Source organism: Populus euphratica, unplaced genomic scaffold (assembly GCF_000495115.2).
Source record: "Populus euphratica unplaced genomic scaffold, PopEup_1.0 scaffold461.1, whole genome shotgun sequence".
NCBI lineage: Eukaryota > Viridiplantae > Streptophyta > Magnoliopsida > Malpighiales > Salicaceae > Populus > Populus euphratica.
Window position 1 is genome coordinate 75249 of NW_011500168.1, and position 72089 is coordinate 147337.

A 72089-nucleotide genomic window follows, 5' to 3' on the forward strand; every position below is an offset into this window, starting at 1 on the left:
GAAGACAAAAATGACTTCTTTTTATTCCTTGCGATCATTTGAGGTGACTTGATTGCCTGAGTGGTGCCAAGCAGTGAATGGGAGATGTGCATGAAGGAAGGAAGATGAAGGTGCTGCTAGGATTTTTCAGCAAAAATCTTGGTATAGTCCTTGTGGTTCACATTAGTGCAATTAAGTCCTTAAATATTATTTAGTTGTAATTCAGTCCCTTTCTAAATTGTTAAAAAACATGTGTTGAATCATGTAATTAAGTTATTTATGAATAAAAGTGTAATTGTTTATATTGAAGAAAATTAATTTACATAACTAGTTTGTAATCAAAGTGAAAATTGTGGGTGATTGGCTTAAAATTGTATAAAATATAGGACTCACATAAATACATAAATAAATACTATACTAGAGTGTGAGAATTGAAGTTTGGTATAAATGAGTCATTTAATATAGTTGTCTCACCAACTTTTTTTTTTTAAAAAAAAAAAGATCATTGTACATTCAGAAGATTGGATAAATAAAAAAAAAAAAGGATCATTGTACATTCAGAAGATTGGATAAAGAAAAGGACACATTTTTTTATTCACTATAATAATAAAAAAAATTGATTGCTTTGGCATTCTAAAAAAATCCATATGTTTTTTATTCTAGAGGTATTTTAGTTTTTTTTTATGACACATTAATTATTAAAAATTTATTTGAAAGTATAATTTTTTTATCACTTTTTTATTATAAAATGGCATAATTAACTCTAAAATTAAAAAATTATAAACTTGGCATTAGGGATGATTAATAAATCTCTTTGTTTGTTAATGTCAAGTGAATTGACAAATATGCTCTTCGCGTTTAAATCTTTTTGTATTAGTTTTTTATAATTGTTGGAGGTAATCAAGGGTATATATGATTTTTTATATTAATTAAATATTATTAATATCCTTAAATCGCATCATTTTTCTCTTTGTGCGATGAGTGTCAATAGATGTTGGGCAATTTCTAACGGGTCAGCTTTTTTTCTTCTTCTTTTCTTTCTTCTACCTGAAAAATATAACCCGGTCATTTATATTCTTCATATATGAATTTTAGTTTTTATTCTTTTATTTTTTAGTTTTTATCCTTAGTTTTTTTATTTATTTTCAATAATAATTTGTCATAAATAATGTTTTTTTAATTTGATTTTTTTAATTTAAATTTTTTTCTTTTATTTTTCTGTCAAGGTTTTAATAATTTTCAATTTTATCCTATCCAAATCTATGATGATGTTTTTTCTAATTTGATCCTAGATTTTATTTTATTTTTTTTTAATTTAATTCTTTGATAAAAAAAATTATTCTTGCCCCATAACTTATTTTGTATTTTGATTGAATCTCTTTTTTTAATTACTATTTTTGTATTTTAATCATTTCATATAATTTATTTTTTATGATTTAACTTTTTATTTTTTTATATATAGTATTTTCGATCTTATGATCTATATCACAAGTTTTTAAAAGTTATTTATTACATGGTTTTCAAACCAAACCTTTAGATCAACCTGAGGCAAGTATTGGATCATATATTAGGCGAGTTAACTCGGGTTAACATAGATCAAGTAAGTTGACCCGCATTAACTTGGGTCAACATATTTTTTTATTTTATAAAAATAATATCTTTTTGAAAAAAATAGAAAAAAAAAACAACAGGTTTTGATTGGGTTCTTCTAGGGTTAATTGGGTTGTAGATCAACCTAGTTTTTTGACCTAATCATATGGGGTTAATTTTTTAAAAATAAAAAAAAAACCCGACCCGACTTTAGCTTTGTATCACCTAGAAATAAGTTTTTAAAAGTTATTTATTGTATAGTTTTCAAACCAAACCTTTAGGTCAACCGGAGGCAAGTATTGGATCATGTATTAGGCGAGTTAACTCGGGTTACCATAGGTCAAGTAAGTTGACCCGGATTAACTTGGGTCAACATAATTTTTTATTTTATAAAAATATAAAAAAAATATTTTTGAAAAAAATAAAAAATAAAACAACAGGTTTTGATTGGGTTCTTCTAGGGTTAATTGGGTTGTAGATCAATCTAGTTTTTTTGACCTAATGATATGGGGTCAATTTTTCTTTTTTTTTAAAGAAACCCAACCCGACTTTAGCTTTGTATCACCTAGAAAATGGATCAAACTATAACGTCAGATTGGATTTTAAAATAGTGATATATCGAGTTATTTCAATCTTATTATCTAGTCTAGAAGATTAAGTAATTTAAAATAGTGATATGTTAATTTAAACTGACTTGCTTTTTATTATTTAAGTTATATATTATTCAAATTACATGTTTTTCATAAAACAACGTTTTTGTTTCCTTTTTTTTACCCATTATATTCTTGTAGAGTTTTTTTTCCCTAGTTATTTAAAAAAAATCTTGGTAGTTTGTCATAGTTATTAATTTTTTATCATCTCATTAAAAATTAAAATAAAATTAACATATTCAACTCAATTATAACTATAACCATAGTTGTTTCATTTTCTTTTTTTCTTTTTTTTGTTTACTTTAAACACGCATGCAATGGCTAGACGTTTCTTTTTCCACAGAAAAAAAAACGCAAACCTGCGACAGAGTGAGGACGCATAGCTAGTGTTTCACATTAGAGATGTGTTGTCCAGTACTATTCACTATCCTGTGCGATATTGGAAGGTTTCATGTAATTTTCATCTATTATAAAGGTGGCTTTTGAAATCTTTGGGCACTTAGATGGGTGAATTTGGTGATAAACTAAAACTTCAATTATTTATTTATTTATTTTGCAATACAACCTTAGAATGTGCACTGTTTTGAAGCCATAACATCAACCCAAACACACAAATGACTTGTTTGGAAGATAAAAAAAGAGTAAGAAAGAGAGATCCTAGATTTTCAATGATTCAACACAAGTTTAAGAAATAATAATTGATGTAAGCAAATGTTTTGTGAAGAGTGGGAGAATGAATTAAAGAAGTTAAAGCTTATAAATAAATTTTTTTTATTAATGTGAGTGTTTATGTTTATTTACCAATATTTTAATTAATTTTATGGGTAAATGTTTAAGTTAACTTATATGTATCTTGATTAATTTTATAAATTTTAAAATTAATGATTATATAAAGTTTTAATAAAATTAATAACAAATTAAATTCAAGCTGAAAATTTAAATTCACATGTAATTTATTGATAGTATAAAATAAAGAGAGAGAAACTTATTTAAAAGAGGAGAGATGAAAAGAAGGGTTGTCTTGTTTTGAGATAAATAGTTATATTATCATAACTAAAAACAGCATATTCAACATCTTGAATCTGGTTTTTTGACTTGAGGAAAATGTCTACAACATATATTGCTCATTCATACAGTGTTTAGTTAATTTTTGAAGATAGACAAAAAAAAACAGAAATAATAAAAATATTTGATTAAATAAATAAAAATATAAATATAAAAAAGAAATTTATCCATAACATAATTTTTAAGTGAATCTTTGTATTTATAAAACAAGAGGTACAAAAATGATGTCTTTATAAATATTTTTTATTATTTATTATCTCTAAAATATAATTGTAAAAAAAACATTTATCCAACTAAGACATATATAGATTAAATATGATTATTTTTATAATTTTAAAATTTGATTTAAGGTAAAGTTGGGGCCATTAGATTGGACAGTTAACCCGGGTTAATCTAAAAATATAAAAATCTAAAAATGATATTATTTAAAAAAAAAAATCAATAATTTTCTACTTAATTTCCAAACCTTTAGGTCAACCGGAGGCAAGTATTGGATCATGTATTAGGCGAGTTAACTCGGGTTACCATAGGTCAAGTAAGTTGACCCGGATTAACTTGGGTCAACATAATTTTTTATTTTATAAAAATATAAAAAAAATATTTTTGAAAAAAATAAAAAATAAAACAACAGGTTTTGATTGGGTTCTTCTAGGGTTAATTGGGTTGTAGATCAATCTAGTTTTTTTGACCTAATGATATGGGGTCAATTTTTCTTTTTTTTTAAAGAAACCCAACCCGACTTTAGCTTTGTATCACCTAGAAAATGGATCAAACTATAACGTCAGATTGGATTTTAAAATAGTGATATATCGAGTTATTTCAATCTTATTATCTAGTCTAGAAGATTAAGTAATTTAAAATAGTGATATGTTAATTTAAACTGACTTGCTTTTTATTATTTAAGTTATATATTATTCAAATTACATGTTTTTCATAAAACAACGTTTTTGTTTCCTTTTTTTTACCCATTATATTCTTGTAGAGTTTTTTTTCCCTAGTTATTTAAAAAAAATCTTGGTAGTTTGTCATAGTTATTAATTTTTTATCATCTCATTAAAAATTAAAATAAAATTAACATATTCAACTCAATTATAACTATAACCATAGTTGTTTCATTTTCTTTTTTTCTTTTTTTTGTTTACTTTAAACACGCATGCAATGGCTAGACGTTTCTTTTTCCACAGAAAAAAAAACGCAAACCTGCGACAGAGTGAGGACGCATAGCTAGTGTTTCACATTAGAGATGTGTTGTCCAGTACTATTCACTATCCTGTGCGATATTGGAAGGTTTCATGTAATTTTCATCTATTATAAAGGTGGCTTTTGAAATCTTTGGGCACTTAGATGGGTGAATTTGGTGATAAACTAAAACTTCAATTATTTATTTATTTATTTTGCAATACAACCTTAGAATGTGCACTGTTTTGAAGCCATAACATCAACCCAAACACACAAATGACTTGTTTGGAAGATAAAAAAAGAGTAAGAAAGAGAGATCCTAGATTTTCAATGATTCAACACAAGTTTAAGAAATAATAATTGATGTAAGCAAATGTTTTGTGAAGAGTGGGAGAATGAATTAAAGAAGTTAAAGCTTATAAATAAATTTTTTTTATTAATGTGAGTGTTTATGTTTATTTACCAATATTTTAATTAATTTTATGGGTAAATGTTTAAGTTAACTTATATGTATCTTGATTAATTTTATAAATTTTAAAATTAATGATTATATAAAGTTTTAATAAAATTAATAACAAATTAAATTCAAGCTGAAAATTTAAATTCACATGTAATTTATTGATAGTATAAAATAAAGAGAGAGAAACTTATTTAAAAGAGGAGAGATGAAAAGAAGGGTTGTCTTGTTTTGAGATAAATAGTTATATTATCATAACTAAAAACAGCATATTCAACATCTTGAATCTGGTTTTTTGACTTGAGGAAAATGCCTACAACATATATTGCTCATTCATACAGTGTTTAGTTAATTTTTGAAGATAGACAAAAAAAAACAGAAATAATAAAAATATTTGATTAAATAAATAAAAATATAAATATAAAAAAGAAATTTATCCATAACATATTTTTTAAGTGAATCTTTGTATTTATAAAACAAGAGGTACAAAAATGATGTCTTTATAAATATTTTTTATTGTTTATTATCTCTAAAATATCATTGTAAAAAAAAATTATCCAACTAAGGCATATATAGATTAAATATGATTATTTTTATAATTTTAAAATTTGATTTAAGGTAAAGTCGGGGCCACTAGGTTGGACAGTTAATCCAGGTTAATCTAAAAATATAAAAATCTTAAAATGATATTATTTAAAAAAAATCAATAATTTTCTACTTAATTTTACTCTAGATTGATTGAATTGTAAATCAATGTTTTTTTCATCAAGTCAAGTTAAATCAATTCTTCCGCAATTTTTTTTTTTTAACTCAGAACAATATAGATCTTAATCCAGTTATGCGTCTCTAATTAACTAGTTAGGCCGCTTCAGGTTTTATATAAATAATTATTAAAATATTATTAATTTTAATAGATAAATTAAAATTAAAATTAAAATATTTAAATTTTAAAACATGTAAATTTAATAATATATATTAAAAATATTTTATTTTATTTTATTTTATCTACCATCAAGTAAATAAATAAAATATAAGATAGTCAATTTTTTGTGGGAACTACTATCACATATATTTTTGTTTTTATCTCTTATTTTCTTCCTATTTTTTATTGTTTTTATTTTCTCAATCCCGAAACAGTAAGGAAATACTAGAAGTCAAATCAACTAGCCCATCCTAACATCCTTTCACTTATCAAAGAATAAAAGAGGCAGAGAGAAACATTTGATTTTTATTGAGTACCTCTCTTTTTCATGTGATTTTAATATGATGGGCAGAAACATGGGAGGAAAAAAAGAAAAAGAAAAAGAAGAGTAGATATGTCCTTGAAAAGATCAAGTTGCCGGAATATAAACGGACACATCAAAACAAATATCATAAAAGCTTATTTTTAGGTATTTTTAAAATAAATATAATATTATATAATTTAATTAAGATCTATAATGCGCTAATGGTATTGTTTAATTTATTAATATCTTCTAAAGATTGTTCCTTGTTTTAAATGAATTATTAGGATTTATTTGAAAATATAGTTGTAATTGTTTTTTAAAATATTTTTCATGTGAAAATATATTAAAATAATATTTTTTTTATTTTTTAAAAATTATTTTTGAGATCAGTATATTAAAATGATTCAAAACATATAAAAAAAATTAATTTTTTAAATCATAAGCATCATTTCTCCTTCTTTTTTAAGTAAAATCACGTTTACTTTCAAAAATCGAGCAATGAAGTATTAAAATTTTTTACCACACTTATTTGATGTTCTTAATTAATTTCTTTTGAAACAAAGTAAGCAGAAACTAAACATACCGGACCCGAGGTAAAACACGCTTTTTGTTTAAACTAAGAAGAGAAGTGAAAATTAGTCATAATTATGCCTATAAGTTAATCATTCACCAAAGTTAAGTCACGAGCTGTCAAACCAATTTTATTTTATAAACTAACTAGGATCGAGTTCCAACTCAGCAGGTCATCAAATTAACTCGTAAAATTATACTGAGTTTCCAAGACTTTTATGCAATTGCATTAAATAATGAGATTATCCCAAATCAACATTTTCTTATTTCAGTATTCAAAACCATCATTTGAATCCCTCTTGAGTAGAATTATTATTCATCCTTGCTCTATTGAAAATTGCTTTTTAACTTGTATCATTGTCTTTCCAATTGAGAATTATACAAATTAGAGGGAGTGAGGAATTGGTTTTATTATTATTATTATTTTGCGTTTCAAATACATTTTAAAAGAATTTAAAATCTTTTTATTTTTTACCTCTTGGTTTTTTTATTATTATTATTATTATTATGCGTTTCAAATACATTTTAGAAGAATTTAAAATCTTTTTATTTTTTACCTCAAATTAATTTTTTTCAGTATTTTCGAATTATTTTGATATGTTAATATTAAAAATATTTTAAAAAATAAAAGATATTATTTTATATATTTTCAAATAGAAAACACATCTATAAAATTGTATTCCGTACACTACCGTGTTTCTTCTTAGAGCAACAGGAAATGAACAGAACGAGATCTCTATAGGACTTTGTTCTCCGCTCTTAGTTTTCTTAATTTACATTTCAAGATATTTTTGAAACTCTTCCATGGTAGATATCTTGTAAATTCTTTTAGCTTCAGATTTCCTGCGAGTAAAAACCTCCCCTGGAAAACGTGGACAGTTTCACTCATGAACTTTTACTACGGAGGTCAAATCTACATATGGAAGCACAGCTGCGAGTTGGAGGCTTGGAGCAGAGTTACAATGACCAGTTGTGAAACGCGGACCACCGCAGCATCTTTATTTCAGCAAGCAAGAAAATCCTCACTTGCATTGCCGTCAGCGCCACCGAGTCTGAGGAATACGATTGTTTTGGGCCGAAGTGCATATTCCCAGTGAAATCAATCGATTGCTATACATGTATGGGAATTGTTAACACATCCACAACATTTCTCCGTCCAAAAGGATTTTCCCAAGTGCAGCAAGTCAAAGCTGCTTGGTCCATACATGCCAAACTCCTTTGATCAACCAAAATTTCTGTTTGTTTCTTGGCCTTATCCAGCAATTGTAGATGGCGACAGATTCTCTAGCTCCCTTGCAAAAAAGGGAAAGAGAAGTCATCAATTCCATAAACAATTTGCAGGATTAGATAGGGTCGCATCGTATGATATCACAATGGCACACTGGTCAGTACTTCCCATAATCAATCACTGTTTTTCTAAGATTATCGGGAAAAAAGGATGGAGCGAAAGAAGATACTGATACCGGGCAGCAGTGTGCATTGGGAACATGAGGCGTCTGAGATGTAGTATCTGTTTAGGCAAAATCTGGAAGTTTTTCGGTTTGTTCTGCCCAGCATCAAACAATGACAATAGCTCCATTCCCAAAATTTAGAGAATTGCTGGGGGGCAGCAGCAGATGTCTCATCTAGATTAAAGATAGGTCTTGTGAATTGTGAATACAGCAAAACAGAAACATCCAGTTAACAATGTGGAGCAGGAATAACAACCGTGCATTACCTTGTCCCAAAGATTGATTCATTAGACACCCTAATCAAAGGTCAGCATACCAGTCATCTAAATTCATAGACAAATATATGAAGGTCTCCAGGATTCAAGTAACGATAACCTCATACTTGTAAGGAAAGATCTTTGCATGCTCCGCAGCATACAGAGCTAGAAGCAGACAGAAGTGAAGAGCGAGAAAAGGAGGCAGAAGAAAAGCAACTGTTTCATCTACTTCGTTAAACATGGAGAGAAAAGATCTAGGCATCTCTTGGTTGGTAAAAAAAGAAAAAAAGGAGAGAGAATGTCCACGTCATCCATGCCTTCTTAAATCTTCCATTCCACATAATCTAGAAAGAAATCGACAGGTCCTCTATAGATGTCCATCCAATGAAACAATCTACAACACGTCTATCCCATTCCTTCTTATTCATTATTCATCCATCCTCCTCAGCGTATAATTGAAGTCTTAATTTTCTAGCGTTAAGCTATCAAAGAAGGATCATCCACCTCTTCTTTAGAACAGTAGGTTAGATTGCGAGGTCCCGGCTAAAGCACTAGCCAGATTTTTAAAATTTACCATATCTTCACGAGGAAAAGAATAATATATTATTCATAGTAAACATTTAGCTCAATAAATATCTTTTAGAAAAAAACAAGGGTTTATGAAGAACACAATTAAAGTCAGGTACACTTGAAACAAATCAGACACTGTATACACGTTGAAAAAAATGATGAAAGAAATGAAAGAGGCAAATTGTAATAGCATGCACCCAAAAATATCCGACAATCTCACCTAAAGTATAAACGAGTGAGAACAACAGGATAAAATTAGAATCTTAAGCATGCAATAGCTCCTTTGTTTTTTTGTTCTTGCGACAATCTTCACTACTTTACAACAAACATACACCAACAAGAAACTTTCAGATATGCAGATTATATTTTCCTATATGCAATGTGTTTTACTTATTAAACATAATAATGCAGCCCTAACTTGGGATTACACTTGAGAACCCATCCCATTCTAAAAAGTTTCTGCCAAGGGTTAATCTAATGCAAGGCCCTTTAGCAACGCCTACTTCATAAAAGGCTACAACCTCAAGGGGGGCAACAGAAGGAGACCAAAAGAATCAACATGCCAGCCGACCTAAGCTTTAATGATGATACAAGTTGTCTAACAGGAAGATCAGATGCCAAGCATTCTATGACAATCTAGGGACCAAAAGACAAAAATCATTGAAATCCCAAATTGAGATCTCACTTGCCACTGATCCACTGTCAAAGCTCAGAAGAAAAACCATATTTTTAATTAGAAGGCTAAAGAAAGCTGGTTGTGCAAACACGATACCCCTAAATTCAATAGAGTGCACACTTGTATACAGTGAAAATTGAGTTTCTCATGAAATGCCAAATTTTCAAGGGGAAAAAAATGAAAATCATTGCCAATATCTACTTAAAAGAGAATAGGAAAGAAAAACTTCCAGCAGCAAACCTTAAGGTTGAAGAGTTCAGATTAGATAACCTGGATCTCATACAACCCAGCTGGTAAGTAACTCAACCTTCCACTTTCCAAACCTCGAATTAGTAACAATACTGAAATCAACAGCCATGTACACTTCTGTTTTTATGGTGGGCAGTTTTCCCAACATGAACAGTGCCAAGTACCAGTTTTTTCCAAAGCATCTTTTTGATGCTTTTCCCATACAGTGGGAAAACAGAACACACATTAATTTACAAGACAAGCTGCATACTCGTCCAGGACTCCAAAGTATGAACTCCCTACATTCAAGGAAAACTCAAATAGACAACAAATTTGTTGTGCCCTAATAAATAGTTCTCACTTGAATTTCAACAGCCAGCATGGTTTCAGGAAATGTCCGCGTAACATGCAGAACAATAAAATTTGGTATCATGCAAATTATAATATCTAGGAAAAGAAAAACATTACAAAACTACAGGTGGCCCTTATAAGCAAACCAAGTCAAACACATCAGCCATGAATCAAGCTTGTAAAGAGTAATGAGTTTGATAAATGCATTCAGAAGTGTTTTTGGGCTGACAAAGCATCAAATTGATGTTTTTTTTTATGAAAAACATCAAAATAACCCAAGAAAGCATCAAGTTGACGCTTTTTTCAGACTGAAAGCACTTAACAAATGCTCCTTCAATATCAATAACAACCCCACAGTGGGCTAGGTACTTTTTTTTGTGAACCAAAATGATTTTCTTAATGGTGGTTATTTTGCTCACGAGCATCACTCTAAACAGCTTTAGCCAATAATTGATGAAATAAATCTTGAATTGATAATTCTCAGCAAATAAGGCATCCCAACAACAACAAAAACATTTCTGGTTAATAAAAATGGAACTAGGTTTACTAGTGTAAAACAGTTGCAAACAAATATCAAATCAGAAGCAGTTATAGATGGGAAGAAACAACTCCAGTTAATTAAGAATAAACCGAAAAATCATTATTATTATTATGAAAATCAACAGGTAGGACATGATGAAAGGTTAAACAAAACATGTGCAATAAACAATGTAATCAGTAACTAACTCAGTCTTGGACATAATGGCCCAAGAATTGAAGTTAATACAATATCATCACGGACCTCCAGTTCCTCTCTCTCTCTGTTGTTTTTTTTTTTTAATTATTTGTGGTGGGATGCTATAAGACCACTAGATATCCATTCTAGACCCTCATTTGACTCCTCCTGTTAAATGGGAAAAGTATAAATGAATTGACAGAAAATTGAAAGGACCAACACCATCCATGAAAGAGGAGGTAGATAAAGCAATGAGGAAGAACTTAGCTGTTGGGGTTTAAGTTACTATCCACTTTAGTTAAATAAACTGTCACCGAATACAAAACAACAACAATGCGAGCAAATGAAGAAACAAACACTCATCCAATCAGACTATTAGAGGCAAAAGACAGCGGGCAAGAAATCATTTTCTGCAAACATTCTACATATTCACAACAAACTACACCTGACTGATTAACCAAAGAGACTTTCCAGTGTGACAGATAAGACTTTGCACCCTACAAGGTCTTCTATTGGAAAATCAGTAGGAATATGGCATAGGGTTACTTGTATCATACCAACGAGACCTAGAACGGCTAATGGCATTGACTGCAGACCCAAAAAGTCTTCGATCACTATCATTACTGTTGCCATTGGAATTTGAACCATATCCATTAGAAAGGTTTGTTACACCAGGAGGAGCTAGCAGTGAAGAAAGATAAAAACTTGCTCAGCAAATAACGAAAGAAACAATAACAACAAGCTTTCACATGAGACAATAGAAGACAGAAAAATAAAGTAAGCCACATTACCTAGAGAATCATTTGCAGGGTAAGCTGAAACCCTGCTAGGTGCCGACCTCATGGAATGATTAGGGATTTCTAAATTATTAATCGGTACAGGGTGAGATGGCCTTTGTCTGCTAGAAGAATTGGGAAGAGGCACAACCCCATTGAAATTATTTTGAGCAAGTTTATCCTGTCCAGATATCTGTTCAATAAAATCACCATATATCAATAACCAAACCCCAAAATAACATAAGCAGGCAGGCCAGGGCTCCATCCTCCATGAGGTTGATAGATAAATAGTATAACTTTCAATATTCTCAAACCCCATCATCTTTTCTTCAAAAAATCTCAACAATTACAATCACATGAAGAGAAGAATAATAATTAAACACATAGAAATGGTGATCAGCAAGACAAGATTTTGGTCTATAACTTGAGGAAGACAAGGAAGAAGGAAAAGGAAGACAAGTACACACCGCGAATTTCAAGGTGCGATTGTAGAGAGTGACAAGGCCGGAGAATAGCTTGACAGCATAATCGGCAATTTCTTCAGTTTCGTATTCGGCAAAAGCATAGCCTTTGGGCTTATCAGTTTCTCTATCTCGAGGAATGTGTAAATCCACGACACGGCCTGCTTGAATTAGAATGTCATACAAAACCCTGTCGCTAACTCTCTCGTCTAAATTACCTGTACAAATAGTAATTAAGGATTTAATTAAGACACCGTCCAATGGCTTATCACATGATTGAAGCAACAATAGTAGAGAACTCACCGATGTAAATGCTGCAGCTCGAGGGACCAGACATGGCGCTCTCTTCTCCTTGTTGTGGTTTTGGATCTGAGCAAGATATCTTTTCCTTCTCCTGGGGTGGCTCTAGCCGCGTTATTTTATTTTATTTTTTTGTAATACGAAGACAACATTGTCCTTCTATCTTTTATTTTATTTATCTTACTTAACCCTTAAATTGCCTTCAGATTTTACCAATAAATTAACCATAGTCTCCAATATTATTTATTTATTTATTTATTTAGTATTACAGTTTAACTGTATTTCAAAAAAATTAATTTCTTTTATTTTAGATTAATATTTTGGATTTTTTAAATTTTTTAACATATCAATATTAAAAATAAATTTTAAAAAATAAAAATATATATATTTTAAAACATTTCTAAATAAAAAATATTTTAAAAAATATTTTTTATTATATTTTTAAATAGATAAAAAAACATAAAGAAACAGCTTATTTGACCAAATCTAGTGAAGGGGCAAACTTTATTATTACTAGGATATTTAACCCTTCTTTTACTTACAAAAAAAAAACAAAAGGAAAGAGTAACTAGTTGACCATGCTTGGCTACAAATCAGATGAGTTCTTCTTAACATTAAAAAAAAAAAAAAAAGTATAGGTGTTGTCATCGCATTTTTCTAGCATCAACGAAACTTTTAACTTTTATGTAAAAACATGTGTGCAAATTTAATAAACACAAATCTAGAATTATATATATTAAAAAATATTCAAAAAATTATTGATGCAAATTGATATTAAGTTGGGAGGTTGAAAAATAAATGTAAATTAAAATATTTCATTTCGTTTTAAAAGAAGCTCTTTAAGTTTTTTTATTTAATTATATAATAATAAATTTATATTTTGTAAAAAAAGTAATAACTTAAATTCAATTTAAACAAAATGATTTGCTACTAAGATTCCTCCTTCCCTAATTTTTTCCTATAGAGAATATAACTTTTTTGTTTTGTTTTATTTTTTTTATTTAATTAAAAAAATCATAATAAATAAAAAAATTAAATGATTTGAAATAAGAGTAAAAAAACATCTCTCTGATTAAGAAAGAAAAGCATCTCTCTAATTACAAACCTATTTATTTTTGTGTTTTAAAACTGCTTTAAAAAAATTATTTTATTTTTTAAAATTATTTTTTTTATTTTCTTCAAATTATTTTGATATGTTAATATCAAAACTAAATTTTAAAAAATAAAAAATATATTATTTTAATATATTTTTAAATAAAAAATATTTTAAAAAACATCTTTTACCATTATATCAAACGGGTGATAAAACCATTTTATCTTACCAACACATTATATTTTTACTAGGTATTTTTAGATAAAATATTTTTTTTAGACAAATTAGATAATTTTAATGAAAATATATAAAAAAATTAAAATGTATACTATTTATAGGTTTGCCCATTAAAGAAATTTTTTTGACAATGTCACCAAGGTCCAAATGTGACCTGGTTAAGATGCTTTCAAGATAATTTTATTTTAATTATTTTTTTTATATATTAAGATAATAATATTTTAGATTAATTTGAATCAATTTGAATTGGCTCATCAAAATCACAATCTAAGTTATAAATCCAGTTAAGTTTAATATATTTTTTTAATCTATTTTTTATAGTTGGACAACAATAAAAATTGACATGCGTATAAAAGCCACCAAATAAATATTTTAAAAAAAATATTATCATGAAAAGTTATAAAAAAGAAGTGTGTGCTTATGTTATAACCTTACTTTAAAAAAACCAATATAAACATTTAGGTGGAATGAGTTACTTATATTTTCCATGGCTAAGATTATGATTATAGTTGTGCTACAATAAAATATTTAATAATATATATAATAAATACTAGTTTGAAGAGGCTAAAAAACCATTTTTTTTATTAACTATCACGTACCTTAACATAATATATATATAAAAAAAAAAACTTTAACACAATGTTTTTTATTAAAAAAACAGAAATTAATGGTTATCAAACATACTTTAACTCTATTTCTTAAATTTCACTTTGCTCAGTATAATGTAAACTTAACAGCATTCTATATCATAATTTAAAATCATAAATAAATTCAATTCATCAATAAAAAAAAGGTTTTTGTGTAAAACTCATACAGGATTTAAATATGATTTTCAAACTAAAAAAATAGATTTAGGTTTAGGTTTAATGAATTTTTTAAAGAATTAAAAATAAAAACATAACTATAAACAAAGATAATTTTGAGTTTATCATATGCGTTATCTGATGATCGAATAAAAATTACAGAGTTACAAACTTTTCTAGCCTCTTTCTCTTCTCTTTTTCAACTTAGTTTTCCTTTTCTTTTGTAATCTCTAGAAAGTTACATATAAATAATAAATTCTAAAACAACCAACTATTGAGCTTAGCCCACTAAATAAATTTGTTCAAAATAAATAAAGTCTAATTAATAAAAATCAACAAAAACTTCAAATAAAAAAACCAAAAAAGTAAGTTAAACCATAATTTTTTAATAGGTTGAGTTACTCTTCAATGTTTATAAACATACGAATGCATAAACTATGTCTTAGGTTTGATGTTTTAATTGCCTCTTTTAAGGTTAGAGACACTCAACTCCATCAAGCGTGGTTCAAAGAGGCTTTGATGATTCTCCCAATGATAATGATCAAACTATTGTGATATCTTTTTAATAATCCAAATATAATTTAAATCTGACCGTCTATCTCATAAAGTAGAACTTGTTAAATTTTATCATCATTGATAAAAACAATTTGTGTATCTAAAATAGTATTAATATGTTTTATTTTAGCCAATGATAAGGATAATAAGATAAGGGTATCAAAAGGATCGTCATAGATATAATGTTGCAATTTATATATAATTAAGTCTTTTGTATTATAAGTAGAGGTAATACGAAAGTCTAATAGTAGTTTAATGACATTAGTATTTGACTCAGCCATTTGTAATACTTTATATGATATAACATTACTTGCATGTTATAAATCCTTTCATAAATGCAAGATCAAAAGTAATGAGATCTCAATAAATAATGAAAACTAGAAATGAAACTAAATGGATAAATGATGAAAATAATAATAAATGTGAGAATGGATAGTTCATAGACGAGATAAAAGAAACTAAAATATCTTTTAAAAAAAAGAGGAGAACAAGATTTGATTGGAAAACATTATATGAAATATTATGTTAAATGGATTTTTTCTATGGATAAGGCAAAAGGATAAGAAGTCATGTATTAATTGATACATATATACTTACAAATATGTACAAGTTAGGATCAATATGAAATGAACAAGATATCGGTAGAATTGGGTAGGAAGAAAAAAAAAGCCTTATAACCGAGAAATAATATAAGTAATTATGATTAGATGAAAATGAATAAAGAAATAACTAAGAAAATCCAGGTTAGTGTTAAGTATAGAAAAAAATTAAATTTAAAGGGTGAATTTTTTAAAAATAAGGAAGAATATAATCCCTTGCATAATAGCTAGGATGCTTAAGTCATGTTTGGTTGGGGTGACTTTGCAGAAAATATGGTTGCATAAGAGTTATTAACTTGTGACATATCTAGGAAATAAAATTTTTCTTTTCTTCTTCTTAATCTAGATTACTATCAATGACGAAGATGGTGTTTCTCTATAATTTCTAGAGTTTAGAAATTATATTGAGTTTGAACAAGTCCATAGATTGTTTAACTATAAAATTATTTAAAAGCATTGTTCTGATATCAAAATTGATGTAGGATAAAAGAGATTTAAGAAAAAAAAATATTAGACAAAAAAGAAAAAGATAAATGATTTCAAAAAATTTGCAACTCTTTAATTTTTATTCAAATCATAGTAATTTGAACATAATATCTATAAAGTTACATGTAAATAATAAATTCTAAAACAACTAACTATTAGATACAACCTAAAAAAAAACTATCCAACATAAATAAAGTTTAATAAATAAAAATGAATTAAAAGTTCTAAAAAATTAAACATAAAAATATAAGTTAAAGTTTAATATCTCAAAAGGTTGTGTTACATTTTATCATTTATGATAATATAAGTGTGTAAATTGTGTTGAAGATATGGTATTTCTACCATGCCTTATCTTTTTTCTTTGTTTTTAAAGAAAGAAAACTTTTAAAAACCCATTCTAAATAATATTTTTTAACAATCATGAAAAGCATTAAAGAAAGAGAAATAAATAAAAAGATATTTTACTTTAATAAAAAGAATAATTATGAAAGTAGACAAAATAGAAAATAAACAAAAAAACATGGTTTTGGTATATTAAACAACCTAGTTAGTGTGTTTGGTATTGTAATATAATATACTTTTAAAAAATATTTTTTATTTAAAAATATATTTTTTATTTTTTAATTTTTATTATTAATATACCAAAATAGTTAAAAAATAAAAAAAATATTTATTTAATATTTTTTTATGGAAAAATACACTTTTAAAAAACACTTGAAAATAAAGTTACCACACTCGGTTATTACTGTTCCTCGCTCTTTCTCTCGCAAATCCAATCTATGAATAAAAATCCAATCTATGAATAAAAGATGTCTTAGTGATTTGTGTGTTATTGATGGAATGATTATTTTTTAAAATATTTTTATTTAAAAATATATTGAAATAATATTTTTTTTATTTTTTAAATTTTATTTTTAACAACATAAAATTAAAATAATATAAAAATTTTAAAAATCTAATTTAAAATGAAGAGTAAATAAAATAAAATTTAATTTTTTTAAAAATATTTTTAAAATGTGAAAACAAATAAATTATTTTTGAGCTGATAACGTCCATCTACACGTGTCAAAAAGATACAAGCACAACGATGTCGACGCAATATTTCGATGTGCGAGCTAATGGCGTCATGACAGCTCATTTTTCACTTTCTTTTAGACACGCCAAGAATCCACGCACGGCACCCTAGAGTCTATCTGTCAACCAGGTGGTTTAGAGGAGCCAAGATCGCCTCACAATGCTGTGAGCTGTAATGCCTACGTGGTTTTACTTTATTGGTCCACGAGTGAAATGATACCTAATGCTTACAGATTTCTTCGTCTGGACACGGGCTACACTTTACACGATGTAGCACGTAAATTGTTTTGGCTCTGGTAAATATAGGGATTTTGTACATACTAATTAAATCAGACCGACCTGGACCTAGCTGTCAGTTTTCTGAATTAATTTAGATAAATTAAAATAATATAATTCATTTTTTTATGTTAAGAATATAGTTTTTAAATTTGTCCGGTGATCAATTCGGCCTCAGGCTTGAGGCTGTCGGCTCTTAATTATTGTTTTCATATTTATTAAAATAAATAAATAAATAGATTTTATTACATCAACTTGAGTTTTTATCATTCTTTATTCTTTTAAAATTCAGTCTAGTTCTACGTCATCCCATTAAATTAACTTTTAAAATTATATTAAAAAATCATTATTTTAGATATTTTTAAAATTACAAATTAATTTTTAATTGCTTAACTTATCGGATCAACTATATAATTTTGATTAATTTCACATCTATCCTTGAAATAAATATCTTTTTGTTTTTATATTTTAAAATATTTTGATTATTTTTTAAAAATATTTTTTGTGTTTTCTAATTATTTTAATATATTAAAATAAAAAATATTTTAAAAATCAACAATTATTATAATACTAAATAGACTTTAAATTAATAGTTTTTAAATAGATATCATAAGCATAAATAGACTTAGTAGATGTGATTTTGATTTATTTTTGCATTTTAAAAAATCTTTTTAAAAAATTAAATTTATTTTATTTTATTTTAAATTAATATTTTTTATATTTTCTGTATCCATATTAAAAATATATTTTTTCAAATACATTATTTTAATATATTTTTAAATAAAAATTATTTTTAAAATTAATCATTACCGCATCTCAAACTAAAAATTTGCAAAGATAAAAATGCCAATTTGCAAAGATAAACATGCCAGGAGAGACTAATCCAAATTCAAAGTCTGTGTTCATGAAGGAAACGAGACCTCAATTAATATCCATAAAAGAAATCCTTTCCTTTCATTCAAATTTAAACAAGGGGTAAATTCAAAAGTAAAAAGAGGACCAATTACAGAGGAGACAAGACAAGGTGGTGTTTGAATTATTTAAAAGAAAACGGCATCATCAATTAGGCCACAACTTTTGTTTGAAAACAAGAGAGAGACCTCACGAAATTGATACAGAGAAGCCGAAAGCAAACAGGGAGAAGAGATGCATGCGTTGCAAGAAGAGAGACAATGCTTACTATGATGAGGAGTTGCTTGCAGTTGTAGTGTGAGAAGCAGTAATTGCGGTAATAGTAAAATTAAAAGAAAAAAAAACGCTGGATCAAATCAAAAAAAGACTTCACAACAACGCGGAAGACACTCGCCTTAAACTCTGCCCTCTCCACCTCCTTTCACGTTATGTTGACCTTCCCGATTTTTCACCTCTTCCTCTCCTTGGTCGAGAAATCTTAAAGATCACTCCTTTTTCTTTTCTTTTTTTTTACCCAAACTCAATTCAATACAGGTGATTTCTTCATTACCCTTTTTAAATAAATTGATTGTCATATCATTTTCTCTATAGTTAGTTGTTTTTATTTTTATTTGGGGTGCTATTGATGGAAATCTGTTTTTTTTTTTTAATGGGATTTCTTGATTTAGTTTAGTTATAGCCAGAGTTGTTTCACTGTGCATGTTGCTTATGACCCAAGTGGTTCTTTTGATTTTGCTTTACCGCTAAGTTGATTTCCCCCCCGGCTGCTTAATGATGAACCTGCTGTAGAATATCAACTTCATTGCTTAAGGAGTAACTTTCTTTTTGCCTCTAGAGTATTTTGTTTGTTTCTGAAGAAAACCCATTTACCCACTCTGTTGAATTAGGAGTTGTCAATGTCTTTTTTAGCTGAATTTGCAAGTTAAATGAATGCCCTTTATAATTCTCTGAATTTGGATTTAAATCACACTTGTTTTTTTTGGATTTTGATTGTGGAAATGAAGTTAAGTACTTGTGCTATTTGTTGCAGGTTAATTTGTTTTTTTTATTAAAACTCGAAAGCTAGCCTGCATTTGTGTCGGATTGATGAGCGATGCAGAGATCACGTAGAGCTTTTCTTGAAAGAAGAGCTTTGGAGAAGGATGTTAGTGAAAAGAATCAATTCTACAAGGTTTCTTTGTCTTTGGTTTTTGTTTTGTGGGTGCTTGTCTTTCTCTTGAGTATATGGATCAGTCATGGCGATGGTTATACAGGTAAGCTTCCTATCAATTTTTCTTGATGCTCTTAGTGATCTATTAAGTTAAAAGATGCGAAGAGAGCAAGGCTTTAAAAGATACGAAGAGAGCAAGCCTTTCATCTGATGGAAATTACCATAAAAAAATGGCCCAGTAATGTTCCAGAGATGAAAAATGGAATTTTTTTTTTTAAAAAAGTTGTTTTTCTAATAAATAAACCAATCATATTGAGAAATGGGCAAGAAATGGCCGAGGTGGTGGTGGTTGATGTGTTTATAAGTAACTGCTTTCTTTGATCTTGTGTTACCCATGCATGTTGATTCCATAGGGTTTGAGACTGTTTGGTTGGTAAACTTTGTTCTGATAGGGCATTACTCTCCACTATATTCATGTTACAATTCCTCTGACTATATTTGTTTGAAGTGTCTATGTTCATAACTTGATCTTCTACTCCCTACAAACTGACTTGGTCTTGTCTATGCAATTGTCCCAGCGTCTGCAATTAATCTTTCAATACATTTTTAGCCTTTTCTTTCCCCTAATATTGTTAATATGTTGTTGAGGAAAGCTTAAACATGGTAGTTTTTTTCCCCAAAATCTGTAAAGAAAGGCACACATTGTTATCTTAAATTGCCAATGTTGCCACTCATAGGAAGCTTATGGGACAATAATATTCATGTTGAAGTAGAATTTGTTTTCAATTAGGCTTTGCCTTTAATTCTTCTTCCTTGTGGTATCTTTGGTATAAATTAGTGATGTTATTCCGGATCCGTGCTATTTCAAAATTCTTTTAGCTGCATTGTTTTCATAGATTCTTATGAGTTAATCTTTTATTTCCTTCGATTTAGATGGGTCTGGAGACCTTCCAGTTAGCATATCCACTTGGAATGAAGCAACAGCGGAACCCAGCAAATGCTCTGTTTCTGTAGATAAAAATCAATCAAAAGACACTTGTCCTGTGTGTTCTGATGAGAGCTCATGTACAGATAGTGCTGAAACCCGAGGTTCCAATGACACATTGCTTATTAGTGAAGGAAACACAAATGATGCCTTTGCTGCCAAGCAATCTGAGGTAGACTCTGGTTCAGCTGTGAAGTCTGAAAATAATGCACAAAAGACTGATCGACCATCTCGTGCTGTGCCCCTCGGTCTTGATGAATTCAAAAGTAGAGCATTTAGCTCTAAAAGCAAACCTGGAACTGGTCAAGTTGGAGGTGTAATTCATAGGATGGAGCCTGGAGGTAAAGAATACAACTATGCTTCAGCTTCCAAAGGTGCCAAGGTTTTGGCTTTCAATAAGGAAGCAAAGGGTGCCTCCAATATCTTAGTCGGAGACAAGGATAAGTACCTTCGGAATCCATGCTCTGCAGAGGAGAAATTTGTTGTAATAGAACTGTCAGAAGAAACACTGGTAGATACTATTGAAATAGCAAATTTTGAGCATTATTCTGCTAACTTAAAACATTTTGAGCTGCTTGGAAGCTTGGTTTATCCAACAGGTGACTGGGTGAAGCTTGGGAATTTTACAGCTGCAAATGTTAAGCATGCTCAGAGGTTTACTCTTCAGGTGCTGATAGGGGTGAGATATCTAAGGTTGAATCTTCTGAGCCATTATGGTTCAGAATTTTACTGTACGTTAAGTGTTATTGAAATTTATGGAGTGGATGCTGTCGAGCAAATGCTGGAGGATATGATCTCTGATCAAGATAATTTATTTGGATATGAGGTGGGAGCTGGTGAGCAGAAACCACCATCATCCCAACTAGAGTCCACTCAGGATGATGATACTTACACAGACTTGTACAGTGATATGGAAGAATCTTCAGTGGAAAACTCAGATGCAAAGAATGAAGTTGCGAAAAATAAATTGCCAGATCCAGTTGAAGAAGTTCGGCATCAACAAGTTGGCAGGATGCCTGGGGACTCTGTTCTCAAAATATTGATGCAAAAAGTTCGTTCTCTGGACTTGAGTTTATCCATTTTGGAGCGATACCTTGAGGAAGTGAATTCTAAATATGGCAATATTTTCAAAGAAATTGACAAGGATTTAGGAGAGAAAGATGTACTTTTAGAGAAGATCAGATCAGATGTAAAGAGTCTCTACAGCAGCCAGGATCTCATTGTACGTGGATTTCTTAACTCTTTTGGTTTTGATTATTTCTTGGATTCTAGCTGTTGTTTTTCAACTCTCTTTTACTGTTTATTACAATTTGCAGGCCAAAGATGTTAATGATCTTATTTCTTGGAAATCCCTTGCTTCCACACAGTTGGATGGTCTCCTCAGGGATAATTTGATTCTCAGGTTACTTCTTTTCCTTGGTGATATATTTCATCTGCTTTTGGGTACCATGCTTTTAAAATTTGTTTACACAGCTTATATTTGGCATTGTTTTTCTGATAAAAAGAACCCTTGATACAGGGGTTGATCTAGGACTCCATTCTTTTGTGACCAAAGAACTTTGCAACATAACATGCTTTATTAAACTTCAAACAGTGCATATGAGGATGGCCGTAAACATTATTTGAAAAAAATAAAATGACGGGTTTGCTAGTGATTTGTAGTAATCCGAAGTGGTAGTGAGCAAAAAATTAAACAAATAACTACAATTAAGCAACTTTTTTTAGCATTTAAATTAGCTGTAGCAAGCATAATATAAACCGTGTAAAAAAATCCCAAGTATTGAGAAACTAATGGCTTTAAGGAAAAGTCAAAAGAAAAATGGATGAGGGTTTCTCATCTATTGCAGTCTGAAAGTTAAATAACTTGTCCTTCCTGGGGATAGAGGGCTTAATCTTCTGGAAGTGTAGGAATTGATTATGCCTTCTCCTTTGATAAGTTCTCTCTTAAAAGTAAAGGGGAGAGGAAGAAAGGAAAGAGGAAAAAAGAAAAAAGAATAAAGAACAAAACTCAGCTCTTAAGATAATGTGAAGAAGAACATCTATACATAATGCAGTTTTTTTGGGGCCTCCTAATAATATGGGTTTCTGTGTCCTTGTGCATCTTGATCAGTGGCATCATTGAAAATACCATTCTAAGTTCGTATAGATGCAATGAAAGGGACAGGGCAGATGTATTAGTACCCTAATCCACTTGGGTCCCCTTACATGAGTCTCAAAGATATTTGTAAGTGCCTGTGAGATATCATTAGTATGTGTCAAGTGCTGGACTGGCTTATGGAAGGATCATGCATGGCTTTGAGCGACATGTCTTTTTAATGACTTGATGATTTTCAGACCATGTTGGATTATCCCATAATAGTAATAGGATATTAAGGGAACAATTAGATTATCCATTTCTCATCTACCAACATATCTTTTTTATTTCAAATATTTCCCTCCTGTTGTTATTTTCTTAGTAGAATTATTCAATTATTTATTACAGAATTCTTTATTCCTTGTTTCCTTCAATTTTGTTGTTAATGGGTCTTTTGTTTTTTCTCCCTTTTGTCCCCCTTGATGTTTTTGAAAATGTGGGGATGTAATCAGTGTCTCTAATTTGCAGATCAAAGATTGAAAGGGTTCTAGAGATTCAGAAATCTATGGAGAATAAGGGTATAGCAGTGTTTCTTATATGTTTAATTTTTGGGATTTTGGCTTTTGTGAGGCTATTTGTAGATTTGTTGTTGAGTGTTTATATGGCATTTAATGTTCAAGGAACAGAGTCCAGGAAATTTTGTTGGACAGGCTCTTCCTGGCACTTCTTACTATTGAGCTGTACCGTTATTATTTTGGTAATTTCATTATAATTTTGGTACAATACATCAAGTTGTCTTTGGAGGGTGGCGGGTGGTATGATTTGGTAGATAATTGTGAGATTGTAAGGTTTCTAGTTATGTGGCGTGTGGATAGAAAACAAAAAAAAAAAGAAAAAGAAGAAAAGATAAATGAGGATATTTACCTTGATTCCTTTGATTATTTTCTGGTAGAGTTCTCTGCTTTTTTGTTCCTGGAAAGGAAATCACTTTCAGTCTTAAGTTTGTTTAAAAGAAAACTTTCTGGGAACTTGTGTATTTAATCTCTATCACTTTCAGTCTTAAGTTTGTTTAAAAGAAAACTTTCTGGGAACTTGTTATTTCCATCGGCAGTTTACAATTTCTTTTTGTGCGCTTGTCATCATGGGGGAGGGTGAGGTTAATCTGTGGAAACTTGAAGGTTATGATGTCAGAAAGGAGGCTGGTAAAACATAAAATGTCGTAGTGTCGTTATTAGATAAATGAAATTTAGATATTGTCATATTACTTGAGTAATCTTTTCTATGCACAAATAGTCCTTTTGAATCTGTACGTGGTAAATCTTTCCAAGTGTGAAGTTCATGATTGATCCCAGTGGTCCTTTTGAATCTGTACGTGGTAAATCTATTCCAAGTGTGAAGTTCATGATTGATCCCACGACAGAAAGGCTCCCAAGTGTACAAGGAGGAAGCTTTGTACAATAGCTATGGTTGTGTTGGAGGTTGGTGCTGCCATATATTAAAGCCTACTCTATGCGCACAAGAAACTCCCGCTGCTAATCTCTGCACTTAAATGTTTGGCCCAAAGAAGCCCGCCGGTAGATGAAGTGTTTTTGTTTGAGAATGGAGAAGAAATGTGCAGAATGTGAATGTTGCACACAAGTTGAAATTTCATCTTATTAGAATTAAGAGGAGAGAGGTAATATTTTATTAGAGCTTCAAAGGCAGTGTTCATGCATCAATTATGAAGTCCTTATGCATGTACGTTCAAGGAGCCTCCCTGATGTTAATTTTTCCTGCATGATCTGTGGAAATTTGAAGAATAACATGTGGAGAATTGATTATGAGATCCAAGCTTACCAGTTGAACATTACCAGTACTGGGATTGATTCATGCAAATTGTCTGATCTAACTCGTTCCCGTGATACATGATTCTTCTAGTCTGTTTCTTTTCATTTCTGCGGGGAGGATCTTAAGAATGCTTTCTTGAAATTGTTTATACATTTCGTCACTGAAGCGAAAACGTCTGGATAAGGTTCAGCATAGCTGTCTTGTTCGTAATTAGTTAGAGACTCTAGACTTGAATCATTTGGCCCTTTGCTCTTTTAAACTACGAAACACCTGAAGGAGCTCTTGGGACTTGAAAAATTTGAGTTCCTTGCCGATTTACATTCCAAAATGGCCATGGTCAAAAGCTAACAGAGAGAAAGCTGGTACTATTCACCTAGACATTGTTCACTAAACTTTTCTAAATCGGGGAAATCCAGCTAGGCATTACTGTGGCCACAGAATTGTTCACTTGCAATATGTTTTCTGAGACAATTGACTTCTAAACAAGGGGTGCATATCCTGAACCTTGCGGTTACTTATTTCATGGAAGCACCCCTAGGGTGCCCACATTTCATTCAAGATGATAATATTTACAGGTTGCCGCATGTTGCTGCAGGGAAGGACACATTTTCCCTCCTTTTCTTCTTGTTTTTCCCCCTTGTAGGAGCATGGAATTTTCTTCAATTTGGGATTTCAATGCAGAAGTTTCGTTGTGTACAAATATTTTTGATCTCGCTCATGGAAGCTGGCTTTTGGAGAATGATCTGTCATCATTTTGGAAGCAAAACACTGCAGAACTGTTCAACTGTTTTGATAAAAGAAGTTGAGTAGTGAACCTTTCATTCTTCGTGCAGCGGCTGGACTTTCAGAAACAGAAATTTCCAATATTCAGGTGAGAGTCTGACATTGTTAAATGTGAATGCTTGACAAATATTTTTATGTACCTGTGAAATACGTCTTAGTTTAAAAAGTGTAGTCATACCATCGTACCAAGCCAAATTAACATATTAAAATTAAAATAATAGAAAATTTAACTGTTTTTAAATTATTTTAAAAAAATATTTTTATATAAAATAACTGATTGATGAATATATTAATGAATTGTTAAATCTTCTAAAGTCAGATTTGAGTTTGGGCTAATTTTGTTAATTTTCCAGTGATATTTTAGGATTTGTTGTTTTACTATGAATTTAGTTTTAATTTCCTCATTGTTTTTGAATTTTAGATTGTGTTTTTAGTAAAGGTAGTTTTCTTAGTATATTTAAAAAATCTTATATTTTTTTTTAAATATATATTTAAATTTCAGAGAGAAAATTTGTAAATTTAAGATTTATATTTGTAGCTAATTAAATTCTAATGTTTTCTATGTTACTATTGTTTTATTTATCTTTTGCTTCTATCAACAACTTTTTAAATTAAAAAGATATAAAAATTAACTATCTAGGGTGATCTAGTGTAATAATTTGATATTAAAAAATTTGTTTTTTCTGTAGTTTCAGATTCGAGCCCTATAATTATTTATATAATGATTACTGAAGTTTACATAGTTATTAATTTCAGGTCCTATAGGATTAGTCGAGATTTACGCAAACTAACCCGAATACTCACATTAAACTAAAAAAAAATATAAAATTAAGATTTGGATTAATTTGAAACCATCACAGAAATTCCTATCATTGTAACAAAAAAAACTTAAGTTTCACAATTAAGCAGCTGAACATTTAATGGAGATAATAAGGACTTATACAAGAATTATTCTATGGTTAAAAGAACAATTGTCGGGCTCCAGAACAGCAACCATGACTTAAGCATGGGATCTTCCTTTCCACATAAATCAACATATATCGAGAAAGAAACTGCTCATCGATCAATAACGACTCCAGAAAGGATCCTCGAAGGGATTGCTCGAAAGGATTCAGATTTTATCAACACCCTTTTGCGATCAAGTGAAGTTCCAAGTAGAAAGGGAGTGGAGTGGTGTCCCCTTCCATCCATACAACAAGCTCTTCCCGTCCACATCAAGTGTAAAAGAGCTTGCAAAATTAAATTTCTTAACTATCAGTTTTGCTTGGTACAACGATGATGAGCTTAGGTCAGTCTCCACCATGCCAAAACGAGCAAAGAATGCCCTCCAGACATCAAGCTTCACGCTTCGAATTATTCTTTCCTCTCCTTCACTAGCTACACTGTTTCTGATTCCTTCACCAAAATACATTGACTCCGTAATCATCCTATTTGGATCATCCCTCTCCATACAAGCATCAAGGCAATCAAAATATGCACTGTAGTAAAACAGTAAATCAACAAAACGACGCACAAAAGATGGTGCGTTGTGATTTGCCTCTACTTCGGTGACCACCATTATACATGGATTGATGTTTCTGATCATTTTCATCATAGAGTCCAGCCGATTTGGCATTGCAATCAATTTCCGTGGTAGATATGAAGAGTAAACAGCTATTTTTTCTTCAACATCTATCTCTAATAGATTCTCTTTCAGATCCAAGAGGTCCGAAACCATTACTATCTTAAAAGAAAATGGTATGTTCATGGTCTGCGCAAAACTCTTTAGCCACCTCCCTGTATCCTCGATTAAATGCTTTGAAGTCGTCCCAATAGCAGTTATCTTGAGAAGCTCAAGAGGGCACCCAAACCGAGATGCTAAAGCTTGCATTAAGATTGCCCATTGTGCGCCATTCCTGATTACAAGATCAATTATGTGAATCCTTTTCGCCTCAGCCACATTCTCCACAATGGCTTGTATTCCTGCAAAATGCGATATCTGACAAAAGGGCATTACTCTTTGACATTCCAGAATGGCCGGGTTCGGCCTCATCATTGCAGTGTCCATATCAAATGATTGCTTTGAAGTCTTCATTGTATCATAGATATGAACTGATTGATTCTTCTTCAAGTCGTTTGAAGTAACTCTTCCAGATTTTATTTCAATTCTCTCTCGAAGAGCTTCAGAGAAATAATAAACTACTCTTTCGACTGGATTTCCAACATCAGAAGAACATTCTTCGCAATGTTTGAGTAGTCTCCGCGCACTGTCAAACTGTTCACAACTTACTTTCTCAGCAGAAGCCAAAAGGAACTCAGAGAGCTCCACCATTTTGGCATCCTCGTGGGAAAGACCAGCCAAAGAAAGATCGAAGGGATTGTCAAACATAGAGGAAACATCAACTGATTGGGAAGCAGACTGGATAAACTTCGCACCAGCAATCCCCATGATTTCTTCTGTTGAGAATCCCCGGCTCTCCACCGCTGTGTACGGTGGTGCATCATAAGTTGACTCAACTATCCTTCCACTCTCGAAGTGTCTGAACCCATTACCAAATCTTCTTAGCAGCTCAAGAGAAGCTAAATGCAAATCCTCAGATCGTTTGCCCTTCTTGTATTCGCTGTCTAGATTCCCATTTTGGACGATTTCACCAAGCTTTGTGATCTCCTCCTGACAATTCTGTGTAGACGGAGACAAGCCATCAAATTTGAGTTCATCAAAAGCTGCATAACCCAACAATGTTTGATCTTGCAATTCTCGCTCGTCTTGATACAGCACTTCATCCTCCGAACAAAGAAAATCGACACCAGCAGACGGTCCCAATCCATCAGAACAATAGAACGGAGTTTGCTTCCATGTCTTGCCTCCATCCACACTTTCAGAACTTTTATTTGCAGAACTTGACTTTTCTTCAACTTCAGAATAAGACCCCTCCAAGGACAATATAGCATTTTCCATCTCAAAATGGATTGCAGCTCACAGTTTGGTATGTCAAGTATTAGCTTCTACTCTTAGCTTGAGCAGTCCTAGGACTGTAACTACAGAAGACTAAAAATTGTTCACCATGCGAATCCTTTCATTATTATTTATTTTTCAACGATAATTTCAATCCATTCACTTAAATTATTCGATAAAATTATAAATTTATATTATTTTTAATAAATTTTCTTAAATAAAAATACTTTATTATTACCTAACTAATATTAATTAAGATTTTAACTACGACAAATAGTAACCAGCTTGCATACAATTTATACCCGTTAGCTTCATGTTGATAATATCAAGGCAGCCCCCACATATAATATGATTTAACAATTTCTATACCATTGGCATATATAGAAATAAAATACTCTAAGGCGGCAAACGGTGCCATCAGATGCCACGAGCTTCGGAAGGAAAAAACAAGCACTGTAATCTAAACAATGAGTCACGAGCCAGATAACTTAATGCATAAGGTGTTCCACCGGGAATCTCCAAAATTCGAAGAGGAACATTCTCCATGACGTGGCCTGGCGGAGAAGGAGAACAAATGAGCAGCATTAATTAAATTGTGTCCTTGGCGGAATAAAAGTTGGATCAAGATTAATGTAGTTACCGATTTTTAACCCTGTATATTTTCTAATATTTTTTTAAATAAAAATTATTGAAAAAAATAAATAAAAAATAAAAAAATTATGGAGTGGAATAGCAGGCAAGTAGATAAAGATGCAGCAAAATAAAACCAAATTCAAATCAATAAAAAAGAAAAGAAAAGAAAAGAATAAAAAACCTTTATTCATCTTCTTCCTCCTTTCTCCCCAGGTGAACAGTACCCGAGCCATGTTCTTCGCTCTCCTTCCTAAATTCACTTGTCCTTTTCAACTGTCGTATCCCATATCTCTAACTAGTTTCCAGCCAAACCAATCCATGGAAGACCTGATTGGACTCATTCGAACCAAAGCGTCCTCTTTCAAACAACAACCACCCAATCTCTTCTTAATAAAAACTCACTGCCACCTCTCAAATCGCTACCTGATCACCACTCAAAACACGATCCACCAACCTCGAACCTACCTAGAAAACTAGCAGATCAAATATTCTTCAACCCGTATCAAAAGGGCTCAAAACACTAATAAATAGCACGAACCCAGCCATTGAATTTGCCTAGAAATGGAATGCATTGCTATCAAATCAACCCAACCACGATCTTTATTGTCTTCCACTCGAGAACCAGGTCATTTTGTCTTATTTAGCAAGCTTCAGCAGTAGAGCATAGAGCACACATGCTTAGCAACACAAAATCCTTAACGTGTGAGTCTTGCACTGCACATGACCAGCGTGTGCCATCACTGTCTAGGTCAGCTGCTATATCTTCTAGTCGATGCGCTCGGCTTAGAAGGTCAATATTAGATCCAAAATAAATTTCAGTTCAACTGAGAAAATTTGGTAGGTATGCGTACCTACAGCACATTCTCATTGCTGTAAAATCTCCATATGTACCTCCAGGTTTTCATCTATAAAGGATTGCACACCAAGAAGCTATAGTTCATGTTGAACTAATAAACCAGGGATTTCCAAAAGCTCATCATCCTTTTTTGGTATAAAGAGCCAAAGCCCAAATTGACCATTATCATCGTCTCGTATGCAGCACTCATATTTTAAAAGTGAAGATTAGATCTTGTTGTCAAGCCTAGGTCCTAGACCATCATTTTAGGATTAGCACTGGTTAAGGCAAATTTTAACAAAGCACAATAAACACATTAGTCATGAAAAATAAAAAACAATGTAACTTATTTTCGGTGAGATTATAAAGTGATAAATATCTTCTTTTTTTTAAGATAACCAACATATTATTTAGAATTTTGAAAACTAATTAAGGTTTTTAGTTCTAGTAAAATTAGGTGGTAACTTCTTATTTTTTATACTTTATTTTTTATATGGTAAATGACATACGATAAAAAGGTTGTAGTTTAATTACTAGTAAAAAGCATTTAATTACTAATAAAAAGCATTTTATATAAGTGGATGCTAGCCAGCAAACACTAATATTAAGATGGCTTAGGCCTAGTAAAGCCTGGTGAACCTAAAGTTGGATTTTATAACTATAACTAGATTGGTGGTCGGTTGTATGCTATAGTCATAACCAAACAAGTTTTAGCATAAAAAAATATTCAATCACTACAAATATTTTTTGAAGAAGAAAAATCCACAACTTGGAGCATAGACCCAAAATGGTATTATTTAATTTGATGATAATAAAATAATGATAGTAATGTAGTGAATTAAACCAAGAAAAATGATCATAATAATTTGCACAAAAAGAGTACATGTCAAAAGAAAACAAAATGACAAAACTCAATTCTTAGCCAATCTAATATAGAAGTTAACTTTAGTTAACATGTCAAATTTATAATTTAAATCATGAGACTAAAATAATCCAATAAAAAAAATGCATAGCTCAATTCCCAATAAAAACACAATGTAGAAGAAAGAAATAAAAAAACTCAATTAGAGAAAAACCTGCAGACCCTATGACTTGTCATGCTAATGCTATATCACAATAGAAGGAACAATGAGAAAAATTATGAAACTCAATTTTAAAATCAATCCAATATTAAAAAATAAAATTGAAAAAAAATAATTTTTTTTAAAGGAAGAAGACCCGAGTAAACTTGAGTTAACTCGTGAGTCAGGTCATGAGATTAGGATTACCCAGTAAAAAGTAAATCCAAGAAAATGAAAATGCTTAATTTTCAAAAACAACTCAATATCGAATGATAAAATTAAAAAAAAATCAATGTAAAAACACAAACTTTAAAAAAAGACTAATGTCAACCCAGATTAACTTTTTAAACCTATGATCTGGTTTTTGAGACCAAGATCATCATATCAAGAAAAACAACTAATCTCAATTCCCAAGCAATTTAATATTAAATGATAAAATTAAAAAAAATCAATTATATAAAAGGACTCAAAGCAAAAAAAAAAGGCAATGAAAAAATGATGATTGAATTTAAAAAAGAAATTAAGAAGACAACTTATTATTTTGGATTGAATGATGAAATTAAAATGAAAAAAATAAGTTTACAAATGTACATGAAATAAAAAAAATAGCAATCAAAAGAATGATGACCAAATTTGAAGAAAAAAAATGATAGCACAACTAAAAATTTTGAATTGAAGGATGAAACTAAAAAAAAAAATTATTACGAAATGACCTATAACAATTAACAATCAAAAAAATAAAGACTAAATTTGAAATGATAATAAAACGAGAGGACAATTATAAATTTTGGATAAATTAGAAAATTTGAATAAAAAAAAAAGAAAAGAGAGGAAAAAAAAAGAATGTCATCAGTAATATATCATCATAATTATAGGGACATGTGTAACTTAGAAGGCAATGTTTAGCCTTTGAAGGAAGCCACCCGTATAGTGGCTTTCTTAACTTGATGGTCCATGCGTTATAGGCACTAACCAATCTTCATTTTCTATTAACTTTAGTTTTTTACATTTGTTTTAGTATTAAATTTGATTCTTCAAGCCTTAATTGTTATACATTAACATAATTTAGATTTATTGTGATAAATCAAGCCAAACACTAGAACTTTTGTTTGATATTATGATATCTCTATATTTAGACAACCAAAATAAGTTATTACATCAATTAAAAATAATCAAATCTAGATAAATCTAATTAAAAAAAAAAATAAGTTAAGCAATTGAAAAAACAATTAAGGTGAGTTTTTTCGCCGCCCATTCAACCCAATCCTTAATGTTAGAAAATTAAGGGGCTTAACATTTGTCAATGTTTCAAACATAATCTCAAAGCTTTAATTTCTCTAAATCAATAAAAATAAATTTTATTTTATAAAACTGAGCATCATTTAAGCAACAAAATATTTAATCGAGAACCATCATTTATAGGCAAACAAAACAACCCATAAAGTCCAAACCCAAATTATTGCAAACTAAAAAAAATTAAGGGACCAAGAGAATAAAAATATCAAAGAAACAAAAAAGAAAATTGTAATCCACAATGATTACCGAAATAGTCTACTAGACATTGTTCACTAACCTTTTCTAAATCGGGGAAATCCAGCTAGGCATTACTGTGGCCACAGAATTGTTCACTTGCAATATGTTTTCTGAGACAATTGACTTCTAAACAAGGGGTGCATATCCTGAACCTTGCGGTTACTTATTTCATGGAAGCACCCCTAGGGTGCCCACATTTCATTCAAGATGATAATATTTACAGGTTGCCGCATGTTGCTGCAGGGAAGGACACATTTTCCCTCCTTTTCTTCTTGTTTTTCCCCCTTGTAGGAGCATGGAATTTTCTTCAATTTGGGATTTCAATGCAGAAGTTTCGTTGTGTACAAATATTTTTGATCTCGCTCATGGAAGCTGGCTTTTGGAGAATGATCTGTCATCATTTTGGAAGCAAAACACTGCAGAACTGTTCAACTGTTTTGATAAAAGAAGTTGAGTAGTGATCCTTTCATTCTTCGTGCGGCGGCTGGACTTTTAGAAACAGAAATTTCTAATATTCAGGTGAGAGTCTGACATTATTAAATGTGAATGCTTGACAAATATTTTTAATGTATTAATGAATCGTTAAATCTTCTAAAATCAGATTTGAGACTCAAATAGTTTTGTTTGGGCTAATTTTGTTAATTTTCCAGTGATATTTTAGGATTTGTTTTTTTACTGTGAATTTAGTTTTAATTTCCTCATTGTTTTTGAATTTTAGATTGTTTTCTTAGTAAAGGTAGTTTTCTTAGTCTATTTAAAAAATCTTATAATTTTTTTTTTAAATATATATTTAAATTTAGAGAGAAAACTTGTAAATTTAAGATTTATATTGGTAACTAATTAAATTTTTATGTTTTCTATGTTATTGTTGTTTTATTTATTTTTGTTTTTATTAACATCTTTTTAAATTAAAAAGATATGAAAATTAATTATTTAGGTGGTGGCCGGTGGTAATAACTTATACTAAAAAGTTTGTTTTTTGTATGATTTCAAGTTTGAATTCTATAATTACTCATATAATAACTACTGAAGGTTTATATTGTTATTAATTTCAGGATCCATGAGATTAATCAAGGTTCGCACAAGTTGGCTGAACAATCACATTAAACTAAAAAAAAAATATAAAAATTAAGATTCGGATTAATTTAAAACCATCACAGAAATTCCTATCATTGTAACAAAAAAAACTTAAGTTTCACAATTGAGCAGCTGAACATTTAATGGAGATAATAAGGACTTATACAAGAAGTATTCTATGGTTAAGAGAACAATTGTCGGGCTCCAGAACAGCAACCATGACTTAAGCATGGGATCTTCCTTTCCACATAAATCAACATATATCGAGAAAGAAACTGCTCATCGATCAATAACGACTCCAGAAAGGATCCTCGAAGGGATTGCTCGAAAGGATTCAGATTTTATCAACACCCTTTTGCGATCAAGTGAAGTTCCAAGTAGAAAGGGAGTGGAGTGGTGTCCCCTTCCATCCATACAACAAGCTCTTCCCGTCCACGTCAAGTGTAAAAGAGCTTGCAAAATTAAATTTCTTAACTATCAGTTTTGCTTGGTACAACGATGATGAGCTTAGGTCAGTCTCCACCATGCCAAAACGAGCAAAGAATGCCCTCCAGACATCAAGCTTCACGCTTCGAATTATTCTTTCCTCTCCTTCACTAGCTACACTGTTTCTGATTCCTTCACCAAAATACATTGACTCCGTAATCATCCTATTTGGATCATCCCTTTCCATACAAGCATCAAGGCAGTCAAAATATGCACTGTAGTAAAACAGTAAATCAACAAAACGATGCACAAAAGATGGTGCATTGTGATTTGCCTCTACTTCGGTGACCACCATTATACATGGATTGATGTTTCTGATCATTTTCATCATAGAGTCCAGCCGATTTGGCATTGCAATCAATTTCCGTGGTAGATATGAAGAGTAAACAGCTATTTTTTCTTCAACATCTATCTCTAATAGATTCTCTTTCAGATCCAAAAGGTCCGAAACCATTACTATCTTAAAAGAAAATGGTATGTTCATGGTCTGCGCAAAACTCTTTAGCCACCTCCCTGTATCCTCGATTAAATGCTTTGAAGTCGTCCCAATAGCAGTTATCTTGAGAAGCTCAAGAGGGCACCCAAACCGAGATGCTAAAGCTTGCATTAAGATTGCCCATTGTGCGCCATTCCTGATTACAAGATCAATTATGTGAATCCTTTTCGCCTCAGCCACATTCTCCACAATGGCTTGTATTCCTGCAAAATGCGATATCTGACAAAAGGGCATTAATCTTTGACATTCCAGAATGGCCGGGTTCGGCCTCATCATTGCAGTGTCCATATCAAATGATTGCTTTGAAGTCTTCATTGTATCATAGATATGAACTGATTGATTCTTCTTCAAGCCCTTTGAAGTAACTCTTCCAGATTTTATTTCAATTCTCTCTCGAAGAGCTTCAGAGAAATAATAAACTACTCTTTCGACTGGATTTCCAACATCAGAAGAACATCCTTCGCAATGTTTGAGTAGTCTCCGCGCACTGTCAAACTGTTCACAACTTACTTTCTCAGCAGAAGCCAAAAGGAACTCAGAGAGCTCCACCATTTTGGCATCCTCGTGGGAAAGACCAGCCAAAGAAAGATCGAAGGGATTGTCAAACATAGAGGAAACATCAACTGATTGGGAAGCAGACTGGATAAACTTCGCACCAGCAATCCCCATGATTTCTTCTGTTGAGAATCCCCGGCTCTCCACCGCTGTGTACGGTGGTGCATCATAAGTTGACTCAACTATCCTTCCACTCTCGAAGTGTCTGAACCCATTACCAAATCTTCTTAGCAGCTCAAGAGAAGCTAAATGCAAATCCTCAGATCGTTTGCCCTTCTTGTATTCGCTGTCTAGATTCCCATTTTGGACGATTTCACCAAGCTTTGTGATCTCCTCCTGACAATTCTGTGTAGACGGAGACAAGCCATCAAATTTGAGTTCATCAAAAGCTGCATAACCCAACAATGTTTGATCTTGCAATTCTCGCTCGTCTTGATACAGCACTTCATCCTCCGAACAAAGAAAATCGACACCAGCAGACGGTCCCAATCCATCAGAACAATAGAACGGAGTTTGCTTCCATGTCTTGCCTCCATCCACACTTTCAGAACTTTTATTTGCAGAACTTGACTTTTCTTCAACTTCAGAATAAGACCCCTCCAAGGACAATATAGCATTTTCCATCTCAAAATGGATTGCAGCTCACAGTTTGGTATGTCAAGTATTAGCTTCTACTCTTAGCTTGAGCAGTCCTAGGACTGTAACTACAGAAGACTAAAAATTATTCACCATGCGAATCCTTTCATTATTATTTATTTTTCAACGATAATTTCAATCCATTCACTTAAATTATTCGATAAAATTATAAATTTATATTATTTTTAATAAATTTTCTTAAATAAAAATACTTTATTATTACCTAACTAATATTAATGAATGTTTTAACTACGACAAATAGTAACCAGCTTGCATACAATTTATACCCGTTAGCTTCATGTTGATATTATCGAGGCAGCCCCCACATATAATATGATTTAACAATTTCTATACCATTGGCATATATAGAAATAAAATACTCTAAGGCGGCAAACGGTGCCATCAGATGCCACGAGCTTCGGAAGGAAAAAACAAGCACTGTAATCTAAACAATGAGTCACGAGCCAGATAACTTAATGCATAAGGTGTTCCACCGGGAATCTCCAAAATTCGAAGAGGAACATTCTCCATGACGTAGCCTGGTGGAGAAGGAGAACAAATGAGCAGCATTAATTAAATTGTGTCCATGGCGGAATCAAAGTTGGATCAAGATCAATGTAGTTACCGATTTTTAACCCTGTATATTTTCTAATATTTTTTTAAATAAAAATTATTGAAAAAAATAAATAAAAAATAAAAAAATTATGGAGTGGAATAGCAGGCAAGTAGATAAAGATGCAGCAAAATAAAACCAAATTCAAATCAATAAAAAAGAAAAGAAAAGAAAAGAATAAAAAACCTTTATTCATCTTCTTCCTCCTTTCTCCCCAGGTGAACAGTACCCTCGCCATGTTCTTCACTCTCCTTCCTAAATTCACTTGTCCTTTTCAACTGTCGTATCCCACATCTCTAACTAGTTTCCAGCCAAACCAATCCATGGAAGACCTGATTGGACTCATTCGAACCAAAGCGTCCTCTTTCAAACAACAACCACCCAATCTCTTCTTAATAAAAACTCACTGCCACCTCTCAAATCGCTACCTGATCACCACTCAAAACACGATCCACCAACCTCGAACCTACCTAGAAAACTAGCAGATCAAATATTCTTCAACCCGTATCAAAAGGGCTCAAAACACTAATAAATATCACGAACCCAGCCATTGAATTTGCCTAGAAATGGGAGGCATTGCTATCAAATCAACCCAACCACGATCTTTATTGTCTTCCACTCGAGAACCAGGTCATTTTGTCTTATTTAGCAAGCTTCAGCAGTAGAGCATAGAGCACACATGCTTAGCAACACAAAATCCTTAACGTGTGAGTCTTGCACTGCACATGACCAGCGTGTGCCATCACTGTGTCTAGGTCAGCTTCTATATCTTCTAGTCGATGCACTCAGCTTAGAAGGTCAATATTGGATCCAAAATAAATTTCAGTTCAACTGAGAAAATTTGGTAGGTATGCGTACCTGCAACACATTCTCATTGCTTTAAAATCTCCATATGTACCTCCAGGTTTTCATCTATAAAGGATTGCACACCAAGAAGCTGTAGTTCATATTGAACTAATAAACCAGGGATTTCCAAAAGCTCATCATCCTTTTTTAGTATTTTCACAAGTAAGGTCTACCATCACTTTAAAGTTGACTATAAAAAAGATTAATAATGAAAAGCATAAAAAATAGTTAGAGTTTTTGGCAATCGAAGAATGCCTGAAAGAGATTGAGGGTATGAATTTGATGATTCTATAAAGGCACCTAAGATGGGCTTTATGCCAAAGTAGTAGTCCCTCGAAAGGTCAAGGTGTCTAAATTCATCAAATATATAGGAGTTGAATGCATGAAGATTCATCTGAAAATCTATGGTAATAAAATGACAAAAGTGATTAAGAATGAAAAGCTGCTCATCTATTTCTTCGATAGGAGTCTTAATGATACTACTTTTTCATGGTGCATGATCTTGGATGGAAGCAAAATCAAGAAATTAAAATATCTAAATAAATTCAAATGTAAATACAAGTTTCACTTAGAAGTAATACTTGATAGGTCCAACTTACAAGTGATGGATAAGAAAAGTAAAGAATTGTAAAAAAATATATACCGAGCATTGATGAAAAATTGTAGCCTATATTCGATTGTTTCTTTTGGAAAAATAATTCATTTCACTTTTGATCAACATCTTTAAAAGTCTATTTTATATATATGCTAACCATAGTTTAGTTAAAATTATGCTCATAATTGAATGAATATAACAAGCCATCAAAGTTGGAAGGATTAATAAAATAATTAAGTTGGGGCAATAAAGGAGGAGATTTTAGTAAAAACAAGAAAAGGTTGAAATGCATCACATACACCTATCAACCAAAAAGTTATGGAGATTATCACAAGAAACTTTATCACCCATATTTCACTCAAAATATCACTCCTTTATCATATGCTTCATTTTATCAAGTTTACTTATACTCTTAAACAATTTAAATATTATTGATATTGACATATTTTTCCAAACATCACTTCAAATAATCAATAATCTTATTGCCAACACTCCCAACATTTTAACTACAACCAGCATCCATACCACTAAAATAGTCAATCTTACCTTTATAATTATAATACCTAGAGTAAATAATTTGAAATCAAGAAAAGCTATCATATTTTTCAATGCCTTTGGGAAAGTTATACTAACAAGTGGTTAAATTAAGCTAGCCCGTACAACTACAAGCTTGAGAAGAAATGTTATTTTTATTTTAGTGCAATTGGACACAATATTGAGATATGCAAGGCATTTTAAAAAATATGTCATTATATTATTTAATCATAGTTGGATGTTTTTTAAGAAAGATGTGAATAATTATATAATAAACACCGATCCTTTTCCAAACCATTTCAATGTCAATGTAGAGGGCATGAATGCATTGAATTTTGAAGATATTTTAAAATTACATAGACATTATTAAGAGAAATATAATGGAAAATTTTTTATATAAAGGTTTGTGTGGATTTTTATCAAAAGATTGACCTCTTGATATATCCTCAAATACATCATATCAATTGAATATTAAAACTTTGTTATTTTCTAAAAAACCATTTTTAAATTACTTTATGTGATTTATTTTCAAAATAAGAATAGTAAGATTATTAAACGAATCTTATTCTTTGGATGTTGAAAACTAAAATAAAATTGATATATTTTAAGTTATATATATATATATATGTATATTATTTTTCTATAATGAACTTAATTTATAAGTTCAAAGGCACTTTTTATATTTATTTTTTTATCATACAATGAATTGTTTTTTTACCGGCAGAGTCACTTTTAAAATGACAACATTCCTTTTTTTAAATTAAAATATATAATATGTGAATCTTGTTTTAGCACATGTTTGAAAATATCTTTTTTTTAATTTGTAAACATTCCTTCTTTTTTTTTCATATGTCAAAATATCACCCCATCATTGTAATTAAGTTTGAGTTGGATTAACATAACCCCATCAAAACCATGGGAGTATCAGTAAAGACCTTTGAACTTGTTTTTGGTATGAAGAGCCAAGCCTAAATTGACCATTATCAACGTCTTGTATATAGCACCCATATTTTAAAAGTGAAGATTAGACCTTGCTGTCAAGCCTAGGTTCTAGACCATCATTTTAGGATTAATATTAGTTAAGGCAAATTTTAATAAATCACAATAAACACCTTAGTCATGAAAAATAAAAAACAATGTAATTTATTTTTGGAAAGATATATAAGGTGATAAATATTTTTTTTTAGATAACCAACATGTTATTTAAAATTTTAAAGACTAATTAAGATTTTTAGTTCTAGTAATATTAGGTGGTGACTCTTTATTTTTTATACCTTATTTTTTATATGGTAAATGATAGATGATAAAAAGATTATAATTTAATTACTAGTAAAAAACATTTTATACAAGTGGATGCTAGCTTGCAAACACTAATATTAAGATGGCTTGGGCTTAGTGAAGCCTGGTAAACCTAAATATGAATTTTATAACTATAATTAGATTGGTGGTCGGTTGTATGCTATGGTCATAACTAAACAAGTTTTACCATAAAAAATATTCAGGCGCTACAAACATTTTTTGAAGAAGAAAAATCCACAATGAGGGCATAGACCCAAGATGGTATTATTTAATTTTATGATAATAAAACAATGATAATAATGTACTGAATTAAATCAAAAGAGGTGATCATGATAATTTGCACAAAAAGAGTACATGCTAAAAGAAAATAAAATGACAAAACTCAATTTCTAGCCAACCTAATATAGGAGTTAATTTTAGTTAACATGTCAGACTTGTAATTTAGATAATGAGAATAAAATAACCCAATAAAAAAAATACATAGCTCAATTCCAAAAAAAAATAATGTAGAAGGAAGAAATAAAAAAATCAATTAAAAAAACCTTGCAAACCCCAAAACTTGTCATGCTAGTGTTATATCATAATAAAAGGAATGATGAGAAAAATTACAAAAATTAACCTAATATTGAAAAAAAAATTTAAAGGAAGAAGACCCGAGTAAACTTGAGCTAACTCGTTAAGCTCGTGAGTCATGTCATGAGATTAGGATTACCCAGTAAAAAGTAAATCCAAGAAAATGACAATGTTTAATTTCTAAAAAAAACTCAATGTCAAATGATAAAATTTTAAAAAAATTAATGCAAAAACACAAACTCTAAAAAAAGACTAATGTCAACCTAGATTAACTTTTTAAACCTATGATTTGGATTTTGAAACCAAGATTATCCTATTGAGAAAAACAACAAATCTTAATTCCCAACTAATTTAATATTAAATGATAAAATTTAAAAAAAACCAATTACATAAAAGTACTCAAAGCTAAAAAAAAATGGCAATGAAGGAATGACCATCAAATTTAAAAAAAAAATAAGAAGAAAAATTATAATTTTGGATTGAATGATGAAATTAAAATAAAAAAATAATTTTACAAATGTACACAAAAAAATAGCAATCAAAAGAATGAGGACCAAATTTGAAAAAAAAATGAGACGACAACTTATAATTTTGGATTGAATGATGAAATTAAAATAAAAAAATAATTTTACAAATGTACACAAAAAAATAGCAATCAAAAGAATGAGGACCAAATTTGAAAAAAAAATGAGACGACAACTTATAATTTTGGATTGAATGATGAAATTGAAATAAAAAAATCAATTATACAAATATACACAAAATAAAAAAATAACAATAAAAAAATAAGGATCAGGTTTGAAAAAAATAGAGAGAGGACAACTAAAAATTTTGGATTGAAGGATGAAAGTAAAAAAAAAAAAAATATTCACAAAATGACCCATAACAATTAGCAATCAAAAGAATAAAAACTAAATTTGAAATGATAATAAAATGAAAAGACAACTATGAATTTTGGATAAATTAAAAAATTTCAATGGAAAAGAAAGAAAGAAAAAAAATTATCGATGATATATCGTCATTATTATAGAGACATGTGCAACATAGAAGGCAATGTTTAGTCATTGAAGGAAGCCACACGAATAATGGCTTTCTTAACTTGGTGGTGTATGTGTTACAAGCACCAACTAATTTTTGTTGCCTATTAACTTTAGTTTTTTATATTTATTTTAGTATTAAATTTGGTTTTTCAAGTTTTAATTGCTATATATTAATATAATTTAGATTTATTGTGATAAATCGAATTAAACACTAGAACCTTTATTTGATATTATGATATCTTTATATTTAGACAACCAAAATAAATCATTACATCAATTAAAAATAACCAAATCTAGATAAATCTAATTAAAAAAAAGTTAAGCAATTGAAAAAATAATTAATCTGAGTTTTTCCGCAGCCCATTCAACCCAATCCTTAATTGTAGGAAAATAAGGGGCTTAATATTTATCAATATTTTAAACACGGTCTCAAAGTTTTAATTCCTTTAAATTAATAAAATAAATTTTATTTTATCAAATCGAGCATCATTTAATATTTAATTAATATCTTGGAACCATCATTTATAGGCAAACAAAACAATCCGGAAAGCCCAAACCCAAATTATTGTAATATAAAAGGAGCAAGCTCAAAAAAAAAAAATTAAGGGACAAGGAGATTAAAAATATCAAAGAAACAAAAAAGAAAATTGTAATCCACAATGATTACCGAAATAGTCTACAGTAATTTCAAGAAGTGCCTTAGGTTTTTTTTTTTTTTAATTTAATGTGTCCCGCTCTCTCTAAGAATTTAACCCTAATAATGACCTTAAGGAAGTCATTTTGCATGATGAGTCTTGATAACACCTTAACTGAATTGTGTAAGCCAACGAAATGAGAAATTAATATAAAGTGAAGGAATTAATTTAGTAGTTTCATTCATAAATTTTTTTAATTCAAATCTTAACTTTTGATCCAAAAACTCTAGAATGATTGCCTCGTCATTTGTTAGGGTGCCTTGAATGATCCAACACATATAATATCAGGAACATGACATTACTTGGTAATCAAGAGTCACGGGAAATAATAGGATCGAATAAAAAAGTGTCACAAGAAAGACTAGGCTAACAAATAAAAAATTCAAATTCTCTTTTTAACTTTTTTAAATCAAATCTCAGAGAATATATTCTCTTAAATATACTTGAAAAAAAATACCTTCAGATTATTTAAAAATAAGATCTAATCTTATAAAATACATAAATTAAAATTAAAAACATAAACACCTAAAGAATTCAGTATCCAACCCACTAGAGAAAAAACAAACTAACGACGGCTCCATGTAGTCAATATAGTGCTACAGAAAAATGTTTCACGAGTATAATTCAAGTGGTTAAGGTTTGAGTTTATTTTTTATAAATTATTAATTTAAATTTTATAAATTTTAATATTATTAAAATTAATAAAAATATATACAATCTAGCCAACATCTATATTAATCTAAAAAAATATAAATCGCTACAAGAAAAACATAACAGCCATCGGCGGCGTATTGAACATCTGAAGTAAACTTCAAGGCATTGAATGGAGCTGGAGGCCGCCACCATTCTTCAACATTACGCAGTCCAAAGCTTCCCCCAAGAAATTTCTCGTCTTGTAGATTGATGGGGTAGGTTTTGGAGCTGGCCCTACGAAGGTTCTTCTAATTACTCGTTATAATGTTTTAGAATTTAAATTTATTTTGTCCTCTAAATCGTTGAATTGTCAAATTGTTTGCGGTTGATGGCCTCGGAAAATTTGAAACTTGCTAATAATTCAATCTCATTTTTTTAATTGTTCAATTTGTAATTCAAACAAAGACCATCATAAAATGTGTTTATAAAATATATAGTGGGTATTTTAAGAATAAATTATGTGTGAGGTTCTTTTACTTTAAGGTTAAGATAATTTTGGATCACAAGATACAACATAAGTATTTTAGTATAAAGTATTACCATGTTTTTTTAAGAATAATTTCTAGTCTTTATTTGTGAATTTTGGACAACAAAATGTTGCATCCAAAATATAATTTATTGTATTAAATTAACTAAAAAATCATATTTAAAATAATTTATTTTATTTGGCTAAAGAACCCTTTCGGAAAGGGTTTCTTTCCATGTTAATATATGATTTTTTTTTAATTTTATGATTAGTAGATATCTTTGTATTAAGTTTGAAGTATTTAAATGTGAATAAATATATTTTGTGTTAATTAAAGCTAATAAACAAACTATTAGTATAATTATAGTGTTTATTATTTTAACCGAATAATGGATAATGTTTGATTGTAAAATAAATTCATTTATTTTTAGCCATATAATTGCTAATTTTTTCACAAAATAAAAGAATTTATTTCACTTCTAACATATATTAATTTATTAAATATAGTTTTTCTTTTTAACTTTTCCTCAAAGATGAAAAGCTCGAAATTCAAAGTTCACTGGTTAAAATTAACTAACCGCATCATTAGAAAATGAGAAGAAGAAAATACTGAAAATTTAGATAGAAATACTTGATAGGCAGTTTTTTTTAAAATATATTTTTATTAAAAAAATAAAAAATCCTAGCATGCTAGATTAAAGGTATGTTTTTTTTTTTTTCAAAAGTGTTTTTAAAGAAAATTAATTTTTTATATATTTTTTATTATAAATTAATATTTTTTAATATTTTTAGATTATTTTATTGTGTTATATAAAAAATAATATTTAAAAAATAAAAAATATTATTTTAATGTATTTTTTTTTAATAAAAAACACTATAAAAAATAGCTATTATTATACTTTTAAATACCCTAAAAATAAAAAGAAAAAAGAAAATGGAGGTATACAAACAATATAAAGTCGAAATTGATAGAATCCCCAAATCTTTAGAAAGGGCAGACACCCATTCCACTTTAATGATGAGCGATGGGCATTGTGCTCGGAGAATGGAAGTCAGTATCAAGAAGCTCGCCAGAAAAGGACCCGCCGCTCATCATGTTCAATTACAGTGGAAGATTAGCCTCCCCATTTCGAAATTGGAGTTCTTATGTTTAGAATCTTGATATTCATCCATGGAATCCGGACGTTGCTTCAGGGGCCCCCACGGTCGGGGAGGGGAACCAAAAAGTTCTCTCGCTTGCTAAAACCCTAACGATGGTGACGGATTTATTTCATCCAATTCCATCCAGTAAATTGTACAGAAAAAAAATACTACTAGAACAAAGTAATAATATATTTATAAAATTATAAATAGTGAATGTTAATGTTGCGATAATGCTTGTTTTTAAAATTTATTTAATTTAAAATAAATTTTTTTATGATTTTAATAAATACTTGATATTGTTACAAACATGTTGCTTTTATATTTTAAAAGTGTTTTTTATATTTTTTTAAATTAATTTTTTATAATTTTAAATCGTTTCGATATGATATATTATAAATAAATTTTAAAAATTAATATTGTAATATATTTTTAAATAAAAAATATTTTAAAAACAATTACTATCCATCTTAAACTTATCCTCGAGAGGTTTGCCATTTGTTTCTCATAATTAAAGAGTAATGATGTGTAATGAATTCTTCTTTTCTTGATGCCTTTTGATTTCTCTCTTGTTCTTTTTGTTTTGCCCTTCGAGCGTGCTTGGCTGAGTGACGTCTTATTAAACGCCGAAGGCCACTAGCTGCAAGGAAAACGGTTAATGATGCCGAGATCCACTTTAAATAGTAAAAAGGCTGATAATTTTGTCTTCAAACAAGTATGTCATCATCCACCAATAACATATTCTGATAGCTCCTAAAAGTCAAACTTTTTTTGAAAAAAAGGATTCTTTAATTTTATACTTAATGGAGAAGAAAATGATGTTTTATTTCTTTTCTTCCTTTTGCGAAAGAAATTTCTATCTTTGGGGCGTGGATTGACTAATGGCCAATTACTAATGCAATACCAGTGGCTGAAACGTTACCCTGCATAAATTACAAATAAGTACATTATTTTGGTGATTATCTTTAATTTAGCCCCTAAACTTTAAAAATAAATAAAATCTCTCTGGTGTTAACAAAGAACCACAACTGCTGATTTTTGCAATACGAGATTGGACTATGTTAATGGTGGATTGTAATAGTTTTTATTGTTTTGGCACTACAAGTGTATATGTACCACTTATCTGTGGTCTTATTTTTATTATTACTTGATGAAGTTTTTTATAATTTATAGTGAGTCGTTTATATTTTTTATTAAGATGGGTTATTTGATTTTATATTTATTGGTCTAACATTGCCACAAACTTTGGAGTTTGTGTGTTCGGAACCAATTATGAACATTTAATGGTCCAAATACTATGAGCTGTCTATAAGTTTTCGATTGTAGAGTTAGAGAATCTGTACACTCAATTTCTATCGTGTCCACCAAATAATCCTTTCTCCAACCATAAATATAGATGGGTCAAGGGATCGTCCCTGTATCTCTTCTTCAAGCAACTGTTATATGTATTCTGGAAAGAAAAATAAATTCATTAAGTTGAAGAAAATTATAACTTAATAAAAAAATAGTTAAAAACCAACATATCACAAATTGCTGATATCGGCTATCTATGAACTGTTACATCATTTTTTTTTTGTCATCACTCTGCACATACATTTCAATAAAAAGCTTTATCAAGCTTGGCTTGCGTTCAAGAACCATAATCTACAAGATAAAAATATTGTTAGTTAAATATATTTATAAAACAACACAAATAAAAAAAATCTTACCATCTGTTTGCATGCAAAATGAATGGAATGGAGCCGTCAGTGTGCGTGGTAATGGAACTATGAACATACCAATGCTAGTTTTCCACACTAGATTGTGATCACCACGTGAAACGCGTTATGAACATGCCAATGCTAGTTTTCCGTACTAGATTGTGATCAGCACGTGAAACGCGCGAATATCATGTGTTGAATGTATTCTTTCCATATAGTCTGTGAGATATATGGCAATCTAAAATCCTTCCACACCGCCATGTCACTTCAAGCTGGAAACTCACTTTCTCTTGCATATTTGTTTTGCTTTATTTTTGCGTCTTGTAAAAAAGTCACACAACCTCTATATTACTAATAAATTACATGTTAGTAAATGAAAAAAAATTAATATTTAGAATAAAAAAATTATCCTAATTTCAATCTTACCTAGTTGTAGCATAATTATCTTAAACTTTCATCGCAACATTATCATTAGCTCTCTCCCATTCAAATTTTCCCTTTCAGTAAAAAACTATAAAAGAAAATTTTCAATAAACTAATTGAATTAACATAATTAAAAAAAATATTTAAGTTGATACTAACATTAAATCTTGAAAACCATTTATCGATTTGTGATTTCCATTTAGAATATTTGGAAACTAGGTTCTATTGAAACAATGAAATTTTCATCGACGATTTAAAGGTCAATGTTATTATTTTTGTAGCCTTAATGTTTGTAAACCTGAAATTATATTTGTTAAATAAAAATATTTAAAAAAACATTCTTAAGTATGTTGTTGTGAAAACAAAACAAACTTATAATGAAAGGTTCAACTAGGCCTTGTACTTATAGGTAAATAGATCTCATTGTGATAGGACTCCTTCTAGACATTGCGACATCGCACCTAAAAGCCTTGTGTCGTGATTCGATATTTGTGTGGCATCGTGTCTAATGGCTCATGATCGTCAACATCACTGCTAGAAGAACTAGTAGTGATCCTATCCTTCCAACAAACAATAGACTTTCCCTTAGATATTAACACAAATTAACAGAAAAAAATAACTAAATGATTTCTATTTAAAAAAATAATTAGCAGCACCTTCTAAATACAGGAGGCTACCTAAATTTTTTAAATCTACAAATACATAACATATATGTCATCAACCAATTGATTTTATTCAATTTATTACAACAAAATAGAATAATTTAAGTTTGCACAAAATTCTCATTTTTTAATGGTAATATATATGATCCTAGATTTACAAAAATTTAAAATAATAATTAAATCAATCCTACATATTTATTTGAAATTGACTAACAAAATTGAAAAAAATAACAACTAAAATTCAGAAAAATAGTGAAAAAAAATATTCCAATAACAACTAAAACAATTATTTCTAAGTGGTAATATTTGTGATCCTAAATTTTCAAAAACTTATTATATATGAAATCAATACAAAATAATAACTAAAATTCCACAAAATAATGCAAAAATTATTTTAGTAGCAACTAAAATTTAACACAACTATTAATTCCTAAAATTATTAAGAACATAAAATTGAACAAAAATAATGCAAAAAAAAAAAACCACAAATAAAGAAGAAAAAAATGAAAAATTCTTACCTTTATAGCTTGCTTAGTTTTGATTGAGAATTAAAAAAAGAAGAAGAGAGAAACAAAATAAATGAAAAGAGATTGTTAAAAAAAAAAAGGGAAAATAAGAAGAAAAATGAAGAACAACAACATACCTTAGGATGAAAAGAGAAGATGATGTTTTATTTCGGCTTGTGAACAGTTGCTATATCATAAAAGAGAAGAAGAGAGAGCAAGAAAGGAGAAGAATGAAAAAGATAAAGCCCTTTCTGTTGTGCTCATGGTATTTTATATTAAGTTTTGTTGATGGATTATTAAATATTAATATCTTTAAGATTTTCATCATTGATTTCATCTATTAAGTCAAGATGAAATTTTCAATTTACATGAAAATTTTCAAAAAACCTTTAAATATTATTGATGACTTTTCATTTTATTATTGATTCTATTAGTAAAAGAGTAAACAATCAATAATAAAAAAGAGCATTAATTAACAGCACGTTGAAATTTCCATTCCCTTGGGGAAAGTGTACTATAGTAAAAAAAAAAAAAAGAGCATTAGTTACTAGCGTGTTGAAATTCTCATTTAATCTGTGATATCATTAGAAAAAAAACATTAATTATTAGTGCATTGAGAAGTGAACAATTCTCATCATAATTGGAATATACCAACACACATTCTATTGATATATCTTTGTATAATGAACACCATTAACTATGCTAGGGAGAAAGAGAACATTTCTCATCACCACTAAAATATACCAACAAACACATTTCATTGATATTTACATCATAGTAAAACTATTTTTGATATCAAAATTGATATGTATTTCCTATCTATCCAATCATACAAAAACTTAAATTCACAGTTGCACACATAATACAATAACATTAATTCACATCACAGTAATAATAATAATAAAAATATTTGTCATTCAATAATAAATTAACATCATTTTTATTATATTGAAGTGAATTCTGTCCATAAATATTACATTATATTTTATAGCATTACACATTTTTATTTTGTAAATTAATCAAAATTATCTTCTTCTTTATCAACTGACTCTTCCTTATTTCTATCATAATCTTCTATTTTGATTTTGTCGCTACATCATCTTCATTAATTTGTGTGTGTTCTCTGGAGCTTAAAACATCATTTAACTTCTCAGCGTCAACATCAACAAAAATATTCCTGGCGATAAGAAAATTTGAGTTTTCTTCTAAGTTTTTAAATAGAGCAATTCTATATGGATCAATTAACTCACCAAGTTTAAGACATCATCTCTCATAGTTAATTCATTGTATTTTGACACCACATCATATAATTCCTCACCTGAAAGAAATTGTGGTGCAACAACTCTGCCAACAAAGAAGTCATTTCTATTCTTTCTGTATTTGTAATTTGTAGGCAAGAATTATCGATGTTAGTAAAAAAAAGACGTTTGACTGTTGTTTGTTTGCATGGATGCCTTATTATTTTTCATACAATATGAACATGCTAGTTTTTTATGCGTGCTCCAACTAGAAACCATTCCATAAGTAAGAAAATGTTTAATAGTCTATATCAAAGCTGCCTTAAAAAAAATTTAGTTCCTCAATATATCATAAGTCAAAGCCTCGGATGACCACAAATACTTGAAATCATCAATCAACAGTAAAAAATAAATATCTATATTCTTACCTGGACTATTAGGACCTGATATGACCATAAATAAAAATATAAACTTTGATCACATACACATCTTTAGTGGCAAGTTATAAACTGTGAGTATCACCGGCTAATAAGAATAAGGAATAGTAAATAACCCGAATAGTTTAGATCTATTTGTATATAACCCAAGATGCACATTCCTAGTCTCTATTGAAATATGAGGATGCACACTATTAAAGTGTTTTTGGGCTTCACCATAAAAAAGGTACACCTTCACTTCATCCACAACATCATGTGATCATTGTTATGTATATGCTCAACAGTTTTTTGTAACATAAATAACTTTTAGAGTTTAGGTGTAATTCGGAAGTATTAAGTTTTCTATGTGCAACACGAGTTCTTTCCCTACCAGTTCTAGGTTTATAGCGAGAATACCTCTATGTTTTGTGCTTGGTCAACTCTATATTTTCAAGATAGTATAACATAGAAAAGTTTAGACATATGTTAATTTTATAGTATCCTATATCAAGGGGTTTCATTATGGACTTAACAACATAGAAGTTCTTTTTTAGCATGTTTCTTTTAGGTAAAATGTTTTTTGCCTACTTAACAATTTTGTTATAACAGACCTCACTCATCTCATAATCCGACTTGATGGTGAACATATATATAACAACCAATAATTTACTATGATTTATGCAACCATCCTATAATGGTTTGTAAAAATCTTTTAAAAAATAAAAAAACCTCGCCTCGTCTTCATTAAGCCCTTCATTTATGATTGGACATTGACTGATATAACGCTAATTTATTTTTATCGCATTTATAACCATATTTCTATAAGAATTACTATTGTCATCTATAATTTCATACACATTACTAGCATTTAAAGTTGACCCAATCATCATTTTTTCATGGTATCGTGAGGAACATATGGTTCTTTATATGCATATCAACACATGTATTTCTCATTGAACCTTTATATGTGAAAAAACTATAAAATAAGTAGATATCCAAACAAAATACTTATACCACAAAAATATTACAAAAAACATTAACATTTTAAAATTATATTTAAATTGAAAAAGGATAGATTGCTTATTTAAGGTTTAAAATCCTCAATAAATTTTGAATAAGAACATGAATGCTGATAAACCGAGTATTGTGGTAGCCAAATTTATTGTGAAGGGGTTGAATTGTGTTGAGTTTGGGGGGTTGTTTGTTGTAGGAAAAAATACATAAGAAAAAAGGAGAAATTGAAGGGAGAGAAGAATCAATCGTCAGGTTATAAATTAAATATTACCCATAAAATGACTGGCAAAATTATTATGTTACTAACTTCATCGGTTATTTTGTCAATACAATGTCATGTCATCATACCATTTACCTTCTTTTTAATCCCATTATAATATCATCTTTAATTTTGTCGATATATATCGATGGATTTTTTCTATTGGTATATTTATGGATGTATTATACTACCAAGTTAATTTCATTGGTAACGTTGTCGATAAAAGTTACACGTCATCGTATAATTTGATTTTTTTATTCCTTATTTTCCATTATAATTTTATTAATATAAACCGATGGAATTTTTCTATTGGTGTATATCGATGAATAAAAGGATGAAAAATTTTGTCGTTAAAGTTCAATGCAATATACTAACAAAAAAATTTCATCGATATTTCTGTATGTATTTGCCAATTTTCTAATAGTGTTGATGCATTTGTTTGGCTTGTAAAAGGGAATGAATAGCTTAAAAAGCTCAGACTTTTAAAAATATTTTCTTTTTGTTATAGGGGATTGTATTTCTCTCTTTTTAATTTTTTAAATTAACTTTTCAATTTTATAGTTTATTTGTGGGGGTTGGTTAATTAAAAATATTTCAATAGCCACAAAGAGATGTTATAAGATTCATGATGACATGTGTTTTTACTTATCTCTTTTGAATTATTATGCATCAACCTTTATTTCACTAATAAATTAATGGTTGTTTTATATATTTAACCACGTTGTGACTAATTTAATTATGTTAATATGCTATTAAAACGTTAACCTTCTTAGTAAGTTATTAGTTCATAAGAAAATATTCTTAAGAACTAAGAAGTGGCATGCCCATAATTCGTTATTAAAACACCTATTGGTTGGTTTGGTTATGAAATGTTGATGATTTGTTTGCATTATTTATCGTCATTTTGACTTATTAAAGTTATACAAGTACCAATAACAAAAGAAGGACTCTTCATTCCTACATATCATCTACCACCATAAATTTTTAGAAATATCATCAATTTATATTTGATTTACAACCCATAAGAATATACATAACATAACAAGAAGAATCATTCCCCAAGCACCAATCCATTAATGCCTAAAAAACAAAAGGAATGTAATGTAACATTGATTTCATTACTTAACCACAACATCGTATTGTACCCCTTTTCTAACTATTGTTTTCCAAACTAGCCACAATATTAGATCATGACCCAAAATCCAAACATAATAAGTTTAGCAAAAGGTAAGGTCAAACCAGGAGAAATCACAATAGTTGCAAAAAAAAAAAAACATAAAATTAGAGGAAAAGAAAAAATAATAAGATAATTACATAAAGATATTAAAAAGCAAATAAGTTTAGAGCAGGGAACATAGACTCTCATATAAAAGATCAAAAGTAGTCACAAAGTCATTTATGTCCCTTCAAAATGTACAAATGTTTTCTCTTTCTCTTCTTTGTCAATCACCCTTACATGTAATGATGTAATAATAGAAATCATCTTTAGAAAAATCAGTAAAATGGAGTGGAACAAAAAAAAAAGGCATGTTTTATGTTATGTTTTTATTCATAAACTAGACCCAACAATAGCAACAAAGCATTTGATAAGAAAATAAGCCTAATAAGTTATAACAACAATAAAAAGAGAAAGAAAAGAAAAGAAATAAGCTTAGTTTTATAAGAGAATTTTATACCTTACAAGCTCAATCTAGGCCCTAAATCTTAGACCTAACAAGCTCATGACCAATGTTAAGAAAGAGATAAAAAGAAACATTATAGTCAGTCAATAATTAGTAAATTTCAAAAGAGATTAAGAAAAACCCTAGCTGTTAATTATAGCCTAAGTTAAGAGAAATTAAAAGAGAAAGTTAAAAATTACCTTATATTCTACAAATTAAATTTCAATAGATTAGGTATTCGATCAAAAAGAGAGAATGAAAGAGAGAAATTAGGGGTAGAAGGGAAGGTGGGTTTAGTTTAGTTGTTGTAAAACAAACAAATAAAGGTTTAGTTGATTATAATCAAATGAATTGTTGGATTTAACAAGTTTCATAAGGGGAGAGAAATGTGTGTGTGTGTGTGTGTGTATGAGAGAGAAAGAGAGAGATGTCACATGAACATAGTTATAGAGGTTATCTTTCAAGTTTAGGAGGAAGAACGAGAGATATATGGCAAGAGAGCTATTATGGTTGTGGTTTAAAAAAAGTTGTTTTATAAAAAAATACTTTTGGTTGAGGTTGGTGTAGTATTTATATATATTTGGTTAAAACTGTGGTTGAAATTGAGATTGAATAAAAAATAGTTTAAATGTGTTTGGTTAAAAAAATGCTTTTCAAATTGAGGATATATATATATATATATATGTATGTATGTATGTATGTATGTATGTATGTATGTATGTATGTATGTATGTATGTATGTATGTATGTATGTATGTATGTATGTATGTATGTATGTATGTATGTATGTATGTATGTATGTATGTATGTATGATTTTTAATTTAAATATAGTAGATTTAACTATTGTTATTATATCATGAAATAAATAATACTTATATCAAATATTTTTTATCGTTCCATTAAACTATCTACAATTTTATTACGTACGAGATCCATCCGATAAGGACTATAGTTTCCTTGGTGTCTTAAGCATGCAACAATATCAGGTAAAATATCATCAAGAATAAAATTGGAATTATAATCAAATTCTATAAATGTTACGTTATCAAATGATTTTCTTCAAATTTTTTAAATAAAATACAATTAAAAATAAAAATAAAAACTGAAATTGATCCAGGGGCAAAATTTAAAAAAAATTCCATGAATAAGAGCTTGATTGCAAAATATCATAATTCTAGTGGCCGTATTAAATAATGAACACCTTAGCTCAAAACAATGTTGTGTCAAAGCGAACTATTCATCTCTTTTACCCTGATTCAGCGGAAACAACAGCAGATCATGGTAACAACAGCAAATCATGGTAACATCCTTCTCACCCCCACGATGTATGCCATTACTAAGGCACGAACACATGCCATTCTCTTTGGCCTTATAAAAGCTATAGAAAGGCCACTACAAGTGGGTGGGAGGCCATGTGAAGAATGAAAACAAAAGGAAAGAAAACAAAAAGGACCTTGGGGATAAACAGAGGACGAATAAAAACAAGAATAGGGGACAGACACAAAGTGGGCATACAGAACATAGGGAGTGAATGATACACACAGAAGGTAAAGGGGAGGACGAGCAAACACATAAGAGCAAAAGGACATAAAAAAAGACCCAGGGAAGGAAGATCAAAGAGTAAACGAAGGAAAAAAAAATAAAAAGAGGAAAGCACTGACCAGCTAATGCACGAGCACCAACTTTGCCTCCAAGTATTCTAGCCCTCTCGGCCCTCCCCCTTTGAACAACAAATCAAAAAAGAAACATAAGTGAACAAACGCAAATGAAGAAGAAAAAAAACAGAGGATCAAAACTAGTAAAGAGAAAGAGAGGACAAACCAGAACAAAAAAAGAAAGCAACAGAACAGAAAGAATCAGAGAAAAAGAAAACTAAAGGAAGAACAAGAGGCATTATCCAGAATGCACCGTATCCATTTGCTTCATCTCCAGTACGGGTAAATTTCTTCTTTTTCACAATCATAACAATCGACATTGTACACTTTAACCACAGGTTTGCAGAAAGTAGCTCTCAACTGCTTTCCACAAACCTGCAGTTTTAGTAAAATTTACATGGATCCCACATGAATAACGAATTGTGTTTTATTATTACAAAGTAGTTTAACTCTGCGGTTTGTTTTAAACATTATTATAGTCGCGTAAACAAATAGATTCTTAGTAAGGTTGTCACCTACCATGTTTAGGGAAAATTATCTAGGGTTAGGTTGTTAAATATGCATTTTATACCTTTTTTTTTCAAGTTGATTTATATTAAACCGAACTATTCTAGTTCAATTTAGTTTAATGGTTTCAACTTTCTAAAATTAAAATCAAACCAAGTCGAGTGAGTTTTATGGTTTTTAAATTGGTTTTTCAATTTTTCCTCTTGGTGCTATGTTTTTAGTTATTTTTTTCATTTATGTGATTATTTAGTTTTTTTAAACACCTCTAATAAATTACATTAACTAAGTTATAATTAACTTGTATAGTTGCCAAATTTACAAGAAATAAAGATTGTCTTCAAATATGTGAGTAAACATAATATGTGAGTAAACATCATATGATAGCACTTATATTTTAGTTTGGCATAAGAGAGTAAACAATGAGGATAATAACATGTTTAATTGAAGAGAAAAATATAAAAATAAATTTGTTTTTAATACAATTTTAGAATGAATTATTGTAATTTAAAAAATAAAAATCATATAAAAGATATATTTTTAAAGATAAATTTTGTTCTCATTATCTCTATTTTTTTTATTTCAGCATAATAATCAAGCTCTATCTAAATTAACTGTAATTATAAATGCATGATTTGTTTTTATATTTGAAATTGTATTTAGTTTAAAAAATATATAAAAATATTTTTTTAATATTTTCTAATATTTTTTATTTTCTAATATTAAGAATAAAAAATTCTATTTTTTTCTTAATACAATTTAAGAATTAAAAAAAAAACAAACCACATCACGAAATCATACATTAAAAAAGAATTTTAAAATCGAACAGAATTTATTTCGATAGTAACCGTCTGTCGTCGGCACTTAAAGAAAAAATAGCATTAGCTGGCCGAAATATCTTTCTAACTTTTAAAAAAGAAAAGAGGAGTTTAAGTTTAAATTTTCAAACACACGCATGACAGAGAAAGAGAAACATTTGAAAAAAACACATTTCAAAACGCATAGAAATAGTCGTCGTCGTCGTCTGATATCTTTGAGGGAAATTGGGAGGGGAGAATAAAAGAAAGAGAGAGAAAACACGCAAAAGAAGAAGAAGAAGAAAGACTCCTTCGTCTTTCGAGTATATTTCAAATCGTTGAATATTGAAAGATAGGACCTCTCCTGAAAAAAACCAATCAGATCTCATCGGTTATCGATCAGCTCTCGATCGCTTCGATTAGACGAACTTGTTAATTTAGATCTTTGATTCTTGGACTTGAAAAAAATGGAAGCGATCGAAGAGTTGTCTCAGTTGTCGGAGTCGATGAAGCAAGCAACGGCGTTGCTTGCTGATGAGGATGTTGATGAAAATCCGAGTTCAAGTTCAAGACGGAGTTCGACTTTTCTTAACGTTGTTGCTCTTGGCAGTGTAGTAAGTGACTTGCTTTACTTGAATTTGTTTCTTTTTAGTTAAGAAAATGAGTTTTTAGTTTTAGATTTAGGTTTTCTTTGGTATTTTGGTTTACGAGTGATTGGGATTTTTGATAACTGTTATTGTAGTTGTCAAGTAGAATTTGTTGTTGTTGTTGTTGTTAACGAGAATCTTATGGTGGAATATATTGATATGGGAAAGAATTCTTTGGAATTGAAGGATGTTTGTTCTGTCTGCGTTTTGTTTTCGTAAACGATCTGAGATTTCTTTTTTACGAGTGTTATCTTCCACCATAGAAGGAAGGGATATTGTATATTCGGATAGATTGAACTCCAAAAGGAAATGAAGATGAATTCATCAGCTGAAGAAGCATTGCCTTAGTATGAAGAAAATGAAATGAATTTGGTTTTTGAATGTGTTGATTAGTAGTATGGATGTCATTTTGAAGGTGTTACTGTCGTGTGTGTGTGTGTCTGTGTGAGCTATATTTGTTAAATATAACTGCTGTGTGTGTGTGAGCTATATTTGTTAAATATAACTGGATGATACGGATGTTCTTTATTTTGTGTCATTATGCTTTACTGACTATTTGTTTTGGATGTAATTCGTGGTTATGAGCTATGAGGAACCGTTGAACGTGAGATTCTATAGCTTACTAAAATTCTAGTTTCTCTGCTGTTGCATATGCCATATTTTTTGCTGTTTTCATCTCACCCTTTTTTTTCCTTCATGAAAAATCTCGTTTTCTAATCTTTTTGGGTAATGTGATCCTTGTCTGATTTCTCCTTCTGTGTTTTTGGTCAGGGTGCAGGTAAATCTGCAGTTTTGAACAGTGTAATTGGGCATCCTGTTCTGGTAAGTTAGTCTGCATGAGGCTTTGTTTTTTTCCTCTCTCCTGAATGTAGGTTGATTCCTGAAATTCTCTTTCTTTTGTACAGCCAACTGGTGAAAATGGTGCCACTCGGGCTCCTATAAGCATTGACTTACAGAGAGATGGTTCTTTGAGCAGCAAATCCATTGTCTTGCAGATTGACAATAAATCTCAACAAGTTTCTGCAAGTTAGTGATTGCAATTGAATGGCTAAAATTGCTCCATTCGTTCCTTCAGTTATATTTATATGTTGTTCTCTTTGCCAGTTGCTTATGATTATATGGTTAAGGATTAACTCCAAAACAGCCTCTTAGGAATCTCATGTTATCATCTAATGATTTTTTGAAAATGCCACCAACTTCTGCAGAGCTGGCAGCTTTACAATTCCCATCATAACTTACAACCCCCAGCTGCTAAGTGCTAACATGGTTAGATGACAATATTGACCACTGCTTTGAATTTTCATCTTTGTTTGAGGCTGTAAGATATGCAATGGCCACTGGTGAGGCTAAAAGCAATATGTGTAGTTGATTCATAAGAAAATTTACATATAGGAGTTAGTGGTGAAAACAGAAATATGCATAGGACTTGACTGAGGTGGAAAATTGCTTTACCACTATATGGTGAAATGTCAACAAACATGTAATAACAAGACCCCTTTCAGATTTATAAAATGTCAATATGATTTTTGTTATTTTGCAGGTGCTTTGCGGCATTCTTTGGAGGATAGGCTAAGTAAGGGTGTCACCGGCATGATTCGGGATGAGATATACCTGAAACTGCGCACAAGCACAGGTTCGTTCATTATAAATACTGTTTATTCTTGTTTAATTTATGCATAAAGATTTTAAGATTTGGGATTAACTGTTGTTTAGTGGAAGACTATTGTCATAGAGTCCCATGATGGGATGGGAGATTCAAAGATTCAGTTAACTAATTAAGATTCATTTAATCCTATGCCCTTGTGCCTCTTGGCCAAACAGATACTGGTGTTACCATACTTACTGTTTAATATGTTTTTTCTCAGCACCTTCCTTGAAATTGATTGACTTACCTGGCTTGGATCAACGGATTGTGGATGAGTCTATGGTAAGTGTTAATTAAAGGTTCTAGACCCGTATTACATTTATGGATTTACATCAACCAGTATCATTGGCATGGTGATCAACATTACCTTGCATGTAATCCGTGAAAAAAAGGAGGCTTTTGGCTCTGTTTCCTTTATTTGTTTATTTTTTGTGCATGTAATGAGTTCAGTGTGGTGCTCAAAATGTTACGGTGATAACTTTTCAATATGGCCATTGCTTAGGTTGGTGACTATGCAGAGCGCAGTGATGCCATTTTGCTAGTTATTGTGCCTGCAGCCCAGGCACCTGAAATTGCTTCATATCGAGCCCTCAGGATTGCCAAGGAGTATGATGGAGAAGGTAAATGGCTGTTAAAGTTGATTGTGCTGATATCTGTGATAGTTTTAATACAGGCCAATTTTGCTACATGGGTGATTTCGGACGCTCATATTTTTTAGCACATACTTTCCACTCTAGTGTGTCCCCATCATCACTGTTTCTGTTAGGTGTTTTATAATTTTTTACTTTTAAGTGTTCAAAAGCCCTTTTCTTATGTTGGTTTTATTACGTGTCAAAAAATTTCATAGAAATGTTGCAAGAGTAAAGTATTAAGGTGTAAATGACAATGGTGTTTAGTAGATCCAGAATGCCTAAGGGTGCAAATAAAGGTGTTGGTGAGACCTGCAATTAGAAAGATAAGAGATGTATATTAGTGGGGCCTATACTTAAAAACTGTAAGTAAATATTTGTTAGGACTTGTGCATAAAAAGTGATGAGGAAAATAGGTTTTAGTGAATCCCGCTTTATTACTTTTTGTGAGTGTAAAACCTGATAATTTCCTTCCTGTTTCTGTTCCAAACTAGTTGAAAGGGGTAAAATGTTACTATGATCTCTTCTCACCCCCTACCAAGCACATCTTTGATGTAATTAAATAGGTATCCTTTTCCGTCAATGACAGGTACTAGAACTGTTGGTGTAATTAGTAAAATAGATCAAGCTGCTATGGACCAGAAAGCTCTCGCGGCTGTTCAGGCTCTCCTTCTAAATCAGGGGCCACCGAAAACCGCTGATATCCCATGGATTGCTTTAATTGGTCAATCAGTTTCAATTGCTTCTGCGCAGTCTGGGTCTGAAAGCTCTCTGGAAACTGCATGGAAAGCAGAGAGTGAAAGTCTCAAATCAATACTGACTGGAGCCCCACAGAGCAAGCTAGGCAGAATTGCTTTAGTAGATGCTCTGGCACAGCAAATTCGTAAGCGCATGAAAGTTCGGCTTCCAAATCTTCTGTCTGGGTAATTGTTTTATACTTCTTTTGTGGCCTCTCTCTTTAAGGAATTTCAATTTTTTACCTTACCTTTATTAGTTAATTTGCCCTATTGTCAGTGTGCCTTGTATTGCCTTCTCAATGTAATATTCTATTATATGTACTTGTCTTGTTGTCAGCATGCTGCCAAGAAATTTCCCGACATGGATTTTGTTGTTATTATTGCTGTTCTCCCTTGGTACATAATTTGTAATTTGGAGATGATTGGTGCACTTTTTTTTGTTCTTGATTATGATCATGCCACACTTGGACTGTAAACTGTAAAAAGACAAATGAAAGTGTTTTGTTAAGGTAACCACAACCACATTATAGACAAGGATGGGACAAATTTAATCAATAGTTTTAACCTTCTTTCTGTCCAATATATACATTTATGCTTACTTTGTAGGCTTTTTTGTTTTGGCTATCTCCTTATGCATTTGCCCTTTGTATCTGTACAGTTTGCAGGGGAAGTCTCAAACAGTTCAGGATGAACTAATGAGGCTTGGGGAACAGATGGTTCAAAGTGCTGAGGGTACAAGAGCCATAGCTCTGGAGCTTTGTCGTGAATTTGAGGATAAATTCCTCCAACACATTATGACGGGTGAGGTGAGTGTTTTGATATCTTATGCTTTCCCATGTTCTTTGTTCTGTAGCATGTATCCTGTAGGATGATCCGTAATGTATTGATGTTATGCTCATAAAGAATGTAGTGCTCCAAGGACCTTTGTCCTATGTAGTTCTTTATGGATCTTTGTATTCTATGCTTATTATTCTTTTTTTTTTTCATGTCACTCAAATGCTGCAGTTTTTTGCTCATTTGTTTCTTTTTTGTTTTGGATAAAATGGTAGATATTTTTAAAATCATCTCAGATGTTATTCTCAGTTTGTTTCTCCAAGTGGGACTTGCCCTAGCTTGTAAAAATCTTTCCATTAGCTATTTGCTTCTGTTCTATGAATAGTCAATCTGAAATCTGCTAAGTGAGGCACTTGCTGATTTCTTATGGTTAAGAGACACTAATTGAGAAATGGTTTCTGTGAAGTTTCATGATCCAGAATATAAGCTGTTACTTAAAATATTTTGCTGCAGGGTTCTGGTTGGAAAATTGTTGCAAGTTTTGAAGGGAATTTTCCAAATAGGATCAAGCAACTTCCTTTGGATAGACATTTTGATATCAATAATGTTAAGAGGGTAATTGTGCCACTTTTATTCACTTTCTTTTTTCAGTACATGCTCTATTGCTTTAAGGAATTGTCTTGTGCTATCGCATAATCTTTTCTTCTATATATGCTCTATCAGATTGTCTTAGAAGCAGATGGATATCAACCATATCTTATATCACCTGAAAAGGGTTTAAGATCCTTAATAAAAGGTGTTCTGGAGCTTGCAAAAGAACCATCACGTCTCTGTGTTGATGAGGTAAATTACATTTTGTTCTACCATTTTTTGTAATATGATACGTCATTCTTTTAGGTTCATACTTTTGAACGTTTCCATCTTCTCTCCTTATTTGATGTTTATTTTGGTCTTGAACATCAAATGAATATCTGATTTCTGATCTATTCATGTTCCATGATACTTTGTTTCATGGTGTGCTGGGTTCTGATGCCATGAAGCAGTCATATGATGGCATTTTTTTGTGTTTTATGAAGGCTCTGTGTTTATCTTGTACTTGTTTCTTATTTTAAGATGTTGTTTATGTTTTTTTTGGAAAGTAACTTCTGAAATTTCCATTCAGATGAAACTGATTTGAGGTAGACCTTGTTTATTCTGTTATATATTTTTTTTGAAGATCTCGATCAATAACTGGTCCTGTTGCGTGCTATTGATGGAGTTCCTTCCTGACTAATAACAGGTACATCATGTCCTGGTGGATATAGTTTCTGCTTCTGCAAATGCTACACCTGGTCTGGGAAGATACCCTCCTTTCAAGAGAGAGGTACAGTGCTCTATAATTACATGTCCCATGATTTATGTTGCATGTTGTGAATCTGCAGGGGTGCCTATCATGGTTAAAATCTTATTCTTTTTGTAAAGTTGATTTTTTTTTTTGGTTACTGCTGTAAGGTTGTAGCCATTGCAAGTGCTGCTTTAGATGGTTTTAAGAATGAATCAAAGAAGATGGTTGTCGCGTTGGTTGATATGGAGCGAGTATTTGTGCCGCCACAACATTTCATCCGCTTGGTGCAAAGGAGGTACTGAGAACATGTCTGGCTTGTATAGATTTGAGTAGCTATCAAGGTCTGCTTGTAATGCTTGTAATGTTGGTTGTAGTAGCTCAATTACAATGAAAACTGTGCAATTTTATTGTTATGTGATGGCATGCTTATCTATCTCTGTTTCAGTCACTCGAAAAAGTGCAAAAATAATAAAGCTGTTAAGTGTAGTGTTTCCAACCTCTACATTAACTTGGTTGTTTGTATTTTGTGTTTGTGTGCCTGAGCATGCCAAATGTTTTAGTGCATATGCAATAATCTTCTGTTGTATTGTATCCTACACATGTTAGTGCATATCTGAAACTTAACCTCCAGCTTAATTGTTATCCTTTCATTTTTATCTACTACAGGATGGAAAGACAGCGCCGAGAGGAGGAGCTTAAGAACCGGTCCTCAAAGAAAGGAAATGATGCTGAGCAGGCTATATTAAACAGGGTATAGTGTTCATTTTGATGTTGATTGGAACAGGAGTCTTAACCAAAATGTGTCATTTCTGTTCTGTGCTGTTGATGCTTTACCCTTGCTTCTTTTGTTTTATACTTTCTCCTTAGGCGACTAGTCCGCAAACAGGTGGAAGTTTGAAATCAATGAGAGAGAAATCCAATCAGGCTGATAAGGAAGTGCAGGAGGCATCTAGCTTAAAGACTGCTGGTCCTGAAGGAGAACTAACAGCAGGTTTCATGGGTTACTGTATTTCTTTAAAGAATTTTAGTTTTACCATGTGTCCTGCTGCTTTTTGAGTTTTATGACAGTATTTTCTGAAATTTATCGTCGTTGTTGCCTTCAAAAATTTGAAATATCTTTTGGGCTATGGACATCTAAATTGCTTCAATTCTTTCATGTCATTATAGAATTTTAACAGCTACCATAGTTCTGAAGATACAAAGAAATGGATGCCCAATTTAAGTATGGAACTAGTTTATAATTTGATCTTGATTTGGACAAACCTTCCATTACATATTTGGTATTTGGTTTCAAATATATAAATTATGTTCTCAAAAACATGCTTGGAAATAATTTCTTTTTTTGATAATTGAGAATTTTTGCATTTGCTAACACTGCAATCACAACTATTTATTGATAGGAAAGTTTGAAGTTTAGTGAACTGTTTGCATGTTGTTTGCAGGATTTTTATCAAAGAAAAGTGCAAAGACTAATGGATGGAGCAAGCGATGGTTTGTTTTGAACGAGAAGACTGGGAAGGTATGTAAAATGTTATCTGATAAATATTATGGCATGTTTTTCTTGCTGCAAATACTTGTTAGAGGATGGTATTAAAGCATGTTTATTGTGCACATCTCTGTGGTCTGATGGTTTGGAGGTGACTTGCATTCTCATCCTGTTGTTTCTATGTATCCATTTTAGAAAATAAGATTTGAGAGCATGCAGTGCAGAAGCAATTAATTGAATTGCTATAATTTTTAGTATTTAATTGTACATGACTATTATATAGATGATGGGTAGGACGAAACTCACCTATATCTTATTTAACAGCTTGGTTACACAAAAACACAAGAGGAGAGACATTTTCGTGGCGTCATCACTTTGGAGGTATGGTCAATAATCACTCTTTTAATTTGGGATCACTACTAATTGCATGGTTCTGGATTTCCTGGCATCTTTTTCTGCATTTTTCTTTTTTAATTTCTACAACCTTAGGACTGCTATTAGTAACATGTAGAGTGCTATGAAGGATAGCTTTTCTGGTATGTGTGCGGTCAGTTCGCTGGGGGGAGGTGTTCAGCAGTGTAAATTACTGATGAAGCATTGGTCTATTGTGTGGGAGGTTTCTAGAAAGAAAGATTATTTAGGAATTGGACATATAAGAGTAGTGCATGAAGTGAGAAATCATATGTTAGCAGTTGTGCTTTTATTCATCTGTCTATTTCCTTCCTGAAGTCCACCTATATATCAAATGTTAAGGTATTAAAGAATATAAAATTGATGTTATGATCCTCATGTGAATTCAGGTGTGAGTTGTTGAGATGGAGAAGATTGCATCTTAAGATCATTTTCATTTAGTGAAAAAAAAAGAAGACTTATTTTGTCTCCAGAAATAACATTGGTCTGTCCCCAGAGCTTATGCTCCCATAAATTGAAAAGAGAACGCAGTACTTCAGGCACAGTAGTATTGTGGTTGTGTTGAATTGGTGGTATAGCCATTTTGAAGACCTGCTTCTTGCTCTCTTTGGGCCTAGAATATAATTTATGCTTTGGAAGGTAGGAGGCCAGTGTGCAGTGAAATTGTAGTTTGAAGAATGCTATGCTCGAATCTTTTTACCAAGTATTGATAGACCTGGTACCAAACCTGCTCTATCAAAATCCTGGTGGAGGGATGGACTAAGTCTGATGTGCACCCATTTTGTTGGTCTGTTCTTTCTTCTGGTATTTGTGTCATCCCGTTTGCCTTTTAAGAAAGCCATGTGTGTCCTCCCAAACAGGTTATGCCATTACCTGTTTTTATTTATTAGTTAAGAAAGCCATGTGTGTCCTCCCAAACAGGTTATGTTTCTACATGCACTATACTTGATAAATGCTGTCAGACAATACATGCATTTTGCGGGGTAAAGACTGGATAAATTATGATCATTTAAATGGCTGTGCATGCAAATGATTTGTTCCATCTGATTCTATTTATTTTTCAGGAATGCAACATTGAAGAGGTTCCAGATGAGGAAGAACCTCCTTCAAAGAGTTCAAAGGATAAGAAAGTCAATGGACCAGATACTAAAGCTCCCAGTCTTGTATTTAAGATTACCAGCAAGGTTCCATACAAAACTGTTTTGAAAGGTATGCATCTTATATACTTCTCTGGTGGATTTTCTTACTTTGTATTCCTTTTTGAAGTTACCATTACACTTTTAACCGTATTTTATCTTGCAGCTCACAGTGCTGTTATTTTGAAGGCTGAGAGCATGGCTGACAAAGTTGAGTGGATAAATAAGATATTAAAAATTGCTCAACCTTCTAAAGGAGGGAAAATTAGGGGTGTATCTCCTGAAGGTGGTCCTGCAATGCGGCATAGTCTTTTTGATGGCTCTTTGGTATGATTACAGGCTGTGCATTTTGCTCTTCCATTTTTTAGGGAATTAGTGGTGGTGTGATGTGGGCATTCAAAGCAGTTACTAACTTTTTAGAGTTCATTATTTTGCATATTTGACAGTCTCTCCCTTGGATTAATCTCTTGCTACCTCCAATGTTTTCTTTGCAATGTTATGGGTTGTTTTAGTTATTTATTTTGCCTATCTGGAAATCTTCTCACTGAAATTTCAGCTAGCAGTTTTGGTCCCATATGCATGTGCATAAAGGTTAAATGTACAAAACTTGGACATTGCTGAGTTAGACTTCAAATTCCTAAAAAACAACTTTTTGTGTGCAGGATACAATGGCTCGAAGACCTGCTGATCCAGAAGAAGAACTTCGATGGATGTCCCAAGAAGTGCGTGGATATGTAGAGGCAGTTTTGAATAGCTTAGCTGCTAATGTTCCCAAAGTAAGCTGGTCATCATTCTATTATATTTTTTCCTTTTGTGAGAGGCTTTTAATAACATTTGTAATTGACCAATCAGGCAGTTGTTCTATGCCAAGTTGAGAAAGCAAAGGAAGATATGCTAAATCAGTTGTATAGCTCTATCAGGTTTGGTGCTTTATCTTTGTCTGCATTTGGTGCCTTTTGTTCATTGCTTTACTAGGATGCTCATGCAACATGGCTATTTGTTAGATCACTACATGTGATTATTTTAGTATCTTGTCACGGTTTCACATGGATGCCTGTTCTGCAGGAATCTGCCTGTGGTTGAAACATAAATTTCTGAAACTATTTTAAGGGAACTGTAACATCAATTTTTGTATTTGTCTATGGTCAGTGCTCAAAGCACAACAAGGATTGAAGAGCTTCTTCAAGAGGACCAGAATGTAAAGCGCAGGAGGGAGCGGTACCAGAAACAATCCTCTCTCCTTTCAAAGCTAACACGCCAACTCAGCATCCATGACAACAGAGCTTCTGCTGCTTCTAGCTGGTCTAGTGGTGATGGAGCAGGTTTGTAGTTGAAAATTGTTGTTCAGATAGAAAGGGTTAAAGGCACATGGACATTGAAATGTTGAACTTACTGGTCAAATTATTCAAACCATTTAATGCTGTCTGCCTACAAATTTTCCCAATTCTTTGTGAGAAAGATGTGGGTTGTGCTATTCAAAGGCTCCAAAATCTTTCTACACAACAATTATAATAGAATGGGAGAAAGTTACCGCTAACCTTGACTGTATTATTTGGCGGAAGAAAATAACTAGAAGAAATATGATGAGAGTGGTTGTCATTTTGATGGGTTTGAGACTATGGACACCCTAAGGAGATTAGCATATTAGGTGTTTTTCTCTTCATGTGAATGGGCAGATGAAGCTGCAGTTGTCTTTATATGTTGTGATGTGTTTTCTCTACCTGGGGAGCACCTGACCTGTCAATCTAGCATAAATTTTGATTGCTTATCATTCACTTTTATTCAAAGTACATGTTTTTAGGAGATCAGTGTTTTTTAAGCCATACATATGGATCATAGTCGAGGTTTTTTGCTGTTAAAATATGGGTCCTGATGATGATGCCTGGAGCCTTAAACCCCTAGCTACCTTGCCTAGTTAAACACTTGCTGCCCTGATAGCTGCTTGTTTTAGTACCTTTTCATATCTCCTTTTAGGGACTCACTGTAGTACTCTTACTTGTCCATCTATTTACTTTCCTGACCGATGCATGGATGGAGGCATGGTTTTAAATAACAGTCATTATAATGTAATGGGAGTTATTTAATGGATTCGGAGCACCCATTACCATTATTCAGTGTTATAGTATCGTTATTGGCGATTCTGAACAATAATGGTTATAAAGTTGTTATGTGATGATGGTGGTTGTTATTGACTGTTGTAGTGAAATCTAACGGGTCAATAACAGCCCGCAACGGTATGCTTACAAAATTGATCTTGATAGTTTTTATATTTCAAGTTAATGTTTTTTTTTTTATAAATTTGTTTTTGACTTTTTGATAGCTATAACATGTTACATGTTTTTACCTGCTGAAAGTGTTAATATTGACTATATTTTAGCAGACCTATGAGAAAAACGTGTATTACAGAAGTTTGCGAAGACTAATGAATTCACAATGAGAGCTGTGACTGTTTTTCAACATCCATGAAGTCTGTGATCTGCAACTGTGACAATTGCAATTTAAAACTTTGGAAGAAGGGAACATGCATGACGACTAGGAAATTTTCACACGCGCACATAATGGGTATCAATTTGTCATTGTTATTAATGCCCTTGAAATTCTTGGATTACCCTAATTGCAGAGAGCACCCCAAGCCCAAGGACAAATGGTTCATCTGGTGACGACTGGAGATCTGCATTTGATGCAGCTGCCAACGGTCCTTTAGACATTGGAAGGATGTCAAGACCTGCATCAAATGGTCACAGTCGATATTACGGCAATGGTGATGTGAGCACCAGTTCCAAGAGCTCCGGTTCCAACTCCAGCAGCCGTCGCACTCCTAATCGCACTCCCAATCGGTTTCCACCTGCTCCTCCACAGTCTGGTTCTTCAGGTTACAGATATTAAATGGGGGCAGACTGATCCCAATTGACAATTCATACTTCCACTGCATTACTGGAGGGTGAGATTCTGGAAAACCCACTTCAAATTCTACACTTTAGAATCATTAGAAGAGGAGAGCGTGTTTGTGTACATAAGACTACAGTTCCTCAATACTGGGTTTCTTACGGCTTGCCCCAGAATCCTTGAAATCCTTCTATTATATTTTTTGCCCCCTAGTAGTAGAGTTATAATTCTTTTTTTTTTCCTAAATTGCCCCCACATTTTTGCATGCTATAGGTGCAATTTTGCTTGTATGGATTCTGATATATAAATACTTTTGTGCCTGAAAACTCAGTATAACATTTGTGATATTTCCATCGAGGGGAGCTTTATATTATGATTTCCAGTTGTGATTTGTGACTACTGCCTCTTCGCTTGGCTGTGGAATGCTGCTGTTCAGTTCGGTCAGGATGTGGCCTCGTGGTGGATTTGAGTATTGCTATCTGTTTGTGTTTGAAACCGGAAAAAATATTAAATTAATATATTTTTAGTGTTTGGGTTTTTTTAATGGTTTTGATATTAAAAATAAAAATATAAAAAAATTATTTTAATACATAATATTTTTAAGCATCACAATATTAAATATTTTGAATAAAATAAAATTTAAAGAAAATATCTCTAGTGGTTGTTTCTTGTTTAAAAATCTATTAAATTATATATTTTTTATTTTTTAACATCAATGTAAACGGGGCAGTATTGCCAAAAAGGAAGAATCGATAAGAATTTCACTTTTGATAATCTTGTTTGAGAATTGAGAGTAATTTGCTCGGGAAGATCCCTCCACTAGTTAAAATGAAAAAAATAGTAATATATTTAACCATATTTAGAAAAATACTTAAATCTTGAAGATTTATAAAAAATAACCAACTTAGTGCTTTTAATTTCGTGACACAGGCCGATGAAGTAGCCCTATTGTTCTATTTATTTAAAGTTTAAAAATATTCTATTTATTTAAAGTTCGAGAATAGATTAAGTGTGTTGCATCCTCAATCCCTTTAATTGTTGACTTTACCTAATAGAAGTTATGCTTGGCTCCAATTATCTCAAGTAAAACTTTAAAAACTAGCTATTAAACAGTTTGATTAGTCTTACCTTTATTTTAATGAAAATAAAATGTGTTATCTACATGGGAAAAAAATATTAAATTTTTTTTAACAAATAAAAGTAAAATAAGTAGTTTAAAAAAAATATTTCAATTTGGAAAATAATTAACAAAAAAATAAAACCTGAGGAGACGGAAGGCGCGCGAGGCGAGATTTTAATATGACCACCCTAGCCGTTAGTATGTATTCGATATTTTTCGAAATCGAAATTTGCAGCGTTCTTTCTACGACTTCTCTGTCTTCCTGACAAATTTCATCAAAATCCAGAAACCCTAACCACCACTTTCATCACATTCATTCCCTTACTCTCAATTTTGGAACCCTAATTCTGATCCCGCTGTGAAAATGACTGATGTTATGCTTGGTTTCACCGAGGAACAGTTCCTCGGCAAGAGGTTCGGAGCGGCTTACGACACTGCCATGGTCGCTAAAACCCTCGACCCCTTTTTTGGCGATGGCTGTATTGAAAAGCATCTTGCAGTTTATCGAGTCTACACGTCCTCGCTTTGCAAGAACAGTCTCACTGGCGATACTGATTGGCACTGCGTTCTTGGGATCAAAGATCGCAGGGCATCACGCAAAGAGATCATTCTTAGTTTTTGCGAAAACTTGAAACTAGTACATCCTGATTACAATCCCTCCTCGGCTGCGCAAGGAGCCTACGAGCTTATTTCCAGCGCGTTAATGGCACTTCTTGGAGATTCGCGTAATGTAGTAGAAATATTGCTGGATTCTGCCGAGTCTGGGTTCTCGCAAAATAAGTTCAAAGAGGCCTGTGATGTGGCCAAGATTGCTTCGTTAGTGGAACCATCTTTTGGGAATGGCTGTGTTCATAGATGCGTCGCTGCGTACCGAGTACACGCTGCTCCGCTACTGAAAAATAGATACGGGGAGATCAATTGGTATGATGTGCTTGGGGTTGATTATTATTGGGAATCCGAGGAGAAGATATTGAGTAGATTTTGTCGAATGGGGAAATTGATCTGTTCTGATGATGATAACGATTATTCGGCTGCAGCCAAACTAGCCTACCAGATCATATCTAGGGCTGTTGAGGTTCTTGTGGATTCAGAAAGTACGGCGGGGTTTCATCGGAGATGGGGTTTGAAACCACTGCCTTGTGCGAAAATGGAGATGAGATGAACTAGGCCACGAGTGGGACAAGGCTTCCTGTTTTTGATGGTCTATTCTGCTCTATTGATGTTTAGTTACATTCCTCGTTTATTTCACTCAATAATTTCCTGTTGAGCGAATTGTGCAGAATTTATCAGTATGTAAAGACTAATTCTTATTCTTCTTCTATAATTATGTTTATTCTTATACAACACTTTATTTAAGGAATATAAAATTGTTTCCCAATGTAAGCATTCTGCAAGAAAAATGGCACCTTTTATGGATAAAGATGTCAGAATTTTTTGATTTCTAACTGATAATAGCCATGGAAGGTAATGGCTCTTCAAGTTTGCAAAAAACATGCTGAATCAGTTTCTTCAAAATGTCATTTATTCCTTCAAGGAACTGGGCCTTTGATGGTTTGCTCTATTGTTGATTGCTAGTATTTTGGTCCTGGGATCATTGCTGAAAAATTTTTCTGAATTAATTTGTGAGGTTCTATACAATACCGCTTTTGAAACAAGAGGAAAAACTAATTCTATTTTGAGAATCAAATTGCCTGCTTATAGAATTTTAAAGCTGTAGGAATAGGAATCCTCTCCCTCCTTTACGTAACAGTTAGATGACAGGAATCAATTCAAGGAACCATTCTTACTGCTAAGGTTTTAGATTTGGTGAGCCCTGATATCTTTTAAGGTTTGCTAAAAATTGATTAACAATAATTTGTTGTTCAGGACCTCATATATGTTGAATTTTCTGTGGATTTGTTGAAAAAACAATCTATATGCCCAACAATGGATGTGCTTCCACTTTTGCCTTCACTTGATTTGACGATCATAGAGACATAGAAACCACCATATGTGCGTGCATGTTTGCGTCGGTGAGACTGATGAACTTTTGATCATTATGCAAGTGGTCTGTGACAATGGTTTTCGTGTCATATTAAATTTGATTATTGTACAGGAAAGCAATTTTGAAGAGTTTCAGGTGACAGATTTTCCTTCAAAGAGTTCAAATCCGAAGAAGATAGCAACCACATTTTAAAGCAACCAGTTCTGTGTTCAAGATAAATAGCAAGGTTTCATTCAAAACTTTTATGAAAGGCTCACTCTTTTATGCTTATCTCAGTTAGATTATTGTTTTTCTTTTTTCTCTTTTTTTTTGCATTTTTTTTGAAACTATCAGTATACTGTTGTCGCATTCGACATCGTAGCGGCCTTAAAAATCTTTTAAAATCTTTGGAAAGAACATATTTCTGGTATCCTGTTTTTTAATGGGGATATTATTTGTTTAAGGAGTCGCCACCTAATATTATGGTTACTAAGAACCCTAACTGGTCAATAAAAATTATATGGTTCAAGATTGGTTATGCAAAAGGGAAGATATTATCACCCCTTTAGCGTCCTGCCTAAGGCAGGTTGCATTGCTGACTTTGTCAATAATTGCTAATGTTTTGTTGGTTTATGCTACGGTGGTTTTGCGTGTAATATTCCTGACTCTGGCATCAGTGAATATTTAACTACAGATATTTTCAACTCTGGCATGGGTAAATATCACGTAACTATAAAAACAAAATAAATTTAAATCAGTTGCCCGGCTAAACAAACAGGTGCACACGTGAAAAAAATTCACGCGTGCATCAACAGTGCGAAGGTAATTAAGTTACCTTCGCACTGTTCAACTGTTATTAAAACACCCATGACAGAAACCGGCGCACCTGTTTCTCTGTTTCTGACGATTGAAGAAGTCTGCAACGCTGGTGCGGCTGCTTGGGCTCCGTTGCGTTCTGTTTCTGGCGATGCTGAGGAAGGCTGTAACGCTGGTGTGGCTTTGATTCTACTGATTTCTGTTTCCGGCGATGCTGAGAGTGTTGGTTCGATTTTCTTCTTTCAATAACCAATGGTTCGGTTATCAATTGGTTTCTTCAGGGACCAAAACAAGGTTGATCTGTGGTCCTCTGCCTTTCTCTCCTTTTCTGTGTATATTTTTTTTTGACGAAAACTAGTTTCTTCTTGCTGGGATGAAATTTGGGTTGATTTTCGGTTCTTCTCTGTATTTTCTTTTTTGGGTTCTGTTTTGTTTGCTCTGTTTTTCCTTGGATACTGCTCTGTTTTTTCTTCGGTTTTTTCTTGCTGTCGAGTGCTGTGAATTGCTCTCTTCCTCCTCCAGTTCTAGGTTTTTTCCTTGCCTTTTATAAGGCCAGAAAGCTTCAAAAACCTTCTCCTCCAAGACCGGGATCGTGGCAGAAGACATAGTCAAGATTGGGTCAACTTTGTTGCCGAGTTTCCAGCTTCCCTGTTGAACCGTTCTTCAACAAGCAGGTGATGAACAGAAGGATCCTAAAACGGCGTCATTTGGCATGGAAAATGACAAATGATAGATCGGTCCCTGATGTTTTGAAATGTATCAATTGGGTCCCTTAATTGATAAATTTTAATTTTGCCCCTTGGATTAATTTCAATTAAATCCTTGAATTATTTAATTTATTAAATCAAAGTTTAATTAAGGCTGCAAACTTATTAATTTTTTAATTAAGCCTTTGATTTATTAAACTAGTCAAGAGTTTAACTAAATCCTTAAACTTCCAATCATGTTGCCCTTAACCCAAATTTTAATTCACTCTTCATTTATTTTATTTTTACTTGTTTTTTATTATTTTTTAAAAAATAAAATAATTAAAATAATAAAAAATAAGATCAAAATTGGGTTATGACAGTTGCCCCTCTTTATAATATTTACTATGCAACGATATTAGGAAATTTTATTTTCTTTTAGCTTTGTGTAGTAAATTTATAAAGAAAATTAGATACAAAAAGATTTTTTTTTTTTTAGAGTCTTGAAAACTTCGAAAACAGTAGATTGACATATGACTTTTATAGAGAGAACAAGACATTTGGAAGACGACCCATTTTTTTTTGTTTTTTTTTTTTTGAAATGGATCAAATTGTTTTGGGCAACCTATCCAATGATAAAAGAAACGCGAAGAATTTCATGAGTGGTTTAATTGTTCCAGGTGACCTGCTCGATGAAGAATAAAAATACAAGGATTTTTTTTTGTGATGGTAAATTGTAATGGGTTACCTACCAAGTATAAGGTGGTATATTGTAATGGGTTACCGGCCCAGATAGGATGGTATATTGTGATGGGTTACCTACCTACCCAGATGATCACATTGTAATGAGTTACTTACCCAGTGGAAGAATATGAAGATTTTTTTTTAATAAGACAT

At 31.2% G+C, this 72089-nt stretch overlaps 5 protein-coding genes and 1 long non-coding RNA gene across 6 annotated transcripts in view; 2 read left to right on the plus strand and 4 right to left on the minus strand.

Moving 5' to 3' along the window:
• Window positions 1-10505: 10505 nt before the first annotated feature.
• Window positions 10506-12640, minus strand: LOC105111284 (RNA-binding (RRM/RBD/RNP motifs) family protein). The gene is made up of 4 exons (XM_011006590.1): window positions 12505-12640; window positions 12208-12419; window positions 11756-11933; window positions 10506-11645 (listed from the first exon to the last, which is right to left on the minus strand). The coding sequence occupies exons 1-4, from the start codon at window positions 12536-12538 to the stop codon at window positions 11485-11487; spliced, it is 585 nt and encodes a 194-aa protein (XP_011004892.1). The 5' UTR covers window positions 12539-12640; the 3' UTR covers window positions 10506-11484.
• A 6011-nt stretch (window positions 12641-18651) lies between these two features.
• LOC105111285 (Galactose-binding protein) lies at window positions 18652-23674 on the plus strand. The gene is made up of 5 exons (XM_011006591.1): window positions 18652-19070; window positions 19567-19789; window positions 20620-21893; window positions 21988-22073; window positions 23274-23674. Exons 2-5 carry the CDS (start codon window positions 19630-19632, stop codon window positions 23515-23517), a joined length of 1764 nt encoding a protein of 587 aa, XP_011004893.1. The 5' UTR covers window positions 18652-19070; window positions 19567-19629; the 3' UTR covers window positions 23518-23674.
• A 2595-nt stretch (window positions 23675-26269) lies between these two features.
• LOC105111286 (DELLA protein RGL1-like) lies at window positions 26270-28355 on the minus strand. Its single transcript, XM_011006592.1, has one exon. The coding sequence runs from the start codon at window positions 28291-28293 to the stop codon at window positions 26494-26496; it is 1800 nt and encodes a 599-aa protein (XP_011004894.1). The 5' UTR covers window positions 28294-28355; the 3' UTR covers window positions 26270-26493.
• Window positions 28356-33509: 5154 nt separating this feature from the next.
• Window positions 33510-35652, minus strand: LOC105111287 (DELLA protein RGL1-like). Its single transcript, XM_011006593.1, has one exon. The coding sequence runs from the start codon at window positions 35588-35590 to the stop codon at window positions 33791-33793; it is 1800 nt and encodes a 599-aa protein (XP_011004895.1). The 5' UTR covers window positions 35591-35652; the 3' UTR covers window positions 33510-33790.
• A 19447-nt stretch (window positions 35653-55099) lies between these two features.
• On the plus strand, window positions 55100-67006 carry LOC105111289 (dynamin-2A-like). Its single transcript, XM_011006594.1, has 22 exons — window positions 55100-55546; window positions 56351-56401; window positions 56485-56605; window positions 57120-57212; window positions 57445-57506; window positions 57727-57844; window positions 58443-58776; window positions 59249-59396; window positions 59878-59979; window positions 60088-60207; window positions 60644-60727; window positions 60856-60983; window positions 61355-61439; window positions 61556-61679; window positions 62131-62207; window positions 62499-62555; window positions 63650-63794; window positions 63888-64048; window positions 64384-64497; window positions 64574-64641; window positions 64871-65043; window positions 66342-67006. Exons 1-22 carry the CDS (start codon window positions 55400-55402, stop codon window positions 66605-66607), a joined length of 2778 nt encoding a protein of 925 aa, XP_011004896.1. The 5' UTR covers window positions 55100-55399; the 3' UTR covers window positions 66608-67006.
• Window positions 67007-70843: 3837 nt separating this feature from the next.
• Window positions 70844-72089, minus strand: part of LOC105111288 (uncharacterized) — a 6853-nt gene continuing 5607 nt past the window's right edge. The window contains exon 2 of the long non-coding RNA XR_839593.1: window positions 70844-71047. This is a non-coding gene — a long non-coding RNA (uncharacterized LOC105111288). The remainder of the gene's footprint in view (window positions 71048-72089) is intronic.

Bases quoted from the DNA above. Each gene is read 5' to 3' on its own strand.
- LOC105111284 (XM_011006590.1), bottom strand. From the start codon at position 12,538: ATGTCTGGTCCCTCGAGCTGCAGCATTTACATCG. The intron at 12,420-12,504 runs GTGAGTTCTCTA...CTATTTGTACAG, and splicing joins GAGCTGCAGCATTTACATCG to GTAATTTAGACGAGAGAGTT. The intron at 11,934-12,207 runs GTGTGTACTTGT...TTTATTGAACAG, and splicing joins ATCGCACCTTGAAATTCGCG to ATATCTGGACAGGATAAACT.
- LOC105111285 (XM_011006591.1), top strand. From the start codon at position 19,630: ATGCAGAGATCACGTAGAGCTTTTCTTGAAAGAAGAGCTTTGGAGAAG. The intron at 19,790-20,619 runs GTAAGCTTCCTA...CCTTCGATTTAG, and splicing joins TCATGGCGATGGTTATACAG to ATGGGTCTGGAGACCTTCCA. The intron at 22,074-23,273 runs GTTACTTCTTTT...TCTAATTTGCAG, and splicing joins AGGGATAATTTGATTCTCAG to ATCAAAGATTGAAAGGGTTC.
- LOC105111286 (XM_011006592.1), bottom strand. From the start codon at position 28,293: ATGGAAAATGCTATATTGTCCTTGGAGGGGTCTTATTCTGAAGTTGAA.
- LOC105111287 (XM_011006593.1), bottom strand. From the start codon at position 35,590: ATGGAAAATGCTATATTGTCCTTGGAGGGGTCTTATTCTGAAGTTGAA.
- LOC105111289 (XM_011006594.1), top strand. From the start codon at position 55,400: ATGGAAGCGATCGAAGAGTTGTCTCAGTTGTCGGAGTCGATGAAGCAA. The intron at 61,440-61,555 runs GTATAGTGTTCA...CTTTCTCCTTAG, and splicing joins AGCAGGCTATATTAAACAGG to GCGACTAGTCCGCAAACAGG. The intron at 65,044-66,341 runs GTTTGTAGTTGA...CCCTAATTGCAG, and splicing joins GTCTAGTGGTGATGGAGCAG to AGAGCACCCCAAGCCCAAGG.